This window comes from Manis pentadactyla, chromosome 13 (genome assembly GCF_030020395.1).
Source record: "Manis pentadactyla isolate mManPen7 chromosome 13, mManPen7.hap1, whole genome shotgun sequence".
NCBI lineage: Eukaryota > Metazoa > Chordata > Mammalia > Pholidota > Manidae > Manis > Manis pentadactyla.
Genome location: NC_080031.1, coordinates 90,961,177 through 91,033,265, shown reverse-complemented (window position 1 = coordinate 91,033,265; position 72,089 = coordinate 90,961,177). Strand labels below are relative to the sequence as shown.

The 72,089-nt window shown below is 41.7% G+C and overlaps 1 protein-coding gene and 2 pseudogenes across 1 annotated transcript; 1 reads left to right on the top strand and 2 right to left on the bottom strand.

Moving 5' to 3' along the window:
- Nucleotides 1-2,585: 2,585 nt before the first annotated feature.
- Nucleotides 2,586-5,152, top strand: LOC130680280 (GTP:AMP phosphotransferase AK3, mitochondrial-like; annotated as a pseudogene).
- An 11,100-nt stretch (nucleotides 5,153-16,252) lies between these two features.
- On the bottom strand, nucleotides 16,253-35,535 carry LOC130680279 (uncharacterized). The gene is made up of 4 exons (XM_057490524.1): nucleotides 35,524-35,535; nucleotides 35,007-35,384; nucleotides 29,565-29,686; nucleotides 16,253-16,531 (listed from the first exon to the last, which is right to left on the bottom strand). Exons 1-4 carry the CDS (start codon nucleotides 35,533-35,535, stop codon nucleotides 16,441-16,443), a joined length of 603 nt encoding a protein of 200 aa, XP_057346507.1. The 3' UTR covers nucleotides 16,253-16,440.
- Nucleotides 35,536-39,133: 3,598 nt separating this feature from the next.
- Nucleotides 39,134-41,778, bottom strand: LOC130680278 (probable ribosome biogenesis protein RLP24; annotated as a pseudogene).
- Between the last annotated feature and the right edge of the window lie 30,311 nt (nucleotides 41,779-72,089).

The window sequence follows — 72,089 nt, the reverse complement described above, 5'->3', positions numbered from 1 at the left end:
ATTTTATTTTTTAAAAGATTATAGCAAAATTATAGATGCTAGATCAAATTTATTGCTTAACGATTACTGCATACAACACTTAACAAGGTAGATTGTACTAAAAGCTCCAATTTATAAGTGTATGATTATAAGAGTATGATAGTTTAACCATCCTAAGTCACACAGTTTGTATGTGGTTTCAGTAGTAGCCTTTCTCAGTTTATTTGCATAACTGAGATACAGGAAATTTTCTTAGAAGTAGAATAGCTGTGTCCAAAGTTTACAGATTTATTGGCAAATTGCCCTCTACAATTATTATTTCCTTTTATACACCCACCACCAAGGACTGCTTGCCCATTTTCTTACCAACATGGATTATCAGTCTTTAATTTACTAAACTCAAAGGTGAAAAAAATACTTTATTCTTCAAAGTTTCATTGCATTTATCTTAGGTTGAACATTCTTTCAGATGTGTGTTGTCCATTTACAATTTATTGCTGAAGACCAATTTCAAGGGAAGAAACACAAAATATCAAAGACACAAATTTTTTCCCTCCAATCCTGGAAGGATGACTTCATCCGTGAGATTGTATCTTTGATGACTGAACAGGGTAAAATATGATTGACCCTATGAACTGTACTGCTGAAACTTACATCTAAATATTTCAGTGATTATTACTGACTGGGAATAGTTGTGAGTTGAAGGAAAAATAACCTCGAGACAACATGAATATTCTAATCCAAAGTTATAGATCTTACTTCTGAAAACAATGAGAGTCTGTCTTGTAACTCCCTTTTTATTTTTCTCTAAATGTCCTGAAATGCTGCCTTGTGTTCCATCTCTGCTTCTGAGGAGCAGTGTCACCATGGGCTCATTGCTTAACCTCTTAAGGCCTGATCTTCTGATATGCAAAATAGGGATAATGACAGTCCCTATCTCAGAGGACTGGAATAACAGAGGAAGATAATGCTTTTAAGGTATTTTTCACATTAAATATTCTCAATAAAAGTTGCTATGATGAAAGCTAGAGAAGCCGATTTATATCCATGGAAGGTCTATAAGGAGCTGCCTACATCCAAGATAAAATTTGTAATGAAAGGTAGAACATGGTAAAATTGCAACAAACAAATCTGAATTTAAATGAAAATGGAGGCTTAATATTTCTCCTTCATATCACTGTTACCCATTCCTGATCTGTCAGAAAATCTGACTAGAAATTCTATGGAGAAACTATTTCATCGTACAACAAAACATTAAGTCCAAAAATGGGGATCATAACATTTACTCATAGTGTGGCTTTGAAGAGGAAGTGGGAAAATATATGTACATCTCCCACCACAGTATCTTTATACAGTAAGTGCTTAATAAATACTAGGCGGTGTCAGTTCTCTGGAATCCACGATGCCTTCCAAAAACAGTACCAGCTTCTCTTTTGTTGGTGCTTGTTAAGTGGCAGGCATGGTGCTAAGCCTTTTCTACAGAAGACATTTCCTCTGACTCTTCTAATCTCGCTGAGGGAGGGGGGATGAAGGAGAATGTTTATCGCCTCCTCTTAATCTCTTGTTGCCTGATAAACTTGAGCCAACTGTGTGTTCTGTGGTTGAATTTTGCCTTATCTGTGTAGCACTTTTAAAACTGAAATTTATTGTTTAGTCTTGTTCTAAGCAAGAATACTGTGAAGCATTAGGTTTGATGTGCTAGTTGTGTTTTTTTCTTATGCACCTTAAAACAGGCACATTCATCATTAAAATTAAAAGGTGTTATTATTTAAGATACTCCAGAAAAAAAATTAAAGCTAGAACAAGATTGGCAAAATGTTGATCACTGTTGAAACTAGATGATGAGTGTGTGGGGCTGTATCGTTCCCTCTCTTATGTACCCTTGGCATTTTCATAATAAAATCGTTTAGAAAATACAATCAAACATACTTTTTGAAGTGTGGGGAAGGGGAATGTTCTTTCGCAGAGACCTAAAATCATGTCACATACCCAGGGGAGCAGTTGTCACACCTTGGAAACACTGGCTTATAATGGTCCCTGCATGGTCAGTGTCATGAGGACAGACACTCAGGTTTCGTTCTTTCTCATAGGCTGCATGTCCTGTACTTAGAACAACTCGTCACATGTAGATAAATGCCCACGTAAAGTTTGCTGAATCAATGAATGAATGGTAATCAAGCCCTTTATCCTCCTTGTGGCTTTTAGCTCTGTCTCCAGATGCCCTAAACTGCTTTTAACTCCCTGTCCCCAGGGAATGGACAATAAATTAACTCAGTCGTTTTCACCTCAAAATGATTAGTACTGCAAAGCCAGGCTTAATCTGAGCAGGCCCTGCTGTTTTTCTTTTACTGCCCTGCCATTTGACTTCTGTTACTATGAAAAGTGTCCAGAAAGTTTAAATCAACTTCCACAATCATATTTGGCTGGCATTAGATGTTCTTTGCCAAAGGGGGTCAAATGTATTCCATGAGATTACTCGGCTGCTCTCTTGATGTATGTGGTCGAAGATCTATCAGATGCTATGAAGACCAAGTTTTACCTCAAATGGCTTCTGTCACTTCAGTCCAGAAAAGAAGGAAGGGGAGAGGTGGTCTCGTGAGCCAGAAATGAATCAGAGTGCTCAAGAGTGTGACGCGTACCTGCAGGCCAACGCGAACAAGCGCCTGAGCCATTCAGAGCCCCTCCTCTCCCTCTCACACCTGCAGCCAAGAGGATGCGACCTGCTCTCTCTGGGATATTCTGGGATCAGTCTGGTACCAAATTAGATACCTCAGTTAAAGGCGGAATATACCAGAAGTCTAAATCTATCCAGGAGAGTGCAAAAGCCTTGGTGCGATTGCTCTTTGCATAATTAGGTATCCTAGAGACAGTAACAGTGTGCTGTTTTATTATGCAAATCACGTAGTGTTATATAGTGTTATACTAAATACCGTTACAAAATATAACATCATTTTTTTCCTTTGCTGGAGGATATGGGTCAAATTTCTATTAAATATCCATATGCCTTTTGAATCTTCTCACATATTCACTGTAACTCTTGAATATAGTAGCAATAAGAGATTATATGGCTAACTTCATGAAGACCTAAAATAGCAGAAACAATAAAAAAAGAGAGAAATTAGAGCAGCAGTTTTGCTCTGCTGCCACAAAATACAAATATAGAAATTAGGTTTCTAGTCCCAAACTCTTTGTTCTGGAAATAGATCTCTCTCTTGCTTATAGAATGAGAACAACCATCAAATCAAGTTTATGAATCTTTTTAGAGATGGAGTGGCTCGGGCAGGGATAGTGAGTGCAGTGGATGCAGGGCTGGTGGTCCAGCAGCCTCTCATAGCAACACCACCTGTATGATGCCCGGTTTGAGGCTATATGAAACCAGTGCATTTGGACCACCCAGCCCAAAGCTGAGGATGTCCTCCATGACTTGTGCAATAAATAAAACCTAAAGCATCTTCCCAAGGATGTGATCAGAAGGTAACTCTAAGTTTAAAAATTGTACATGAAAATAATGTGCAAATGGTCCATAACCAAATGGAAAGATGCACCATCACACTCGTATTGAAGAAATTCAAGTTAAAATAGCTGGTTTGTTGAAACAGCTCCCTGACATCTCCCTTTGCTTCCATTCTTACAGATGGAACAATCTTTTAAAATCAGAAGTCAAGTCATGTCTTTCCACGGCTTGCAATCTGCCTTTCAGTTCACTTAATAGGTATTTAAACATAAATCATTATCATACTTTAAAATAAACAAGATAAATGATATAATTCTGCAACTTTTTACATTTTAATGTCTTAGGGATCTTTTCACATGAGCAGGTAGAAATCTGTCTCTGTCTCTTTAGCAGCTGTACTATATTTCATCGTGTGGTTAAGGTTCCTTTAGCTCTTATTAGTCAACATTTAGATTGTTAATTTTCTGCTGTTATAAATAAGGCTGAACATCCTCTATGTGCCTTCTTGTTGTTAAGTGAGAGTGTTTTTCTAAGGAAGTTAAGGAGAAGTAATTAAAAAAAAAAAATTCACAGCTACTGCCAAGTTGCCTTCCAAATCAGCTGTGGGGACACCTCACCAGAGGAGCATGAGAGACCTAGTTATTCAAACCTTTCCCAATATTTGCTACTAGATGTTCTGGACCGTTCCATTGTTTATTCCTGGGACTCATAACATTCTTTAATTCTGGAAAATCCTTGGGTATTCTTTATTTAAATATTGCATCCCTCCACCATCTCCACTTTCTACTTGTGAAAGGCGGAACTTTTAAATCTTCACTTTGTTTCTTAATTTTTCCTTCATACCTACAATCTCTTCTTTAGAACTGCATCATGGGAGCTCCCGTGGCTCATCTTAAACTCAAGGATTTGCTCTTCTGCAGAGTCCATTTTTATGTGTCAGTCTCCACCACGGGTGCTGCCCTCGCGCGTCCTCGCAGCTGCCGGAGAGTGCGGGAGGGCGCAGGCCTGGCGGGGTCCCTACCGCTCGCGCCCCTGCCAAGAGGGCCGCTCAGCAGCCAGGGGGGCGTCGGGGCAGCTCCTGCGGGCGGCGCTCCTGGGCGCCGCGGGCTCCGGCAAGCACACTGTCCTTGCGCATCATCAAATACTTGAGCGGGAACCTGCTCCGAGACAGCAATGCCGAGGGACACGGAAGTTGGTGTGCTGGCCAAGATTTTCATCGACAGGGGAAGCCCATCCCGGCGACATGATGACTCGGCTGACCCTGCACTAGCTGAGAAACCACGCCCAGGAGAGCTGGCTGCTGGGTGTTTTCCCCAGGACTCTTGCACAAGCCGAAGCCCTGGACAGAGTTAATTTGATACACCTGGTAAAGAACCTGAATGTGCCTTTTGAGGTCATTCGGCAACACCTCACTGTTCATCCACCGCGTCCACAACCTCGACTTTAACACTCCCAAAGCCGTGGGCGTGGGTGACTTTGACTGGAGAGCCTCTCCTTCCGCGTGAGGATGATAGACCAGAGACACTTACTAAGAGACCCAAGGCTTATGAAGACTGAAAAAAACCGGTCCTGTAATACTACCAGAAAAAAGGGGTGCTGGAAACATTCTCCGGAACGGAAACCCACAGGATCTGGCTCTATTTGCGTGCCTTCCTGCAAACCAAAGTTCCACAAATACACTGGAAAGTGTCACTTACTCCGGAGGAAAAATCCTTGTAATTAGCAAAAGGGACAGAATCCCTTCTTTCATTTAGAAGTTCCTTGTTCTGAGACTTTGAAAATTACATCCGTTTCATTTCCTTGGCTTTTTTTTCTGGATACCAAGGGTATACTAAATGGATCTGATACTAAGATTTTTGAAATTGCCCAGTATGTTTCATCCAGCTATCTTCTATAGGTGGGCAGTTAACAAATATCAGAGAAGTCTAAACTTTAAAGAATTATTTTAGAGCAAAATTAAAAGAGCAATGGTAGTGATCTAACTTGTTCAGCAAGAGTAAGTGATTGGTAAGGTTTCATATTTTTCAGGAAGAGTAAAAAATTACATTATTCTATTTTGGAGAAAGTATCTCACCAGAAGTTTTTGTGTAGCCAGATGCCAGACACATGTTTCGCACATGGGACATGGTTTTGTGAGATGCTACATCTATAAAATTCCAGATAAATATAACTGGATTTATGGAGCCCTTTAAGAATGCAAATTCACTGCTGCCTTTAAACTAAGACACCTTTAAGGTTGCCATATCCACTCTATTTATTTTGTTGTTAAACATAACTTCAGTTTACTCAGAATTTTTAATTTGCTATAAAATGTTGATATAAAAATGCATCAAAAACGTTTAAGAAAAGATTACTTTGATATGACTTGTTTTCTTCCGAAAATACATGTGCACTGAAGGATATAACATATGTTCCAAGTTGAAATTCTGATATAAGCTCTTGGATAAGAACCAAAGATGAATGATTTTTCTTTAATGGAAAATGTAATTGACATGTTTTCCCACGTTACTCAGGTTAAGAAATGTGGGCTTTACAAAACTAAGGGAACAAAATAAGAATAGACACAGAAGGGACTAGTGGTTACCCAAGGGGAGGGGTGGGGAAGAGTGGGTGGGACGGGAGAAGGGGATTAAGGGCCCCTATAACTCGCAATCACAATATAGGTGGGTCACAGGGAAGACAGTACCGCACGGAAAAGACAATGACTCTGTAGCATCTTACTATGCTGATGGACAGTGACTGCAATAGCATGGGTGAGGACTTGATAATATGGGTGAATGTTGAAACCACTGTGTTATTTATGTGAAACCATCATAAAATTGTATATCAATGATACTTCAATAAAAAAAGGAATGTGGGCTTTAGAATCTACTTGTCAATTCTTTTTGATTGATATGCCCTGATGAGCAACAGATAAGTATATAAAAATGAATGAAAGAAAACATGTGACACTACATAAAATATGAATACTTTGTCATTAGGAAATAGGAATAGATTGGCCATGCCTGGTGGGAAATTCCTTGACAAAAATAGCAGCCATAATTAGTAAACAGGCATAGCAACAAAAAGGCTTTGTATGACAGCTTAACAAGAAGCAGGAAAGTAACAGTTTGCTGAAGGTGGAGTTCTTTATTCCTGATCTAGGAAGTTGGTACCTGCTAGCCTTCACAGCCCATCTGAAAGGGGAAAAATCCTAATCCTGCCTGTGGGAGTAATCTGAGCAGCCACTTAAAAATTATTATTTTAGATTCCTTAGTGGGTTTAGGAGGATGCATGCTTATGTACTGTGGCCTGCTAAGAGGTGGAAGAGAAACTTGACTGTATCTTAAATGCTGAATATACCCTTATTTTAGTTGGTGCTAAATCAAATGAAACAAGTCCTTGGACAGACTATTATTAACTGCCTTTGAACATGTGGCCCATTTTACTCCAGGTACTTAACGTACAAATATTATCAAGAGTTTCTTAGGTATTTGGGGGGAAAACTTGTTTTCCTTTATTTTGATGTTATTTTTCATTCATTGTCAATTTTTCAAAATGGCCCAAGTCTTTTTAAAAGGAGTACAGAAAACTTCATTCTTTAAAATACTTCCTACAATGTCTTATTTAAAGATTATTATGTGCTTTCTAAGAGCATGAGCTATGGTTGATGCTTGAACAACTTGGGTTTGAACTGCACTGTGCCACTTATATATGGATGTTTTCCAATAAACACACTGGAAAATGTTTTGGAGATGTGCAACCATTTGTAAAGACATTTTCTTTTATCTAGCTTCCTTTACTATAAGAATACAGTATATAATACATACACAGACTATATGTTAATCAACAGTTTCTGTTATTGGGGAGGCTTCTCGTCAGCAGCAGGCTCCTAGTAGTTAAGATTTTGGGGGAATCGAAATTTGTATGCAGATTTCCAACTGTGTGGGGGGGGTTCAAGGTTGTTCAAGGAAAAATAAAGTCTTAAACTTATGAGCTATCACTAGTCACTAGGTTATAAGACTCCATAAATCTTTATTATAATAAAATTAATTTCAGGAAAAAAAAATCAGTTTCATCCACTTACTCAGTTTTTTACTCTAAGAATCAAATTTTAATCTCCATGACCTCTAGCTGATTTGTTTGTGACTCCTACATCCTCATACAATTATTGGAAAAATTTGCTTGTGCTTATTCTTAATTCCTGCTTTGCTTGCTCCGTTACTTATCTGCTTGGGTGTTAGTTCATCATTTGGTTGAGTTTGTTATTGCAATGTTGGTGTTCATTGAATGTGTGGTAACCTTGACTCTGCACTCTTCTACACAGTTGAGATTCTGCATTAGGCTGCATTCTCTGTCACTGGGTATCATTTACTTGGGGAGATGGCTGGCAAATGATCCTCTGGACTTTTCTCAGGGACTGCAGAGAAGGATAAGCCACTGGGTGAGATTTCTCGGAGGTGTTCAGTCCTGCTACCCTGTTCCCTTGGCAATGGCCCGTCTCATGACACATGGCCATGCCTTTCTGATTTGGGTTACCTGGCCACAACTCCTACCTGGAGGCTGATGTTTTGTCACTGTTGTTTGGCTCAAGGGCAGAAGAAGGCCATCTGTGGAGGATGAATCTCTGGCCCCTCCCACAGCACTGCCTCAGGGACCTATGTGCTGGCTGTCCATCTTCTGCTTCTGGTATCTGTCACCTTTGGGGACAGAGCGGTCTTGGCACTCCCTTCACGTTTTTGGCAATAGACTTCTGTGCACCATTGCAATTGGGCTTTCTGTCTTGGCATGACCCCATACTTGAGGATCTACCCTGGTTTCTGGTTCACTGAAAGTTTCACTTCTCATTGAGGGTTATCATTTAAGGCCCTTGCTGCAGGAATGAAGAAGAGGTAGGATATACTTGGTCTACCATCCTGAAGTGGAAGCAGATGTCCTTGTCCCTTCTCAGAATTCATACGTCACCAGCTTCCTACTCTGGCTGCACATTACAGTCACCTGGGGGGTTAAGATGGAATCCTGACACCCCAGACATTTTGATTTAGTTCTCAGGGATGGGGGCCATGGTCATTGCTGTGTCCTTTGTATTTCAAAAGCTCCCTAATTTTTGCACACCACTGTCCTGGAGTAACTGAGCTGATGACCTCTGAGAGGGCCAGCCTTCAAAACTGTTCAGTAGAGACTCAGAACCACTGGGCAGTCACACCATCTGGGCTCTGCCCTCCTCATCACTTCTTTTTCTCCCACATGTAGATATTTAAGGAAAGGATATTTTATCATTAGTCATTGCTATGGATAACTAACATAGTTCACCTAACCTGTGTTGCTTATCAAATGCCACATCAAATGTCACTCCAGTTACTGATTTTTGAAAGCTTGCTTAACTGAACACCTTCTCCTGTGTGGCCAGTTGGTCAAGTTCTCTGATATCCCCACTGTATCTGAACTCAGCTAAGGATGCTCATTTTCAAGGGTGTGGCCCATGAAACCAACTTGCCATGGAATCATGAAATATTTGTTTGATGTTTGCTGGCTTTCAATGGCTCTTGTTTAGTTGTAACTAACAATCTGACAAAAGCTGATGAAATGGATTCTGAAGATGAAGTAACTCCAACACAATGCATTTCTCTAAAAACAACTGAATTTTTATATGTTAGCACCTGACATAAACTTATGTGGGGTGTCCTTATCCTCCAGTTAGGCCTATGGTTTAGGTCTAGGCCCATGGTTCTGTGAGGTCCTTGCACACTTGTGGTGTTTGATCATTCAGGCACCCTTATAGCAGGCGCTTCCCCAGCAAGGGATATGAAAACACTGGGTACACAGAATGAACATGGAGTTGGAATACAGTGCAGACGGAGAGTACTTGTAGGAAGAAGAGAAGTCTAGGGATGTGTGTAAGAGCACTTTGAATATCATAGCACAGTGACACCACCCTCTATGCAGCAAGCTAAGAAAATGTTCATAATGTCAAGGATTCGATAAGGTATTCAAAATTGGTGGCGGTGGTGGAGGACCCCAAAGGGGTCAGGGTTATTTATAGGTCATCAAATGGGTGTCTAATGAAGAGAACATGAGGCTGCATGGATAAGAGAACATGTCGAGCTGTGCAGCTTTGGAGACTGACCAGCTATCCCACGGAGCCAGCGCTGCATGGATGGCAAACGCCCACCCAGTTATGAGTCTGGGGCTAAGGGAAGAAGGTAGGCAGGGGAAGAAACAGGGAGGAAGGAATGTTAGGTGCTGACTCTTAGGAGAGACTCTGGTGGAGAATGGGTTATGAGAGTAGAATAAATTAGAAGAACATCTTTAGGACTAGAAAAGAAATTAGAAAATATTGGCAAGAGAAGTGATGGAATTGAGGTAGAGGGAAAAGGAACAGATTCATACTCAGAGGGACTGAGCTCTAGGTCTGCCTTCTCAGTGTTTTTATTTCTTCTTGTAAAAAAAGAAAAATAATTCCTACTATATCTATCCCTTGAGCACTGGGACATGAAAAGCACCATTAACTTGGGTAAGTAAAGAGATCCAGGGAAATTCCTATGAAGTAAATGAAGTCTTAGTGGGGTTTTCATCGAGCAGGACTAGGGCTCACTTCCTGGAGTCGTTACCCTTTGGCATCGCCAATTCGTGGGGCTCTAACCAGTGGAAACATTGCATGCAATATGTTTCCAGATGTGATCATTTTTGAGATCATTTGAGAACTTGTGAAAATCTTTAGCAAGTTCAACAGCCCTAGAACCTTCCTTTTCTTAGTCTCCATGACCTTGCTTTCAAAAGGTGACAGATTTAAGAAAGAAAGCAATCAGATGACGTTTCCATATGCATGGAAGCTTGGGCTCCAAGTTAGCCTTCACAGGGACGACTGGGAAGATTCAGGCTGTAACAACTACAGCCTGACAGCAAAGGTTTCTACGGCATTGCAGTTTTGTCAGGAGCTCTCTTGTCACTTAAGAAGTCCTTGTAAAATGCAGCAGGCAGGGACCCTCAGGGGCTGAAGCCTTACCAGAAGCCGTGGTGGCTCCCTGAGCAATGCCGAGACAGGCCACTCTGCTTCCCCGTTTCTGTGCACCAGGGGAGGGGAAATGTTTTGAGTCCTCAAACAACGAAACTAAAAACCACCCAAACAAACAAAAAGCCTCGACACCAAAAAAAAGCACAACAACCCGGAAGAATAAGTCGACTCCCGTTCAGGGCCACTGTCCTTCTGTGTGGATGGCTCTGTGCACCTGGCTTCCTGGTGGACATGGTGTTTGTGGTTTTCCTTGCCTTAAACCATGCTGTGTGGTTTCAGGAAGGGGAACAGGCCTTCCTGTTGCTGTCAGGCCCTTCCTCTTAGGATGGTAGTCCCTAAAAGGGGGACCCATTCTATTGCGCAGTTAACAGTGAGGCTTGGAATCCTCTTGGAAGACAACGCAGTGAGTAATAATCTAGGATAGAAATGATGAGTTTCAGAGGATAAAGAGAGGGATGGCTGCCCAAAGCATGGATGCTGGGGACATGGGATATGTGAAAGCCCATAGGGAGTCATGAAAATGGGACAGAAAGGAAGGCTGAAGAAGCTTCAGCCGTGTCTGCCTACATCCAGGCTGGGTGGTAATCAAATATTTTTGTCAGCTCTCCTCTCGCCTACAGAGCAATCTAAACTTTTCTCTGCCATGACAGGCACATGCCACCCAAAATCCATGGAGATTGCCAGGCCTTTGTGGGACCAGTATTTTGCAATACTTCTAAATGACTACCTTTCTTCTTCTTTACCCTGTAGCTCCTGTTCCAGGAAAGGGTGTCCATTCCATGCTGGGATGCATGACGCCTGAGGGCTGCCTGGATCTGTTCAGCACCGTGTGCCCCATTCAAGTCAGAAGGCTTCCTTCCTTGTGTCTCATGAGCATTTGCTAACAGTCATGTGATCACCCTTTTGTGATCTACAGCTGAACAGCCTGGTGAGTGCACTTAGAACTTGGCCTTTGGTCCTACAATCATCATGAGCTGTTGGGTAAATGCTCACATGAACATTGTGAGAACAAGTGCATGGAGAGGAGGTGGCCTTATCTCCAAACTCACGCTCCAAACATGCAAAACTCCTGAAGAATGAGTCTCAGCCTTGAGCTGTGTAAGTAAGCGTGAGCATTCTTAAGTAACCACCATTCTGTACAGTTTATCAGGGAAGTGCAAATAGTGTTCAATATCCAGACATGCGGTAAAATCCACGTAACCCCACCTCCTAAGCATGCAGCTGCGTATGTGGATCACCAGGGCTGAGCAAAAGCAGTCAACTCAGGAGGTTTGCGAGCTCAACCCAACTCTTACAACAGCCAAGTGGAGCCTCCCTGAGGGGACCCACTCTCCCTGGGAATAAACTCGACGAATTTCTATTGTGTTTGGACTGCCCTGCCCACGCTCACCATCTATTTTAGACAGCCCATGACTCTGACTCACAGAAATGAGCAAAGACAGCTTTAAACCAGGCTGCACACCCACTCCCTTGGTAGGAGTTTCCCAGCCAAAATGCTCGGGTCTGAGTACTGACAACGTGGACCCTCTCCTCTCCTGGCGTCTATGAACAGACCCAGTGAGTGAGGTCACCACACCTCAACAAAAAACATGCAAATATTTAAAAATATCTCCCAAACCCACAAGTTGACAACTTGAACGAGAATGTGGGGGCACACACACACAAAGCCATTTATAGCTTGATGTCTTCTCTGGTAGAGTTAGCTGTGCCCAGATGCTGGGGGAGGGGAGAGGCCTGATGGAGTCCACAATGGGGCTCTAAGGCTACCAAGAAAGGTGGCCTGTTTAAAGGGGCCAGTGGCTCCAGGTGAGGTCATGGGAATGAAGTGCACAGTCAAGTTCCCATCCGATGGCATCTTTCCTTTGTGAGGTTAATGCTCAGAAGCTATTCTATCGAGAGCTCTTTTTGGCAGCCAGGTCTGAAACCCACTCAAATTTGCTCAAATACATTGCGTATTGTGTGGGGGTAGCAGAGAGAAGGGAGAGTGCTCGCTCTAGGTATGAAAAAGTCTTGGGGATTCAGGAATTGCTAATAAGCTGGACCTCAGTAGGGCAGGGAACACCCCTCAGAAGCCCTCCTTCATTTAGTGCAAGGCTCCCGGGCTTCAGGACTTGTGGGGCTCACACACATGAAACAGTCAGTCCCAGATGGAAGATCGCTTGTGTCATTCAGGCTCAGGGCCTGGGAGCAAAGGGGAGTGATGGGGACTCTGGGCCACTTACATAATCAGAATTCTTCATTCACCGTGTCTCTTACAAGTTTGCTAAAAGCTGTTCAGTTATTCTGCCTGGAACCCCACAGGTAGCAGGTGAATCTGGAACATGCCTGTTGGTGCTCCTGGGTGGCCCCTCACAGGAACACGTGTGCTGTGAGCTCCAGTGATCTTTGACTGCATGTCCTAAAAGCCCAAAAAGTCCTAAGTGCACCTCGAGTCTGACTTCTCTGATCAACATGTTTGTTCTTAGACAGTCATAATATCCATGCAGTTTGCTCTGGAAGCCCACCCACTGTAAAATGTGAAATTCTTCAGTTTTTAAGTGTTGGCAATCATTTGCTATTTAAAACCCTGCAGGCCAAGTAAAACACGTTGTGCGTCAGCTCCGTCCTGTGGGCGGCTGTTTGCAGTAGCTGGTGCCCTTATGCCAGAGCCTATGCTTCACGAATCTGCTTCCTATCGCATCTCCAAGTGCAGAACCTCTGAGGAGTAATTTAATGACTTCTGGCTTGGTTAAGGTCCATTCCTGGTCCAGATGCATGGTGGGCAGTATGGCCCTTGAGGAAGGTGATGAAGTGGCGGTAGCAGATATAAACCGAGTGACCATTGTTGACATTTCCAGATTTTGCTTCCCTTTTGGATCATGTTTTTGAACTGAGAAGGGAGCAGAGGATTTGTCTTGCCTAAATTTTCTGAACCTTTCTAAGGGAAAAGGAATCAGCAATGATCAGAGACCATTTTCCTGCTCAAAATAAAAAATTTTTCTAGCATGCTTAGAGGTGGCAACCCAACTGCAAGAGGGACTGTGTCTGGCATTTTCTCCACCAATTACTTCTGAGCATTTTCTGTAGCCACAATTGACTCTTTGCTCTTTTTTTCTTCACATTTCCAAAGTATACCACTCTCCCTTATTGAGGTCTTTTTGGAAATAGGCTTATGCCTGAAGGCCTTTCCTGTAGGAAGAGTTCGAGAATATGCTCTATCTAGCAAACAAAAAAGAGAATTGGCAATTGTCAGTTTTTGAGGTGAGCTCCTTGTCTTCACATAGTTCTTATTTTCAGCGATGGTGAAAAGGGCTGGTAATGCCGCCTCCCTCTCTGCTTGCTTGGCCCGATCACAGAATTTGCCTTCTGATCCAGCATTCTCCACCACGTTCTCCAAGTCTCTGTATACTCCATTCAATCTGTGTGTAATGAGGGACAGCAAATCTCGTCTTACCAAGATTTCCTCTCAAACATCCCATTTCTAGAAGGTGGCATCAGTGTACTGTGGGGCTCTTTCTACTCATGCACAGCAGAGCTCTGCTGATTTTGGGGCCCAGACACCTGAGTGTGGGTCCAGCTCTCTAGTTATTGGCTGCTCCAAGAGTCTATAGAAACAGAGGCGATAATGGAATAAAAAATGGAGAAGGCTGGCTCCCTTGGGTTTGGGGGAAGAATTATAAAGTCCCTAGGAAAACTTTGGAATTATTTTACCTTTCTGAGGGGAATCCTAGATTGGGAATCCTTGTAGGCCTGGAGAATACCACTAGGAGCTGGTGTCTGTTTTCTAGTCCCAAACTATTTTCAACTCCAATATTTGAGATAAGCACAAGAAAAACAAAGACTCCAGAGTGAACTCCAAAGCCTGGGATGTGGTCCGGCTCTTCTAATCTCCAACATTTCAAAGAAGGACCGTAAACTGGGCATGTATTGGTAGTTCCCCTTCTCCCTTTCATATGCCACTGGAGAAAACTTGAAGCTCCTAAATCTACACTGGTGTAATAGACATTTAATTGTCAGTTGACTATCTCTTCCCGGTCCCTTTAACAACACACCGATTTTCCTCTGAAGGTCCCCTGGCACCCCCACCCCTGTATGGGCATAACTCTGGCTCCAGGCTTGGGTACCAAGCTGGGCCTGGAAGATCACAGGGGTGGGGACTGGTTTAGAGACAGGCTTGTGTCCCAAACTAGGCCAGTGAAAATCAGCACACACAGCGCTGAGACTGTAGAGGGAGTGTCTGGGCCCGGGGTCACTAAGCTGGTACATGGAGCCCGTGGTAGGCAGAGGAAAGCAAGGCTGAGAGACCGGCCACGCCAGGCCCTTCATGCACAGCTGCAAGCCTTGGATCTGACTGTGCCTGAACCCACCCCTGGAACTGTCCAGTTACACGGATCAATGAGCCACAATTCGTCTTTCAGTCAGTTTTAGTCAGGCATGTATTTTATAACCAGAACCCTGTATCTCCCACCTATTCCTCTTCATTTCTCTGACCTCTTTATCAATTCATATTCATCTTGTTAGAATCCATCCTGCATCAACCCTGGAACTCGCCAATCCTTAGACATGAGTTTTCTTGATCATCCTACAGGAATCCTTTCTGGACCACAGTTTCCCAAGGTTCAGATTTTATCATTAAAATATGTTGTCAGCAACTAAGTTCACTTCCCCTAGAAATAACTATCCTAAAATTCAGGAGCCCTGTGAGCTGCTCTTGTGAGCTTCCCAGGGCCTTGCGATCCTTGGAAACAAATGTCACCTCTTCTGCCATCTGCCTGGTGGCACGTGGCTGTCCTGCTGCTCTCTTCCCACCGCGTTCCCATCCTGCTCTTGTAAGCAGAGCTCTCGTGCTGCAGGAAGGAGTCCAAACAAACCTTTGGCTTCCCTTGAAGCCTGAGCACACGGACTCCCGGACACACGCCAACCCCTGTGTGAGTGCATGTGTCCCCATTCACCCTCAAGACACAAAGCCGCCGGGGAAAACCGCTCGGAGGCCTCCGATACCCTGATTCAGGCAGAGCATCTGTCCATCCACCCCAGGGCCGGCCGACAGAGTCCCGAGCCAGCTCACCATTCCTCCGGGATTCTGGTCTCCCCTGCCCCTCTGCAGGAGCCCTGGGAGGACCATGCCCTTGGGGAGTCGGTAACATGGCACATTTATGGAAGAGAGAGGGTGGTGGAGGAAGAGGGAGGGGAGGACGGGACCTCAGTGGCGGGGACAACAGCTTCCCTGCAGCCATTAGTACAGACTAGGAAGCGGGGTGGAAAACTGTAAGACAGTGAGACTGAGGAAAACTTAGGGAGTGCAGGTTCTTTGTGCCATTAATTTAGAAAGTCAGGTTTTGAGCGTGTATGTGCTACTGGAAGTAATTTTTTTCATTAACATGGAGAAAGACACATAGTGGAGGGAAAAGTCGATCTGTACGAAATGCACAGTGACCAGTAAAGCCTCTCTCTACACCCAACCCCTGGCCCTTCCTCTCCTTGGTTAGCGGGTGTTTTCTTTCTAGAAAAATACATACACACACACATATATGTAGTGTATATGTGTGTGTGTTTTAAAAAATTCAAACAGAAGAGATCAAACTACACATGCTTTTTTATACCTAACCTGTTTTCACCTAATAATAAGACCAGAGGCTTTTTCACAGCAACATGAACAGATCTACTCACTGTTTGAATGGCTGCCTGAGAGCCCACTGAAGGCCCAGTTACTTATCAAGCCCCCGTGCACACATGCTTAGGTTGTCCGGTGTTTGCTCCTGCAAACAATACTCTTCTTGGTATAGCTACCAGGTGAAGTTCTGAGTGGAAATGCTGAATCAGTGACTGTACACTTTAATTTTTAATGGATAATACCAAATAGTGCTTTATTTATTAACAATAAACAATCAGGTACCTGTATCAATTATCAAGACTCTTTGCATATAATTAAAAACCTAAAGTGGTTTTGGCTTAACCACATGACGGCCTATCCTCACTTTGTGAAGTAAGTCCAGAGACAGGCAGTTCACAGCCATCAATGACCTAGGCTCCTTCATTCTTGCCCTGCCATGCAAGATATGTGGCTTCCATCTTCAAGGTGACCTCGTGGTCCTGCACGGTTACTGGAGCTCTCCACTTCACATCTGCATTCCAGGCAGCAGGAAAAAGAGAAGGGAAAAGAGAAGGTGGACACACCTCCTAGATGGGTCAGCTCCTCTGTGGAGCCTTCCAGGAAGTCCCACAGAACACTTCTGCTTATATCTCATTGGCCAGAGCTAAATTACATGGCCACACCTAGTGACCAGGAGGCTAGGGAGGATTTGCACAGCAGTGAAGCCTGCCAAACAAGTAGGGTTCATCTTCTAGGGAAGGAAAAGAGAAGTGGGGCAACAAGCTTCTCCCACACATCATTACCAGTACGCTTTGGAGATTTTGAGGGTTTGTTTCAAGACCATTGCATAAAGCAAATAATGCAATAAAGTGAGTCAAATGAATGTTTTGGTTTCCCAGTACATATAAAAGTTATGTTCACACTCTACTGTAGTCCATTAGGTGTGCAATAGCATATGACTAAAAAAAAATATGTGTATAACTTAAGTAAAAAATACTTCATTGCTAAAAAATGCTTACCATCACCTGAGCCTTCAGTGAGTCATAATCACTGATTGCAGACCAACATGATCAATATCATAATAAGGAAATGGTTTGAAGCATTGCGAGAATTACCAAAATGTGACCCAGAGACATGAAGGGAGCAAATGGTTTTGGAAAAATGGTTCTGAAAGACTTGCTTGACCGAGGGTTGCCACCCCTTCAATTTGTAAAAAACACAATATCTGCAAAGTGCAATAAGGCAAACCACAATAAAACAAGGTCTGCCTGTACTCATCTTGATACATTCCAAAATGCTGCTTCTTTTCAGTTTTTAGCAGAAAGAGCTGGACATATACACTTAAAACAAACAAAACATCCTGTGAATCTCCTACCTTCTGTGGCTCTGTTGTGTCTTATTAATGTGGGCATTTGGACACCTCCATCCTAGAGCCAGAGGAATGTTTGTGTCCATGAGCAGAGCAGACAGGTGGCTCTGAAGAGTTTCTGGGACACGGCACTAGCAGCTGTCATCACAAGGAAAGTCTTGGCTCCGTGTACAGGGAGCCCCCACGAGCTCATCGTCCAGCTTCAACAAATACCAACTCAGAGCCGCTCCTGTTCGGCACACTCCTTCCCACTCTCCCGTGTTTTCTGGAGAAAACTCCGGTCATATGATTTCAACTATAATTATCTCAGTGTATGTCTCTAAAAGATAACTCTTAAAAAATACCACAATGCTATTATCATGTGTGAAAATAGCAATTCCTTAATGCAAAAATGTCAGTGTTCAACTTTCTAAGTCTCAAAGTTATTAGCAATTTGCTTGAATAAAGAACTTAAATAAGACCCCTGCATTGCAGTCCGTAGACATGTGTAAGTCTCTTTTAACTTGTAGTTCTCTAGCATAATTACTGGAGTTCTTGATCTCCTTTTCTTACAATCAAAAGGAATTTATTATGGAAAATTTTAAATGCATATAAAACTTGTAGGCATTTCCAATTGCTACCAGTGGTCCAACTAGTACTCAAATCTGCTCCCTTTCTGCATCTCCATGCGCCTTACCTCCAGCCACACACCCTGGTCTGGGCCACCCTCATCTCTTCCTGGACCACTGTGATGGCCTCCCAGTGTGCATCCCAGGAACCCACTCATCGTCCACCAGGCACAAATTTGGTCTTGCACCCCTCTGCTTAAATAGAAGGGGTAAAATAACAAAACACTGATCAAGAGCTCATGGTATATGTTTTCTTGTGTTGCTCAAAAACTTGCCTCTGAAAGCAGTCTCCAAATGTGTCTTCCAAAAATGTTGGGTACTCACCTGAATACATAATATCAGATATCAAGATATGAAGTATTTGGGTGACAGAATCCTAGCCTATAGCACAAATGGAAACTGCCTGGCCTCTCTTTGCTAACCTCGGGGCTGAGTTCTACCAAAGCTTCATTTCCTGGTTCACATTCTATATCCCTACTTGTTGTAGGGTAGCCCTCCCCTGATTTGTTTCCAGCCTCTGGATTTGTCTCTGTTATGTGCCTCAGCGTCCCTGCTTCCATCCTGCCTTGTTTGCTAGTTTTAACCTTCTATTCCTAGATCCCAGCTTGGCTTTACTCTTCCTAGTTTTGGACCTATCCTCTTTCAAAACTGTCATTTTCAGTTGACTCCATGCACCTATTACACACACACACACACGCAAACACACACACACACACACACTACCATTACCACCACCCAAGACATGTGCATTCAGGTAATTTTTCCTTAATTAGCCACATTAAATGATCACTTCCTTCTGCCCTGAAGGAATCAACTGCTTAGTGAAACAGGTAAGTACATGAACTATAACACTTCCTGTAACATGAATGCAAGGATAAATTGATAAATGTCTAGCCTGGCATGGGGATCTGGGATTTGGGCTAACAGAGATTCCCAGAATGTTGAATAATTAGAATCTACTGTGCTTATCTATATACAGCATATCCAAATGGAAGTGTAGGTTGATGGAAAAGATAAAATCACAGTGTTGCTTCACCAGGCTTACTGGACAAATTATTCTTTTAAAATCCTGGGGCTGAATCTGTGCAATAGCCAAAGGGAGGCATGAGATGAAGAGGAAGAGAGCTGCTTCCAAGTTTGTTCAGTCTCTCTGCTTGCTTCCCCTGCTCTGACCACCAATGCCCTTGGCTTCTCTGTACAAAATGGTCTCCCCAAATAATGTTCTGCTGAGGAGTCTCTATCTCTGGGATCCTTTCAATGGAGAAAATGATTATTTTCCTGGTGGCTACCCTTCAGCTGAACTTCCTGATTTCCAGAAATAGACCTGGGCACTGATTTTCCAGAAATTGGCTGGGCTAATCCTGTGTCCTGTGAACTGTCCCAGCAGGGAGAGCCCGGCTGCTATGACCGAGTCTTACATGAGCTCCACCCTGTGAGGACCAGTGCCCAGCAGAAGCAGGCGTGCTGCTGGCAGACCCTCATGGCTGCCCCAGGGATCTCCCATCCCCACCATGTGAGATATTGGTGCTCAGAGTGGGTCATCTCATCTCGTTTTTACTACATCTCTGGCTGCTATTTTACTAGGGAATCTGAAGGAAGGTACCCTTCCACCTGCTAAGTGCATGTCAGGAAAGCAAGCACCCTTTGAAAGAACAGGTACGTCTGGTCTTGAGCCGGCCAGAGAACTAGAATGGAAACCCAGTCCTCCCCAAACCATTAAGAACAGCGTGCTTACAGAGTTGACTGTACAAGCCCCACGGATGGCAGTTATTTAGCACAAAATCTTTGAACCAGAGGGACCTGAGGAGGAGAGATTGTCTAGTGCTAATTTCTTTTTATTTTTCCTTTTTTTAAATTAGGGTATCATTGATGTACAATCTCATAAATGTTTTACATGAGCAACATTGTGGTTACTACATTCACCCATATTATCAAGTCCCCCCCATACCCCACTGCAGTCACTGTCCATCAGTAAGATGCTATAGAGTCATTACTTGTCTTACTGCCTTCCCTTTGACCCCCCCCCTACCTTAGGTGTGCTGATCATAATGCCCCTTAATCCCCTTCTCCCTCCTTCCCCAGCCCCTCCCCTTTGGTAACCGCTAGTCCCTTCTTGGAGTCTGTGAGTCTGCTGTTGTTTTGTTTCTTCAGTTTTGCTTTGTTGCTATACTCCACAGATGAGTGAAATCATTTGGCACTTGTCTTTCTCCGCCTGGCTTATTTCACTGAGCATAATACCCTCTAGATACACCCATGTTGTCACAAATGGTGGAATTTGTTTTCTTCTTATGGATGAATAATATTCCATTGTGTATATATAACACCTCTGCTTTATCCATTCATCTACTGATGGACACTTAGGTTGTTTCCATATCTTGGCTATTATAAATAGTGCTGCAATAAACACAGGGGTGCATATGTCTTTTGGAATTTGGGATCTTGTTTCCTTAGGGTAAATTCCTAGGAGTGGAATTTCTGGGTCAAATGGTATTTTTATTTTCAGTTTTCTGAGGAACCTCCATACTGCTTTCCACAATGGTTGAACCAATTTATATTCCCACCAACAGTATAAGAGGGTTCCCCTTTCTCCACATCCTCTCCAGCATTTGTTGCTCCTTGTCTTTTGGATGTTAGCCATCCTAACTGGTGTGAGACAATATCTCATTGTGGTTTTAATTTGCGTTTCCCTAATAATTAGTGATGTGGAACATCTTTTCATGTGCCTGTTTGCCATCTGAATTTCTTCTTTGGAGAATTGTCTGTTCATATCCTCCACCCATATTCTAATTGGGTTATTTGCTTTTTGGGTGTTGAGTGTGTAAGTTCTTTATATATATTGGATGTTACCTCCTTATTGGATACGTCATTTGCAAATATATTCTCCCATACTCTAGGATGCCTTTTTGTTCTACTGATGATGTCCTTTGCTGTACAGAAGCTTTTTAGTTTGATGTAGTCCCACTTGTTCATTTTTATTTTGTTTTCCTAGCCCAAGGAAATGCATCCAGGAAAATGTTGCTCATTCTTATATTTAAGAGATTTTTGCCTATGTTTTCTTCTAAGAGTTTTATGTTTTCATGACTTACATCCAGGTCTTTGATCCATTTTGAGTTTATTCTTGTGTATGGAGTTAGACAATAATCCAGTTTCATTCTCTTACATGTAGCTGTCCAGTTCTGCCAACACCAGTTGTTGTAGAGGCTGTCATTTCCCCCTTGTATGTCCATGGCTCCTTTATCATATATTAATTGGTCATACATGTTTGGGTATATATCAGGACTCTCTATTATGTTCCACTGATCTATGGTCTGTTCTTGTGCCAGTACCAAGTTGTTTTGATTATTGTGGTTTTGTAGTAGAGCTTGAAGTTGGGGAGTGTAATTCCCCCAGCTTTATCTCAGGATTGCTTTGGGTATTAGGTATTTTTTGTGGTTCCATATGAATTGTAGAACTATTTGTTCTAGTTTGTTGAAGAATGCTGTTGGTAGTTTGATAGGGATTACATTAAATCTGTAGATTACTTTAGACAGGATGGTCACTTTGACAATGTTAATTCTTCCTATCCATGAGCACGGGATAGATTTCCATTTACTGGTGTCTTCTTTAATTTCTCTCATGAGTGTCTTGTAGTTTTCAGAGTATAGGTCTTTCACTTCCTTCATTAGGTTTATTCCAAGGTATTTTATTCTTTTTGATGCAATTGTAAGTGAGTTGTTTTCCTGACTTCTTTTTCTGCTAGTTCATCATTAGTATACAGGAATGCCACAGATTTCTGTGTATTAATTTTGTATCCTGCAACTTTGCTGAATTCAGTTTTAGTTTTTGTAGTTTTGGGGTGGATTCTATAGGGCTTTTATGTATAATATCATGTCATCTGCAAACAGTGACAGTTTAACTTCTCCCTTACCAGTCTGCATGCCTTTTATTTCTTTGTATTGTCTGATTGCCATGGCTAGGACCTCCAGTACTATGTTGAATAAAAGTGGGGAAAGTGGGCATCCTTGTCTTGTTCCCAGTCTTAGAGGAAAAGCTTTCAGCTTTTTGCTGTTAAGTATGATGTTGGTTGCAGGTTTGTCATATATGACCTTTATTATGTTGAGGTACTTTCCATGTATACCCATTTTGTTGAGAGTTTTTTTTTTATCATGAATGGATGTTGTATTTTGTCAAATTCTTTTTCAGCATCTATGGAGATGATCATGTGATTTTTGTCCTTCTTTTGTTGCTGTGGTGTATGATGTTGGTGGACTTTTGAATATTGCACCATCTTTGCATTCCTGGAATAAATCCCACTTGATCCTGATGGATGATCTTTTTCATGTATTTTTGAATTCAGTTTGCTAATATTTTTTTTGAGTATTTTTGCATCTATATTCATCAGGGGTATTGGTCTGTAATTTTCTTTTTCTTTGTGGTGTGTTTGCCTGGTTTTGGTATTAGAGTGATGCTGGCCTCATAGAATGAGCTTGGAAGTATTCCCTCCTCTTCTACTTTTTGGAAAACTTTAAGGATGGTGGGTATTATTAGGTCTTCTCTAAATGTTTTATAAAATTCAGTGGTGAAGCCATCTGGTCCAGGGATTGGTTCTTAGGTAGTTTTTTGATTATCAATTCAATTTCATTGCTGATAATTGGTTTGTTCTGAATTCTGTTTCTTCCTGGGTCAGTCTTAGAAGGTTGTATTTTTCTAGAAAGTTATCCATTTCTTCTAGGTTATCTGATTTGTTAGCATATAATTTCTCATAGTATTCTCTAATAATTCTTTGTATTTATGTGGTGTCCATAGTGATTTTTCCTTTCTCATTTCTGATTCTGTTTATGTGTGTAGACCCTCTTTTTTTATTGATAAGTCTGGCTTGAGGTTTATCTATTTTGTTTATTTCTCAAAGAACCAGCTCCTGGTTTCATTAATTCTTTCTATTGTTATAGTTTTCTCAATTTTATTTATTTCTTCTTTGATCTTTATTATATCTCTCCTTCTACTGACTTTGGGCATTATTTGTTCTTCTTTTTCTAGTTCATTAATTGTGAGTTTAGACTGTTCATTTGGGATTGTTCTTCTTTCCTGGGGTAAGCCTGTATTGCTATATACTTTCCTCTTAGAACTGCCTTCACTGCTTCCCACAGAATTGGGGTGATGAGCTGCTATTTTCATTCATCTCCATATACTGCTTGATCTCTGTTTTTATTTGGTCATTGATCCATTTTTTATTTAGTAACATGTTGTTAAGCCTCCATGTGTTTGTGGGATTTTTTGTTTTTTTAGCACAGTTTATTTCTAGATAAACTTTCATGCTTTTGTGGTCTGAGAAGTTGGTTGGTATAATTTCAATCCTTCTGAATTTACTGAGGCTCTTTTTGTGGCCTAGTATATGATCTATTCTGGAAAATGATCCATGTGCACTTGAGAATAATCTGTATTCTGCTTTTTTTGGATGGAGTGTTCTGTAGATGTCTATTAGGTCCATATGTTCTAAAGTGTTGTTTAGTGCCTCTGTCTCTTTATTTATTTCCTGTCTCATTGATTTGTCCTTTGGAGTGAGTATTGTGTTGAAATATCCTAAAATGAAAGCATTGCATTCTGTTTCCCCCTTTAATTCTATTAGTATTTATTTCACATATTTGGGTGCTCCTATGTTAGGTACATAGATATTTATAATGGCTATATCCTCTTGTTGGACTGACCTTCTTTATCTCTTGTTACTTTGTTTTGAAGTCTATTTTATCTGATACAAATACTGCAACTCCTGCTTTTCTCCCCCTATTATTTGCATGAAATATCTTTTTCTATCCCTTCCCTTTCAATCTGTTTATGTCTTTGGGTTTGCAAAGTCTCCTGTAGGCAGCGTATAAATGGGTCTTGTGTTTTTATCCATTCTGTAACTCTATGTCTTTTGATTGATGCATTTAGTCCATTTACACTTAGGGTGATTATCGATAGATATGTACTTATTTCCATTGTTGTCTTTAGATTCGTGGTTATCAAAGGTTCAAGGAAGCTTCTTTACTATCTCACCTTCTAACTTAACTCACTTAGTATGCTATTTCAAACACAGTCTAAAGGTTCATTTTTTCCCCTCCCTTCTTTTTCTTCCTCCTCCACTCTTTATGTATTAGGTGTCATATTCAGTACTCTTTGTGTGTCCCTTGAATGACATTGTGGTTAGTTGGTTTAATTTTGCATTAGCTTAGTAATTAATTTGTCTACCTCCTTTACTGTGGTTTTATCTTCTCTGGTGACTGCTATTCAGCCTTAGGCATGCTTCCAACTAGAGCAGTCCCTCCAAAATATACTGTAGAGATGGTTTGTGGGAGGTAAATTTCCTCAACTTTTACTTATCTGGAAATTGTTTAATCCCTGCTTCCAATTTAAATGATAATCTTACCAGGTACAGTATTCTTGGCTCAAGGCCCTTCTGTTTCATTGCACTGAATACATTATGCACTCCCTCTGGCCTGTAAGATTTCTACTGACAAGTGTGATGATAGTCTGATCGGTTTCCCTTTGTATGTGATCTTTTTTCTTCTCTGGCTACTTTTAATACTCTCTCCTTATCCTTGATCTTTGGCATTCCAGTTATTATATGTCTTGGTGTCTTCCCTGGGTCACTTGTGTTGGGAGATCTATGGACTTCCATGGACTGAGAGATAATTTCCTTCCCCAGATTGGGTAAGTTTTCAGCTATTATTCCCTCAAAGAGACTTTCTGTCTCTTTTTCTTTCTTCTTCTTCTTCTGGTACCCTTATAATACAAATATTGTTCTGTTTGGATTGGCTGCAAAGTTGTTGTATTATTCTCTTATTCTCAGAGATCCTTTTTTCTCTCTGTGCCTCAGTTTCTTTCTATTCCATTTACTATCTCCTCTACCTCTTCTAATCTGCTTTTAAACCCTCCATTGTATGTTTCATTTCAGATACTGTATTTTTCAAAGTTTCTATCTCTTTCTTGATGTTGTCTCTGAGATCACGAATATTTTTCTGTAGCTTCATGAGTATGTTTTTAATTTTGGAATCTTTATCAAGAAGATTGGTGATTTCAGTTTCACTAAGTTCTCTTTCTGGTGTTTGAGGAATTTTGGGTTGCATAAGGTTCTTTCCCACTTCATATTTCTATGAATAACTTGGAATAATAACTTTGTGTAGTTTGTGCCCTCTAGTGCCCAGAAACTACTCCCTGGAGCTGTGCAGCACCTGGAGTGATGGCAGAGGTCACAGACGACTGGTCCCAGTGCCTGCCGGGAGGAAAGAGGTCTTTCCTGCTTCCCTGCTGCAGTGCCTGCCTCCTCTGCCAGGGCCAGTGGGCTGAGCACACAGGCAGGAGCCTCTGTGCTATGCCCCTATAGTTTCCCAGGTGGGGCTGCCCTCTGGCTGGCCTGGCATGATGGCGGGGGCTGCAGGTTTATGAACCAGCACCAGGAGGAAGGAGTGTCAAGCAGCATATCACACTGGGGGCCTCAGTGCAGCACTGCCAACCAGGGAGGTGGACTGCATGAAGCTTCTGATAGTTCCCAACCTGCTGGGCTATGTGTGCTGGGATGATTTTTTCCACCTGTGCTTTCTCCTGAGCAGCAGGCTCTGTGTAATCCTTGCCCCTTTAGCAGCCCACTCTCTGTTGTGAATTTTTTCAAAATGCCCAACTTTCTTTTGTCCTAGAGTGGCCTGTTATGGGTACATGTTCTCCATAAGCAGCGGGAGTCTCAATCTCTCCAAGTATTCTTCCTGTCTTTTCTTTCCAACCCTTCTCGTCTCCAGAGCACCACATAATGTGGGTTTGTGCTCCCAGGGTCAATCTTCAGGGGTGGGTATTTAGCAGTCCTGGGCTTCTACTCCCTCCCTGCTCCATTTCTCTTCCTCCTGCCAGTGAGCTTGGGTCGGGGGAGGGCTTATGTCCTGCTGGATTGTGGCTTTGGTACTTTACCCTTTTCTCTGAGGTCTTCTCTTTTCCCCAGTTGTAGGCCATCTGTTGCAGCCTTATTTCCAGTCAGTCTTCCAGGATTCGTTGTATTTACTGCATTTTTGTGTTATATGTTGTTTTGAGAGGAGGTTTCTGCCTCATTCTCACGCTGCCATCTTGTTTAATCCTTAGTCCTAATTTCTTAAGGTGAATTAAAGGCTGTTGGAGCAAGTGTCTAAGAGACATTTCCACTTCTGCAGGAGCTCTTACATGGACCAAGGAAGCCAGACAACACCTGGAAGTGACAGCAAAACTGAGATGTGGGACCAGCTGTAGTTCTACTTCCCCATCTATTCCTATCTCCTATGTCCATGGAAAACTAATGGGATGGCGGAGGATACTACAAACAGCATTACAAGTGCCATATCCAGGGCACGTGGAAGTCCTTGATAAGTTAAGTGATCTGCCAAAATGTTCTCAAATGAATCCATTCAGCTCTATGCTTTGACTCAAATATTTATCCATGTTATCTTTGGTAGGTGATTTAAAAACTTAAGTTCCCCTGGTAGGACCTTCCTCATTACCAAAATGTGAATATTAACAGGGCTGTGATCAACATTATATGAAATAGTGTATGTGAGAGTTCTTTATACAGTAAAAAAGTACTATGGAAATGCAAGTGATTAATATTATTAATAAAACTAAAACTTCAAGAGGCAAACACCATCTACAGAGACTGGGATGATTTTAGTATATTTGCTTCAAAGCCTTTTTTTTTCTCATCTTTGCTTCTTGGATTTAGTCCATATACCAGTACCGAGTTCTAATGTTAGTTTGAACCCTGGGGTCAAAGAAAACAAATACCATCAAGAAACTTTTAAGGTTAGACAAAAGAAATTTATTTTCTCAACATCTGTTTTCTTTCTCCCAGAAGGTAGAAATTAATATGGATTCTTCACCACTAATCCTGGATTAAATGAGTGGTGGACAATCTCTGACCATTGACATAATTTCATACAACCTGAAGCGTAACTATCTAAGGTACAGTTTTCCAATATTCTTTACTTTGCCACACATAGGGAACACTTTAGTATTTATAAGATCCAGTGGGGTAAAAAGATGAGAATGCCGTAGGCCCTACTTGGCTGCCCCAAAGGCTGAGGAGATCATAACCTTGTAGGTGGGTTTGGGAGAGGAAGCAATGGATGGAATAAGAGATGTCAAATAGATTTCAGTGTACAAGTCAGTTCTAATGGATTGAGGGTGGCTGGAGTCCTGTGCTGAGGACTCAGAAGCCCATATAGGCTTCAAATAGAAATGTCTGCCATGGAAAGGAAATTCTATGACAGAAAATTATTTTGCCATTCCTGGATTAGAAATATTAACCTATAAAGCATCCAGAATGTACTAATGGAGACAAATTACCAAACCTATACAAAGATGCTCGACATTACCATAACAGCAGAAATGCACACTACCACTATACCACAATAACATTTACACGCCTATCAGATAGGCAGAAAGTCACAAGTTTACATAGTACATTCTGTTGATGAAACTGTCGGGAAGTAGGTCGTCTCATACATTGTTGGTGGAACTGCAAATTGCCTGTAGAGGACAACTTAGCAATATTTATCACACCTGCAAACTGATATGCCTTAGACCAAGCATTTCTCCCTGTAGGAATTTTTCCTGAAGACAAACTTACATATATGCAAAGTGATGTGGACTTACATAGATACTGCAATTAATTTCAGCATTCTTTGTTCAAACAAAAGACTGAATATAACCTATATAACCACAGCTATGGGGCAGGTTAATTATGACACATTCACACCCTGGAATACAATGTAGCAGTACGTGTTCTCTTCTGATACGGGAAGATCTCCAAGAACACTGTTTTTCTAATAAAGATTTTATGTGAAAGTATTAAGATACAACCAAAAGTAGAGAATAGTAAATTGACCAGCCAACCTTCCTTCTTTCTTCCCTTCCTTCCCTCCTTTCCTTTTTCTTTCATTCTTCCTTACTCTATCTTTCCTTCCTCCCTCCCTCTCTTTTTTCTTTTTGCTTAAGTATTCTGACATAAATCCACTACATTATGTAATTTTTCATCTCTAAATTGGCTTTAACCATAATGCCGTATCATGCCTGACAAAATCAACAATTTCTTGGTATCTACAATATACTCTTAAGTTAAAACAAGATGCAGAATGGTGTGTACAGTATGCTATCATTTATATAAAAAAGGAAAAATCTGAATATGTATTTTTACTTCCTTATAAGCACATAAAATATCTGTGGAAGGATACTTAAGAAACTAAAGATAGTGGTTGTGTTAGAGGAGAGGAAGCGAGTGGCTGGAGTCAGGGGTGAAACAGAGACCTTTCACTGTGTACCCTTTGATATATATTGATTTTGACCATGTGAATATATTACCTATTCTGGAAATAAAACAGAATTATACTACAAATTGTGTTTGTTCTTTGCAGTCAATGAAAATTGTTGGACAGACACATTCTTCCACTGGATTTTTCTAATACTCTTTCAATTAGTTTTTTCAAAGCCTTGTAACAGGTGCAGAAAGCCTAACCAAAGCTGTAAACACATCCTTGGCGACAAAGCATCTATACTGGCATAACTGACTGGTTTAATAAATATATAGAGACACTGACCACTTGGTAGATTACCCTATCTAGAGAGAAACACAAACCAGAGCCTCTAACATAAACTCCAATTCTATCTAAGGTAATGTACTTTGGAAGTCAAAGAAAGCAAAATTGTAATTCTCAAATTCTGAGTATTAAAAATATAAGTATTATATAAATGCAGTGATTATAAAATATATTTATTATATAAATAAAAGTATTATATAAATCTCCAAAGCTACAGTATGGTATAACTTTTCAATATTGCAGGATTTCTAAACAGAGAACTGCCACTGATTCTGGTCGAGACCGTTCCTCACAATAGGCTTCTTTTCTCTTGGATTCTAGAGCAAACTAGACTGTGCGATCCAACGCAGTTGTTAGAAAGCTCTCAACTGCAGGATAGGGTTGGGTGCTATGAGTTCTAATTAATTCTTGTTATCATTCTTCATTGTATTTATCACATGGTGCTGCCGACAATGCTGAACACTCAGAAAGTACCACTGGTTATTGAAAGAAAAAAAATACACAAACAGTAAAAATGAAAATAAATGGCAATTTCTCAATTAGTTCAGCCATCATGTGCAGGATGGATATGAAAGGGGCAAAGACCAAAGGAGGGAGACCAATTAAAAGCCATTTCAAAAAAAATAACTTGAGGGTACAGACTTTTCGCTAACTATTCACTCACTCAAAAATTATTTACCAAGTGCTTACCCTGATAAATGAAAACACATCCAATCTGTTACTTGATACATGAGACCTAAGGAGACAACTGTTTATTTCCTTTGAAATATGCTGATTCAAAATGGCCAAAATAAATAAATATAAATTGAAATAACTCTACTTAAAATTACCTTTATATTAAAGTCTATTATTGTTTGTCAGTTTCGTACCTCCCACATTTCTTCTCTTTATATTTGAAAGACTAACAACTAGAATTTTGTAGCTTAATGTGGGACTGGGTAGGGTGGAGTAGAATTGACGTCTACTGTCTATAATAAAATGACTAATAATGTTATTTGAAGATAATGTTCTTATACTTACTGATTTTTTAATTTTTCTGCTGTGCGTATGAATTCTGCTTTCTTAGTCTGACTAGCTTTCTGCTTCCAGTTTTGAAGGTGAAAAGGACGAATACCCCCTGAAGCACCACAGCAGCCATTGTTCTGCATAGAGAACAAAAATTAATTTACCATCGATAATAAGTATTGTAAGAGATAAAGGTGGAAATGTTTTCAGAGATAAAATGTCAATAATGGAGTTTCTTGGAAGACGATTTTGTGGCCAACCTTACCTAATTTTTAAAAATACCTTATGTGGAACAAGGAATATCTATCTTGAAATGCTAAATTATTGAGCAAGAAATGTTAAGTCTCCAGGATTTTTACAAAAAGATCTAATTCACTCAGTCAGCCTCTCAACAATGATGAGCCACAAAAAATATGGTCCCGGCCTTCAAGGGAGGGAGGGTAAGAGATTTAAAAAGAGTAAACAAGTAACAACAAAAACGCAACTGCGATAAGCACTATTAAGCAAACATGCTGAGATGGAGATAATGGGGCAAAGGGTTGTGTTTCTTAGAAGGGCTGCAGAAGTTCTATTTGAGGGGATGACATTGATCAGGAAAAGTTCTGAAATGTCCTAAAATTAAGTGACATAAGGTTGGAGAATGAGTGACTCAAGGGAAAGTAATCACTACAGCCAAAGGCTGTAGGTAACCAGCAACTGCCATTCCTACAGTTAATGAAGTCATTTAAACAATTATCTAGAAGGTCCCCTGAACACGGCATCCCCTTGTGTGTGACCAGTGTCTGACCATCATCAACACTCAATCCAGGGGCCTTTTTTATGGACTGACCACCTATCCCCGGGCTTTCCCTGCTTCCCACTAGCCCACCTTCTTTATCTGTAAGCAGTGTGAATTTAGAGAACTTTCTAGCCTTGAGACCCTTCATAAATGTGCCCGTTTCTTGAGTCTGGCAGACAAGTTGTTTCTGTTAACTGGCCTTGCTGCTGGTGAAGCAGAAACTTCCTGTTCCAGGACACAGTCCATTTTCTGGCTGCACCTGAGAAGTCTCAATAAACCCTTTTATTTCAGAGATCTCTCAGTCATCTCTACAGTTCTTCTCCACATTCAAGGAAGAATGCAGCCATCCAAGCCAAAAGCAGTGGGGAAGAGCATCCCAGGCAGAGGAACCAGAATGTGCAAAAGCAGAGAAGACCCTGGTAGTTCAAGCAGAGAAAAGACAACTGTCACATGAAGTTAGTAAAGGAGGGGCGCTTGGTAGAAGACAAAAGCAGAGAGGCCTATCATATCATACTGGCATTTTAAGTCACTTAGGGAGTTGGGATTTTACTAGATGTTTTTGAGCAGGGGAATGCCGTGACACATTAAATTGTTAAAGAAACTTTTCCATGCTATTTCTTGAAGAATAAATTGATGGGAGGTGTGGGAGGAGGCGAAGCAAGACTGGAAGCAGAAGGACTGATGAAGTAGCTGGTGCAGCCATCAGACAAGGCATGATGCTGTCTAGGACTACGGGGGTAATGTGCAGATTAAAAGAAGTAAAGGGACTAATTGCACTTCGGAGGTATAACCAAGAGGTACTGTTGACAGACTGATGTCGGGGATGAGGGAAAAGGAAAACGAGGCTTTGCATTTCTAGGAGCAAGCAAGAATATAGTGAATTTAGGAAATACTTTTCAAATGGATATCTAATTCACATACTACATTTTGTTTATCCATCATCAGTTGATGGACAATAGGTTTATTTCCACTATCGGCCAATATGAATAATGCTAGTATGAGCATTTGTGTGCAAGTTTTGGTGTGAATATGTGTTTTCAATTGTCCTTGTACACCTGGTGGGGGAATTTCTGGATCACAAGGCGACCACAACTTCACTGGCTTAAATGACATAAATTTATTCTATGTTTTTTCCCTAAAATTAAGGTATTGATTTGTCCCAGATTTGTACCAGGAATAGGGCTCTGTCATCTGTCTTGTGACCTAGTCTAGTGAGCCTTGCTCTGATGGCCTAAATTTTAAAGCCCTTGGCTGCCTGCAAGTATCCTTCAGTAGTAACTACATTCCTTCTCTGACTCTAAATGAAATCGTTTAGAGTCAGAGAAGGAATGCAGTTTTGTGTTCCTTCTGGAGGCTTGAGGGGAGAATCTACTTCCTTCCTTTTCTCAAGTTTTTAGAAGTCACTCACCTTCATTCCTTGGCTTATGGGCCTTTCCTCACATCACTCGATCCTCCTGGCTTCCACCATCACATCTCTTACCTACTGTTGGCTCTGATCTTTCTGCCGTCCTCTTAGAATGACCTTTGTGAATACAGTGGGCCCACCCAGATAATCCAGGATAATCTCCCCATCTCAAGATGCTTAATTAAATCACACCTGCAAAGTCCCTTATACCAAGTAAGGTCACATAGTCAAAGGTACTGGGGATCAGAATGTGAATATCCTTGGGGGCCATCATTCAACCTACCACATCTGGACAGAATTACAACCTGATGCAGGTGTATGATCTAGAGGAAATCCATTTTGACAAATCATTTAGAGTCAGCGAAAGAATTTAGTTATTACTAAAGGACTCTTGCAGGCAGCCAAGGGCCTTAAAATTTAGGCCATCAGAGCGAGGCTCACTAGACTAGGTCACAAGACAGGTGACAGAGCCCTATTCCTGGTACAAATCTGGGACAGACATTAGTTAGAGATATTTCAAGAAAGTCATAATTCAACAATTAAAATGATCAACAGGGAAATGGCATTTGAGAGGAAGATAAAGAGATTTGCGGACTTCAGTTTTAGAAGGTAATGGTGAGGGGGCTTATGAACAAATATACAAATATTACAGAACAGATGGGGTACACTATTACTTTTCATAATGGGTTAAGAAATGTGTGGGATCCCACGCTCTAAGGAGAACTGTAGAATAAAACAATATAAAATGCCTCTAAAATTTCAAAGATAGTAACTCCAAAATAACTTAAGGGAATTGTATGGACTAAATTATGTCCTCCAAAAATTCACATGTTGAAGCTCTAGCTCCCTTTGGTGACTGGGCCTTTAAGGAGGTAATTAAGGTTCAATGAAGTCAGAAGTCATAAGGGTGAGTTTCTAATCCAATAGAACCCATCCTCAGAAGAGAAAGACACCAGAGTTCTTGCTCGCTCACTCGCTCGCTCGCTCTGCCTGTGTGCAGAGAAAGGGCTATGAGAGCCCATAGGAAGGTGGCTTCTACAAGCTAGGAAGAGAGGTCACAGCAAACACCAACCCTGATGGCACTGATCTTGGCCTTCCAGTTCCAGAACTGTGAAAAAATAGATTGCTGTTGTTTAAGCTCCCAATCTGTGGTATTTGGTTATGGAAGCCCTAACAGACTAATACAGGAATTTCAGATATTTTGGTGGACATCTTTCGTATCATTTATTTCTTCTCAAGAAAACATTAGTTTCACTGTCAGAGTCAGTAGGAACATTCATTCATTTAATCCTACGACAAATACTCAAGTTCAATGTTAGGCCATAGAATTTGAGTGTATAGGCACGTTACGTGGTATGCTGACCAAAATACAGAGGAGATAGATAACACAGTTAAATGCCTCAGAAGCCTCACAATATGGAACAGCTCTTTTCCAATTATTCTTTTAAAACCCAAACACCCTTGAGGAATTCAGCCCCATTACTGCTGTGATTAACTGTGAGGCACCGCCTTCCCTGCAGTGGTGAGAAAGCATGCGGCGGGGTGTTTCAATATCAGCGCTAACCACTAACATTTTGGACCAGATAACGTTTGTTGGGGGAGCTGTCCTTTGGCCCCTACCCACTAGATGCTAGTAGCGCACACAATCCTCCCCTGCGTCAGGACAACCAAAAATGTGTCCAGACATGCTAAATGTTGGGAACATTAGAAAATAGTTGAAAGAGCTCCACAGGTGATTCTGATCCAACCCCTGGAAAGGCAAACTTCTGAGAATCACTTTGGTGGAGTGTTAGGCAACCTGTGAAAATGCAAGTCAGGAGGTAAAACATAGTTACAAGAATTTAGAGAAGAAATCACTTTGAACTAGAGTAAGCCAGAAAGGTTTCATGGAGAAAGCCAGCAAGATGGCTGATACATCATTAATGTAGTAATACATTAATACATCAAGATGGATCATACATTTAAAATATTTTAAAATTATTAAACAAATACTTGATACATAATACTTTTTAATATATTTTTCCTGAGACATGTAGGCCAGAGTTAGAATAATAAAGAGAATTATAGAGGATGTGAGAACATTTGCCTGAGGTGAAATTTCCTGAACTTATACAAATAAGGACACAAGACCACTATATTTCCTTAAATGAATAAAAAGATGGAATCTGTCCTCAGCTCAAAACAGCCTTCCTTCAGGTTTGGACTGATCTACAAATATTTAGTGAGTCCCTACTATGTTCCACAACTAAAGAGGTACAGTTCTTACAGCTGGGATTACAATGGTGAAGTAAACTTCCAAAAGTTTCTGCCCTCCTAGAGCTTACATTCCCATGGGGGTGTCGGTGGGGGGTGGAGAAAGACAATTTAAAAAAATACATAGAAAATATGTAATACATCAGATGGTTTTAAGTGCTATGGAGAAAAATAAAACCAGAAAAGGGGACACGGTGTGCTGGGTAAGAGGATTCAGTTTGGGGAGGTTACGGAAAGATCACTGAGCTGAAGGCATTTGAACATTTACCTGAAGCAGGTGACAGTGCTGGCCATGGGACCATCAGAGAAGGGCATTCCGAGCAGAGGGAATAGCAACTGCAAAGCTACTCAAGTAGAATACACAGCAAATTTCATGCTTTGGGTGCAGGCTTGAGATAACGGGAGGACTCCGAGTCTTTGGCTTAAGCAACTGGACCAACAATTCTCCTTGAGAATCCTACGGTCCTCACTGCAGAGAACGGGGTCCTAAGCGGATCTTTGGAAACACATCTGCCTCGGAACCACCCCATATTTATTTTTCTTTGTGTTCCCAGCGTAGGTACAATAATAGAGCAGCCACCAATTACTGGGCACCGAATCTCTCTCCAACCAAGCACTATGCCAGAGGCTTCCCAGACACACAATCTACCGCTGGAGAAGGTGCACGTTACCAGTTCCAATTGTTAGAGAAGAAACCGAGTCGCAAAGAGGCTACGTTCCTATCGCACGGCTAGGTGGCGGCAGAGCCAGGGTTTCCACCCCGCTCTTCTCGACTCCGAAACCACATGGAGCTGGCTCTGTAAAAGCAGTTAAACGTCTGTGCAGACCAACAAAGCTCAACACCCGGCGTTTGCCAGGCCTGGAGCACAGGGAGGCAAGCCCCGCGTCTCCCGCCTCTGGGACTGTACGGCAGAGGACACCTGTTCAGCGAGGCCCGGGAACCCGGTCCCGCCTCCAGAGCCTGCAGCTCCCTCGGGCCCATGCCCGCCACCCGCGAGGCTCCGGGGCCTCCTCAATTTACCTGTTGCAGCACCGGCGCTGCTCCCACGCTGGTCCCGGTGGCCGCGCCCGCCCCCGCCACAGCCCCGGCTACTGCGGTGGCAGCCGCCGCCACCACGACCGTCGTCAGGGCGGCCATCTTTCCCCTCCGAGCCGCCCGGCTGCAGTGGCCACCCAGGCCTGGGATTTCGGGCCTCAGGAGCTCTGGGAACGGTTCCCGAAGCAGCTGAGCTCGGCGGGGATGCAGCGCACGGCCGGGATGCGGGGCGGGGCCGGAGCGTGGGGCGGGGCCTAGGCTCGAGGCAGGGCGGAGGGGCGGGGCCAAGGGGCGGAGGTCAGGCTGGGCGAGGCCCGTGGGCGGGGCGGGAGAGCGAGGTGGGCAGCGGGCCTGGGCTCGACTCTGCCGAGAGTCACCGAAAGGTTTGTGTAACCTTTTTCCGTGCACTTATCTACTATCACTGGGCAAAATCTTTCTACCCGCCTCTCCTACCGCTCTTCCCCTATTCGCCAAGAAAATGAGTAGTCTTTCATTGTCATACTTTTTTATTCATGACAAATATAGATATATCTATATCTACATCTATCTAGGGATATAGACATATTTTACATAATGGAACTAAGTGCTGGTGAAACTGAGTATAAATGAAAAAGCATTTATTGATGGTCTTGAACAATAAACTACAGTTCACATTTTCAAAGACGTTTAACAGGACACGCCCCGCACTATCAGACACCAGGGGCAGGAACGCCACATTGCAGTCCTAGGACCTGGGCATTGAGGAGAGAGATTCTAAAGATACTGTGTTGGGATTCTGGAACAAAGCCGTAGATGACTCCTCCAGTTTAGGCACAGGCAGCCAGTGACAATTCGTCTGGTTTCTAGGTGCACTGCCTTCTCCTCCTCTAAAGGAACCAATTCATTCAATCAATATTGAGTTCTTACTGGATGCCAGGCACTGTTCTAAGCCTTTAGAGTTCACTGTTGAGTTAGATACACTCACAAGGTTCCTTCCCTCATAACTGTTAGTAAGGAATTTAAACAAGTAAAAAAAATGTACTTACTTTGCGCCAGCCCTGTTCTAAATAACTATTGAAGTAGGCACTATTATCATCCCTATTTCACAGATAAAGTGACACCAGGCCACACAGGTAGGGGCTGGGATACCAACCTGGGCAGCCTGGCCCGGAGACCATCCTGGTAGAGATGTTGAACTGGGTAAATACTTGTGGAGCCCAGGAGAGAGACTGGAGCTGAAGATGTAAATCTGGTGTTCATCTGCATGTAGAAAATATTTAAAATAAGACTGAGCGAGCTCCCTCGGGAGAGTATCAACTGAAGTCTGAGGACAGAGTCCCAGGACCCTTTAACATCGTGATCACAGACAGGAGCGGAAGGGGGGAGACTCAGGAGATGCCATGAGAAGGGAGGTGTACCCCAGGCAGAAGGGGGTTTCAGCAGTGGGAAAGTTCACTCTGGATTTGGTGAGATCGAAAAATGACAACAGAATGTTGGGGCTAAAAAGGGGCTTAGACCAAGCTTTTATTCTTTCCGTGGCAGGTCAAGAGCTAGAATCCCGTCTGCACCCGGCAGTGTGCAGGCAGCAAGTCCCTCTCAGGCGCTGCCTCCTCTCCAGGCTCTGCCCTGGCCTCCAGCCTCTGCTCTTAGCACAGTGGGAGTAACACAGGGGATAACGGCTTATCGCCGGTGGGTGTGCAAGCATGTGCCTGCTTGGTATGCTAAGTGTTACATCATCTCCCATACACAGTGGGCGAGTAGGTCAGGATCAGGTGAGGATCCTTGCCATGGAAACTTATATTTTCCCTACAGGAGGAAAACCGGAAGTCTGTTCCGGAGAAAGTGTTTCAAGGAGAAAATGATCAACTGTGTGGTCTGCTTCCCAGAGGCTGAGCAAGATGAAACAGAGAACGGTGGCTGGATTTGTCAGTAGGGCCCATGGGCCACCCCGACCAGGGCAGAGCCAGTGGGGGTGGTGAGTACCAAAGTCTGGCTGAGAGGCCTGATGAGATGATGAAGGTGAGGAGTAGAGTGGCGCCTTCAGACCATTATTGCGATGATTTTGTGATGCAGGTTATCAGAGAAATTACGTGGTGGATAAAAGAAGACATGTTTTCTTTCTTGCTGTTTTGTTTCAAGGTGAAGACTAGTGGAGGGCGAGCCCTGGGTCTCAGGACACAAGGGGAAACTTCTGTCTCTGGTGGGGGCATGGGCTCTTCCCGCCTGGGGGGCTGCAGCACGAGGTGGACGGTAGGTTTGCAGAGAGGATGGCGGCTCACCTTTCCTCAGGAAGTCAGAGGGAGTAGGTACTTGGGGTGCTTTGAGAAGGCAAAACCTCTCTAGTTTATGTACTTCTTTCATCCCAGATGAGGTCCGTTGCTACAGCACTGTCTGAGCTCCTGTATCTGTTGCTCTAGAATAATCCTGCCGCCTCAGGGAAAAGCAGTCAGTCAACAACTTGAACTGAGTGGTCTCTGCAAGTGGCAACACCGGACTGGATACTAAAAAAGGAATATAGGCACAAGTAAGTTGCGTGCTATGTTTCAGATTTCTAATGGTTTATTAGGATGAAAACTCCAAAAAGGGATCAAGAAGCTCATAAACACAACACAGAGCAGGCATTTGCAAAGTGTGGATTAGGCAGCTGTGTGGGTCCTTACTTCTAGGCTCTTTTACTGGTCAGAGCAACAGAATATGTTTTTATATATAGTTTCATTTCTTACATTTTGTACCAATTCCAATTTAACTTCAGAGGTTTGTCTTTCCTTAACTTCTACTACGTTTGCATATCTTCTTCTCTTACACTGAAAATTTTGGTTCCTTAGAATATCAACATGTTACTTATTTACTTTTCCTTGACATTTATGTGCTTTCAAATCACAATTCCCTAATAGTACTACTAACAGTAAACTAACTCAGTGATGTTCAAGATCATTTTACAGTTCTTTTTGTCCTTAGAATATGTCCTGCACAGGATAGCCAGTCAGAATATTGTGTTCAAAAGTTCTGAAATCTGCTTTTTCTCTCTGTGGTTATGGAATCAATTTGGATATAGTTGGGTTCTTTTGATGGCATTTGTGTTCAACTGCAGTGTTTCCTTTTCTTGGTTTACTCTTTAAAAAAATATGTGGAATGTGTTAACATATGTAAAGTCAAATGATATGACAAAGTATATTTAAAGAAATCTTGCTCCTAACACATCCTCTCTATGCCATTTCAATTGATTCTCTATGTGTAATCATTTTTATTCATTTCTGGCTTGTCTTTTCTGTTTATTTTTGTAAAAGTGAATGTGTGTATATATATATATGTTTATACACACACATACAAATGCATTCTTATATATATGATATGTGTAAATATATATATATATGCCTATATATATATATATACTCTTATTTTTCCTTCTTTCTTACAAAAGCATGTAGCATATACATTTACACACACATTCACTTTTACAAAAATAAACAGAAAAGACAAGCCAGAAATGAATAAAATTCTTCCTCATTTAAAAAAATTGTTATATAATAATCCATTGTTAAATTCCACCAGCCATTACTGATAGATGTCTGGGTTATTTCCAATCTTTTGCTGTTACAAGTAATGAATCATTAGTATTTCATATATGGGGAAGTGTATCTTCAGTGGAACTATTGAGTCAAGGGATAAATACAAACACTACATAGTTAGATATTGCTGCATTCCTCTCCCAAGGAGCTGAACCATTCATTTTGCAGTCCCACTAGCAATGAGTAAGGGGTGACTGTTTTTTATTACTTGCCATCAATATTTCTCCAAGTTTTGGATATTTTCCACAATCTGAATGAATGAAAAAATGGTATATCCCAGTAATTTTAATATGCCTTTTTCTTAGTATGAGTGAAGGTCAATCAGCCTTTTTTTCATAAGTTGAAGGACGTCTGCTTTCTTATTCTTTGAACTCTGTTCCCATTTTTTCTCCATTGGTATTCAGTCTCTCTCTTTCCAGTTTATTTTATTTTCTAATAAATACTTCTAACTATCTTTCATTTGAATGACCTTATGTAAAACATAAGTTTATAATTTAGAAGTTCTAAGCCTCCAAAGGAGATATTATAATACTCTTATATAAATGGTTACAGAAAGTGAGATTTTTAAGAAATATCTTCCATGTCCACATCCTGTTGTAATTTCCATACCATTTTTTTCTTCCATCTGCTTTCCTTTGCCTACAGGATGAGCCTGGGTGAGGTGAATGTTTTACTTGACTTTTTGATGTCATGAACTTTTTGTAGTTGTTTATTTTTTTTCAATCTGTTCATTATAAATTTAGCTTGGTGTTTCTGTCTGATCTCTTCAACTCTCTTCATTGCATCAACAGTTTTATTCCAAGCTCTCACTGATATCTAAGAGGTTTGTTTCTATGCTTTTCAAATTCAAATGAATTATCCACTGTAAGCTCTTTACCAACTGCTTTACGGAATGCTTTAGTGCACTTGACCTCGTGATGCTTGTGCTTCTTTGTTAAGTTTTATGATATTTGGATTTACAGAATCTGCACACCTTGCAATTGCTGCAGACAAACATCATGCCTTGGCTGGGGTAGATGGGCCCAGAACAGAAATAACACTTCTCTATAAGCAAGCTGAAATCTCTTGTGTACTCACTGGCCAAACACTGAGCTTTAGAGCCAGTTTTTAAGAGCTCTTTATCAATTAGGTGATTGTAATATAATTTTGTGATAAAAATATGCTGACAATGGGTGGAATGGTTCCAAGAAGTTAAGCAAAATCAAATATTCCTATGGCTGGGTACTGGATTTATTCTCTTAAATAATTTAGTCTCTTAAATTTATTATTTTTTTATTTTTTAAATTAAAGTCTCATTGATATACAATCTTATGATGGTTTCACATAAATAACACAGTGGTTTCAACAGTCACCCATATTATCAAGTCCTCAGCCCCTCTATCGCAGTCACTGTCTATCAGTGCAGTAAGATGTTATAGAGCCATTAATGGTCTTCTTGCTGTACTGCCTTCTGCATGACCTACCTTTATTGTGATTCCAAATTACAGTGCCCCTTAATCCCCTTTTTCCTCCCCAACCACCTTCCCCAAACCTTCCCCTTTGGTAACCACTAGTCCCTTCTCGGCGTCTATGAGTCTGCTATTTCATTCCTTCAGTTTTGCTTTGTTTTTACACTTCACAAATGAGTGAAATCATTTGGTATTTGTGTTTTCAAATCAGAGATCTTGTTTTCTTTGGGTAAATTCCTAGGAGTGGAATTCCTGGGTCAAATGGTATTTCTATTTTCAGGTTTTTTTTTTGAGGAAACTCCACACTGCTTTCCACAATGGTTGCACCAATTGACGTTCCCACCAACAGTGTAAGAGGGTTCCCATTTCACTGCATCTTCGCCAGCATCTGATCTTGTCTTTTGGATATTGGCCATCCTAACTGGTTTGAGGTGATATCTCACTGTGGTTTTAATTTGTGTTTCCCTGATAACTAGGGATGTGGAGCATCTTATCATGTGCTTGTTGGCTATCCATATTCCTTCTTTGGAGAAGTGTCTATTCTGATCCTCTGCCAATTTTTTAATTGTGTTATCTGTTTTGTGGGTGTTGAGGCATGAGTTCTTTATATATTTTGGATGTTAACCCCTTATTGGATAAATTGTTTATGAATATATTCTCCCATACTGTAGGGTGTAAATAAGGCTTAATTATTAATAAAACATTTATATTACTCTCAAATACACTAACAAATGGATAATAGTATGGTGCTCTATACCAGTTATCTACAAATTGATGGTGCTGGAATAAAGTTGTTTCATAATGACTTCTGAGATCAGAATAGGAGCTAACCAGTATTACTGATAAATAGGGTGATAACTTCTTCCACAATTTTCATTTTCAAATAAAAACAGTTGAACTCCTTTTATCAATCTTAAAATGACTATTTCCATACATAATGTCCAATTGTTTAAACGCAACTTTTTCTGGAAACTAAAATGAGAATGTGGTTAAAGAGTTTCCTAGACTTTCAGCATTTATTTTACAGTTCCTTGGTAAGGCAGAGTTCCTTAACCAGACACTCTCTAATGAACTGTCAGTTCTGTGAGACGTGCCAAAAAGTTTATTATTGAACAATAACAACAGCAGCTACACAACAATATTGAACCTCTACTTCAAGTGTAGCCACTAAGGCAGTTTGAGGGCAGTTCTAGATGAAAGGAAGAAAGTGCAAATATTTATTTGTAAATTAACAACCCCTTCTTTTTGCCTGTTGTGTGCCAAACACTCTTATTAACATGCACAACTATCCTTTGGCATAAATAAATTAAGTTGGAGAACCTTAGCTAATAAACTTTTAAAGAGAATATAGCTAGAATATGGCAGAGCGAAGCATCAAGCCTGGATCTGACATTATAGTTAATGTTTTCCCAAAACCATAAAACCCTCCAAGTCTATTATTCTTCTTTTGAAAAATTACTTTTCCTGGAGGCCAGTAGAAAATAAAAGAGATGCTCAATTGTGTTTGGATAGATGTTGATTGTTTTTTTGCAGGTAGTCCCAGGTTTATATTCCTTTTGGGTCAACCTTGGGGAAGTGAAAAATCTGCAACGTGGCTGAAAGGCCTATGACCACACCACTGATCCTGATAGAGCCCTTTTCCCTGATAATTCCAAACCAGTTGATGAACAGGAACCTGTCATTTCAGAAAAAAAATCGTTTCGAGAAAATTTATGCTATCATTCTTCTACAGTTAGATAGAAAATTAAACTCACCTATCATCTAGATATATTCCCTTGGATTTATAAGAAAATTTTCAGAAACTTGTACCTCATAGAACAAAGTGACTTTTCAGTGAAATATTTACTCTTGCTTGAGAATTTTAAACCAAAAACAGATCCCTATTCATTAATGTGAAAATTAAGAAATTTTACATCAAGAAAATTATAAAACATCAACTAATGTTTGGGACTTACGTAATGTTGGAAATTTTTTTACAATGGTCATGTATTAATTTTAGCAGCTACACTAGCTACCTCTAAGCTTCTTTTTATGTGAGAAAAACAGTAACTATTGTTAAAACTACTGCTTTTTGGATTCCTCTTAGATGTAGGCTGTGATTACCCTAAATGATACTGTCAGTTTAACATTAACTGGTGCCTATAAAATATAACAGAGTCAACATCTAGTGATGGGCATAGTTTGGAAAACAGAAACATTTTATGGCTTGTTCATAGTGGAAGGAAAATTAACAAGTGTCAGGGCCATCATCAAGGAATGACTGTGGATACCAAATCAGAGTGCAGAGTATGGGGAAATACAAGGCAGTGGACACTCATCCCGACTGGGGCATGGAAGCAGGCAGTACTGAGAGGCTCCCCGAGAGGGTTACAGATCAGGGCAGGAAGAACCTGGTAGAAGCCTTGGTGGAGTCAAAAGGAAAAGAAAGAAACTAAAAAGGAAAGGTTTCAGCTTTGTTTAAATAATGTAAATCCAAGCGTGTGCTTGACTAGCTGCTGGTCATTGGAAATGAATGAGAGATGATGACGGCCTCTTGTGTTGCTTCCTCTGCCTAATCAACATTTCTGCCAGGACTGGTCTTAGTTTGGGAGGCAGAGATGTTCACTTTCAAGGCAGAATTTGGGATTGTAGCTGTCAGACACCTATAACAGAAGTGCTTTTCTCATTTGAGGCTGCCAAGCCATGGGGAGGCCATTTGGAGAAGGACACTGAGTGGGGGCTTTCAATAAAGAGTGGACTAAATGATGTATTTCACAAGGTAGATATAACTGGGGTATACTGAACTCTATTCACTGAGGACAGGGACTATACCTTCTTTTTTTTAAACACCTATGAAACATTCACAAAAATCAACCCCATATATTTAGGCCACAGAAACCTCAATGAATGCAAAAAGGCAGAAATAATGAGATAGTATTCTCTATTACCAAAGCTAAACAAAAAGACTCCATTACCTGACAATGTAAAACTCTCTTAAAACTCTAGAGCCTAAGAGGATATCAAAACTAAAATTGCAGTTTAATTGGAAAACAGAGGTAATATTACACACCATTATCCGTGGAATACAGCTAAAGCAATCCTCAAAAGAAATAGCAGTTTCAATATATAAGGAAGAATAAAGAGAAATGAATTAACCACCTAGTACAAGTAGACAAGGGAAAAGCAACCAAAAAATAAAAGAAGGAAAAATGAATTAAGATACGTGAAAGCAGAAAAAATGAAATCAAAAAAAGAAAATAATGATCCCAATGAATAAATTTAACAAATTAAGATAAATCATTAGCTAACCTGATCAAAAATTAAAATTAATAAAGCACAAGTACTCATAATAAAAAATACAAAGGAAAATAAAAGAATCACAGGATACTAATTTGTTCAAGTGTCTGCAGATAAATTTGAAAATCCAGATAAAATGAATCATTTTTCTAAAAAAATACAATTTACTAATATTCATAATTAAAAATACAAACATTATTAAAACTAAGAAAAAAGGAAAAAATTGTCAAAATGGTAGGACCCCAAAGAACACCAGGCTCAGAGGACTTTATAGGCTAATCATACCAAATCTTATGGAAAAAATAGGCTCTTATTGCTTTTTAAATTGTTCCAGAGCAGAGACAAAAGAGGAAAGCTTCCAAATTCTAACAGTAAAAGTAGCATAGGTTTATTACCCAGACTGGCAACAAGAACACAAAACAGAAAACTGGCAAAAACCAGTTATGAAAACACTTATGCAAAAAATGTTCATGAAAGTTTTAGCAAATTGAATCCAGCAGTACCTTGGAAGAATTAAAAGGAACTTTTCCCCATTTGTCAGAATGATTCAGCATTATTCACTATGTTAGGAAGTTGTTGGGTCCAATTGGTTGGCTCACTCAGCATCTACTCTAATCTCTTTTTAACGTGCCATCCTATACTGCGGAGGCTGGAGACCTCAGAATCGTCCTTTCCTAGGCTCCCTTGCAGCTAGGTCCTCAGTGTAAATTAAGCAAAAGCCAACCAGATGCACTTGTGTGAAACTTGACTTCAGAACTCAATTCAATGGAGAAAGAGCTGGTGATAGAGGCCTCCGTTTTGTTGGGGGAGGTTGCAGCAGACACGGTGAAACTCTGGAGCTGACAGTCCCAGCACCAGTTCTGTGATCTGGAGGTAAGAGTCTGGTGGCAGCCTGCACTTCCCAGTGCATAGTAGGCGGTGTGCTCCTGGAGCTAATGGAGGGGAGCTCCACTTCCTGACAGTGGCAGAGGGAGCAGGTCTCTTGGTGCGCCAGCTCTGCAGTGTGGTCCCAGAGCCTGTTCATTCAGCTCTCCACTCATTTAGAACACCCTGATTCCCTGTTTTAAGTCCCTGTCTGTTTTCTGCAACCAAGCTCTGGCTGACAAAATAGATTTAAAGAAAAAAATATTGTATAATTTTCTCCAAATATGCTGGAAAGGCATTTGATAAATTTCAACATCCATACTTAATTACTTTTAAAACTCTTCATAAAATAGGACGGACAGATATTTCTTAAAAGCCAGCATTATGTTTAATGAGAACCTATTAAAATCAACAAGATGATTATGTCTACTGTCACCATTATTAGCATAGTTCTGGAGGTTTAACTAATGCAATTAGACAAGAGAAAGATATGAGGTACAGACACTGGAAGAGAGGTGCATTTATTACTATTTACAGATGATTGTCTCCCTAGAAAACCCAATAAATTCAATTATACATCTATTGTAAATGATATGGGAATTTAGATGGATGGGTACAAAATTAATGTGTAAAAATCAATTGACTTCATCTACACAAGCAAGAACCAGTTAGAAAACACAATAGCTATGAAAATTATACTCAAATAAAAAAAGAGAAAAAAATAATGTCAATAAAGACCCAACTGCAATAGCAAAAAAGAAAACACCTAAAAATAAACTGAAACAAAATGTTTGATAAAGACATTTTAAATTAGTAACTCTTTCACAGATGACTCTCAGAAGGTTAACTTTCATGCTCATGCATGTCTGAAAATGCTTTTATTTTGCTCAAACCTGAAGAAGAGTTTGGCTCAGTAGAAAACTCTAGATAGAAAGAAATTTTCCCTCAGAATGATGGAGATAGTGTTCTGTCATCTCTCTTACCTACTATGCCACTGAGAAGCCCAATATCAGCCTGATTTTTGTCCATTTGTAGCTAATCTGTTTCTTTAATTTGGAAGCTCTTCGAAAAGCAGAGCCAAAATCAAATTATTGGCTATTTGCTGTCAGAGGTCTGAGCAGAACTGAAAGCCTGCCAAATCCAGGAGAGTAAGTGTCCTCTCTGTCACATCACATACCATAATGCCTACTTGCTGTGGATAATATAATACCAGAAAATAAACAAAATTAATCTTTAACCAATTCAGCAAAAATTCTCCAATCATTTTCTACCAATTGAATTTGAGACCCTCACCTTTCTTAAACGAATAAAACTGCATTTCAGTTTTTAACCACCAGATGTCACCCGAGAAACAGTAAACATACTTGATTCTTTGCAAAAGAAAAATATTTTTATCTTTGATACATGAACATTAGAATATTCTTGTTAGGATATATCAGCAGCAGGGGCAGGATGATGCATACCTTTGAAATCCAGGCAGATAAATAAAAACATTTACTCTTAGAGCAGGTTCTCAAATATAAGTCAATTGACATTTAGTCCCTTAAAAAGACTGACCAAATTTTATGCTAAATCTAATAGTTTAGTATAAACTCTTTAGTGGAAGTTGTTAGAATAGTTTTCAATACTACCAAGTTCTTTATGATATAAACAAGTGATAAAAAAACAAAAACAAAACTCCATTTCTTATATCATAATGTAACCAAAAGACTAGAAACGAGTAACTTTGAATATCATGAATTAATTGTTGCCAACGACCTCATTCAGTCTTCTGCAATCTATTATTCTCTAATGCGTGAGACCAGATGTCTTGAATGACCTACAAAACCCTGCACGATCTGGCTCTGAACCCCTTTCCTGCTGGCCTCTCTTTCCTCTGCTTGTTCCAGCTACCCTGGACTTTTTCAGGTACCTGAACGTGCCAGTATCCCTTAGCATATGTCAGTGGCTCAGTCTGGAATGAGCCCTCTAACCCTTCCTGTATCTTATTAGTCATGGTCCTTCCAGACAGTTTGAATGTCAGTTTCCCAGGAAGCCTTCCCCGGCCACCTCCAGCCCATCTAGATTTCGTTCTCTTCTGATCTGTTTTTTCGTTCATAATGGTTTTACAGCCATTTATTATTATCTGTCTGTGTGATGATGTGATCTACTGAGTAACCTTCAAGGGGCACTCCTGCACCTCTGCCGTCTAGTCCATAGTGGTGCTTAATAAATAGTGCTTGGTAAATATTTGTTGAAAGAAAGAATTACTGAATATAGGTCACAATGTTTGCACACCTCCCCTACTGGAATGCATGCCCCATGAAGGATGAATTTTGTTCTGTTCATTGCTGCATGTCTATGCCTGAAACACTGTAGACATCAATAAATATTTGTTAAATTGACTCACGAATCAATGAATATGTATTTTCTGAACTAAAAATTAGGAAACATTTGGGTATTTGACATTAGGATGAACTGTAGACACATGGGACAGAGGGTTACCAAATATGTGCACAGTTAAATGTCCTTTCTTAACAACTATTTTTGTCCATTGGTGAAATGCTAAGTGGATGACAAAAACACCAGCCACCTATGAGGCATCTAGGTGACGTCTGGTTATCTAGGTGAAATTACAGTTTACTTGTTTTTGTTTTTTTTTTAGTTGAAATTTAGTTTCTGATCATCCTCACTCACTCCCTCAGGAACCAACCAGGCATGACACCAAACCTCTTCATAGGGTTTTCTTCCTTCCTAGGGACACTACAGGGATTTTTCAACCAGGACAGTGCAGTGCAGTGTGACTTCTCACGGGTAGCTAGCAGCTCTCCCACCCAGAGGAAGGCAGGGACAGGTGAATTTCCAGGTACTGCTGCACTGTGGCACAGGGACCCTGACAGGAACTTCCACAGACATTATTCATTCATTTGACAGCTTTAGACTGAGTACTCATTATGTGCCGGTTACACTGCTGGATGCTAGGGCCCCAAGCCAAATAATGTGCTCCTTGCCTCAAGAAGCTTACCATCATTCAGGTAAGACAGAACAATAGACAAATAGCCAAAGTCCAGTGCAGCCTACAAAAATAGATGTAGAGGGTATTATGGGTATGCACAGCTCCACATAAATTAGAGTGGTGACAGGGTCCCTCAGGAGAGCTTCCTTAAGGAGGAGACACCCAAGATTAGTTTCCAAGGACAAGAAGCATTTATCTGTAGTGATAAGGGAAGGGCAAACAGTTCCTTTGAAGAGAAAATAACCCCAGGGAGGGCACAGAGCAAGAGGCCCCATGCCTTGCTTAGGGACCTAAACAAAGTCATCATGTCTCTAAGAAGGCACGAAGCTCCTAGAAGCTAGGGGCTCACAGTGAATCCAAGAGAGTCAGCAAGGTAGTTCCTCCATCCCTGCTCACAGCCCAATCCCCCAGTGAATAGTTCTTTCTTCGCACATAGGGCAAAGATAAGTTGGAGGTGGTAGAAAAGTAGTTTTCAGCATGAGTGACAGTTATAGCAAATGTAGGCTTACAAATCAGCATGAGCTCCTATTGCTAGTTTTCTAGATACAGTAACTGAAGCTAGTCAAGTCCAGGGAAAGACGCCAGTGAGAATGTTTCATCTGCAATAAGATGCTCTTGTAACATGGGTTTCCTTAGAGATTGGAGCCCTATGGAAAAGCTTATGAACTGCCATTCTTTAGAGAGGTGCGATCCCATGAGGCATGAGGAAGGGAATGGAGAGAAGCAGGGGCAGGTGGGAGGGAGGCTGGAGCCGGCCTGCTCAGCGGTAGCACAGATAGCTGATGCTCCACCGCCTGGGGAGTGTTCATTAAGACCAAATAAACGGCCGCATCTCAAGGCAGCACAGGAGAAGGTAAGGGACGCGAACAGGTTGCCAGCTCTTTCCCATTCCCCATCTCCCGCTGGTCAGGAGTCTGTCCATGCGTCATTAATTCACCTGGAAAGGTGTAGCGTCCTCTCCAGGCACCTAGGAGGAAGCTGAGGTCACAACAGTACTTCCCCAAAGTGGGTGTGGGTCATGATGTTGGCCACCCATTTCCTCTGCGCCCCCGTTATATTTGGAGGGTGTCCTAATTTCAAAGGGTTTGCTCTCCAGGGAAGTCAGAAACTCTCTTGATGTATTAGATTTGCGGATTTGGGGTCCAGGTTCTGCCAATGAGACCTGCATGGCTGAGACACCCATGTGGAAGTGAGTGAGGCCCCTCAGGGGTGGCAGGTGACAGGAGAGGCAGCATCTTCCCGAGGCCAGTGCCAGAGGTGTCCGCATCGCCTCCCGTGCGCGCCCCTGCAGAGAGAGCTGGGCTGCCGGGCCTGGGGGCAGTGGGGGGCCCGGGCACCTACTGCTATACGCCTCGTGGGTGGCTCCTGCCCTCCGAGCTCCCACGGCGGCTTTTCAGGCCCTCATGAGAGTCTGAGAACTACTTTAAATATTTCCTAAAACTCTTTTTCTGCTTTAACTAGAGTGGATTTTGTTTCTGAAATCAAGAGTCTTGAAAGATTCATAAAGCCTAAAAATAAATTTTGGGTCTTCTTCAAGTTCTGACGTACCCTAATCCTAGATCTGCTTGTTTTTGTGCAGCAAAGCGCAAGCATTCCTCTTCCATATCCTACTGTCATGGAATTCTGGAATCTTAGCGATAGAAGGATCCTTTTAGAAACAATTTTTTGTTATCACTCACCTTTGGCTTTGAGCAAATTTTCATGTCACAGTCATTTGAGGGAACTGAGTTTCTCCTGAAACAAACAAGGTAATTATACTGGCCAAAATGTCTTTGTGTCAGTCATCCAACTGAGGGCAGGAGGGCACTAGGGAAATTCTATTTAAGTGAGAGACAGGTAAAGGCCTTGCAGGCTGTAATCTAATTTAGTCAGACACTTCTGGTAGGAAAAAAAAAGTGACCTATAAACCAGTAATTTTCCTGCAATATCTAGTGAAACCAGGTCATGATTTCCAGCCCTAGCTTTTTCCCCTGGTCTCATAGCATTGAGCTATGTCACGAATTTCCTTTTCATAAGGTTGATTAATAAATTGTAAGAAAACCAAAAATTTTTAGGCAAAATCCACAGGAAATCTCTGGGAATTGTCCCTCTATAAGTGACCACTTTTGTCCCATGGATGTCACAGCTGTAATGTACGAGGATCACAAATCGTTAGAACTGTTTTTGGCAATTTTCTTCTTTTCAGCACATTAAGATGCATCTGGTGCAACTCTCACTTGATTTGGTTTAGTTTCCCTCTTGAGTGGGAGGTTACTGTGGCCACTGGCCAACAGTGTGATCTTTGATTTAGACTTTTTTATTCCCCAAGGGTGGCTCAGGGAGTGAATAAGTGTGGATTGGGGTGGGTATTGGAATAACTAAAAGAGGCTGTCACCGCTCTGCTCCCCCATGGTTCTCGTACACTGCCCATTAGGTTAGGGCAGCAAAGAAAGAGCTCTGTACTAGAGGTAGGTCAGGCTGATCAGAAATATTTTCAGACAAAATGCACTGTCTGGCAAAATGATCCTACGCAGTCCAGAGAAGTCTGCCCCAAACAGAACACACAGAATTATTTTGGGGAGAAAACAGTAACTGGTCCCAAAAGGGGACACAAACCAATCATTCTTGCAATAGCATGTTTAATTGTTTTGCAAGGATGTGTGTGTCTAAAGTAAACCATTCTGTGATCACATTTCTGGTGATATTCTGCTCCCCCATTTCTGTCTGCCCATGGCCCAAGTTCAAGGCTACTTGTCCTGATCCTACATGGTATGTGGGTCCCAAATGAGAATCACTTTCAGGAGGAGAGCTGTTTTTTGGTGGCTGGGTCCTGTCCTCACTGTGCTGGGCCAAAACCAGAGTGAGAAGCTATAAGTCCAGGGAGAGGAAATCCCGGGGCAGAATACCTCTAAAAATCGAAATCAGTCAAAGGGAGAAATAAAGTTTAAAATCTGTTATTGCTCACAAGCTGCAGTCCCCAGCTGTCTCTTTTTCCTGCTCCAGCAGAAGCAAAATCAGCCCTCCCCTCACCTCTCTGCTCTAGAGAAGCCCTCCTTGCCCAGGAAATTACCCATTGATATGGAGATGAACTTCTCTCTACCCCTGAGGAATGATGCAAATGCGCTAAAGCCATCCTTCTTTCCACCTCTCAACAGCTATTGATATGCAGATGTACTAAAGCCAGGCCAGATATTCTGGAAATGTTACAATTTTACCCACAGAAGCATTAGCTCAGAAAAAATAGAGGGCAGTCTTTGTAATATCCTGCTTCCCTTTCCCTTCATTTCAAACGACAATAACTAAGTTTACTTTGTCTAGATTTTAATCCTTAATTTGAAACACAATTCTCAGGGGGCAGTGGGTCGATAGTTTCTAGCTGGCTGGCATTTAGGTGCACTGGTTCTCACCAGCGGAACTGGAGCGGAAGTAATGTGTGCACTCTCTGGGGCAAAGAGGTTAGGAAATTAGTGTACCTTCTCCCCTCTTTCCTGTTCTCCGTCTTCCTCCTGGATGTTGGCAAACAGGCTGGCCTTGAAAGGAGGCAGAACCACCTTCAGCCTGGGTCTCTGAATGGTTCTGTGGAACCAGAACTGTCTCCCCTCTTCCTCATCCCCACCTACTTGAATTTTACATAAGTAAGAAATAAACTGTCATTATGTTAAGTTATTGAGATTTCAGGGTTTATCTCTTAAACCTGTTCACTCATATAGATACCTACCATAGAAAACTCTCACACACAGGAGTGTATGCATGAATACCACCTGCAGCACTGTTCACCCTGGGGAAAAATGGAAAAGAACAACTTTAGTTTACTCATATACAGAAATACTGTGGAGACCAAGGCAGTCAGTAAACACAGCCCTGATCCACGTCATGGTGTGCTCTCTGGAAAGAGTAAAGAAGCAAGTCACTCCATAATAGGCTAACCTATTTAACCACTTATTTTATCTTACAAACTCCATTTTGAAAATGCATTTTATTACAAGATTAGAACAAATGTTCCATATTTAATTTGCTTCTATATAATCTGGGCTCAATCCTCTTTCAGTTCAATAAGGATATAATCCTACTGGAAGACATGCTTCTCGTCTGCCCCACTTCGAAATCCTCCCTCTGATCCATGTGCCTATGTGAAATTTTGAATTCTTGCTAGAGTTAATATCCCCTGGGTCTGTCTGGATTGATGTCACATAATGAAGAATATTAAAGATTGGTCGAGACTAAGTCTTCAGATATTTTGCTGGAGATTCAGAATTTCCAGACTTAAATCTGGAGTTAAATTTATTTGCTTATCTTATTACTGTCTTCCTTTACTAGTACTTACGTTCTGGGATTTCACCTGGCACCTACATGATCGGTAGGTAATAAGTCTTTGTTGAATGAATGAATGAACAAGCCAGCAAAGTTTTTACCACCAAAACCAAAAAAATAATGGCTGAGCTAGAAATTAAGGTTTGTACTTCAGCGGTGCTTCTTTTATCTAAAAGCAATGAGTTTTTTCCTAAACTCAATTAATTATATTTAATTCTCTTTTTCCTTTCTAAAATTAGTCTAGGACCTTTCACATGTATGAACTGTACATTTATGTTGTATGCAAATTTAAATACATTTTCAATATAATGTCTACATTTTCAATATAACATATATAATTTCAATACAATGAACTAGATGCACATGGTCCTCGCAGAGAACCCTGAATGGCCTGATGCTTGCTTTCATGGAAGCCTCATTTTGCCAGTGTAGGGAATTGAAGGGGCTGTTTAGATTGCTCAGTCTATGTGCACTGTTGTCTAATTTTAGTACTAGTACAAAAAGACCTCTATTAGAGGTCTTCCCAAAGGCTAATGACATCACTTCTTCCATATGACAAGTCTAGTTTACCTTTTGGTGAAATTATTTGAGAAGTACTCTCAGGGGCAAGTTATTTTCTTTAGTAGAGTTTTATATGTTTTTAGAAAAAATGGAAATGAAACTATACACAAAAAGTTCAAAGAGTGTTTATAAGTGATGTTGTTCTCTTCTGAAAGAGGGGCCTTTTGAGGATCAGATAAATTGATCTTTTGACCATGATCCCAGAGACTGAAGGGGAAAAGTACCTGCAGGCATTTAGGTGAAAGCAGTGCTTGGGAGTCGCATTTGTTTGCTGATCTTACAGACAAGTTTGGTGAAGATGAACAGGAGAAATGTCACTGCTAATTAACACATCGCTGTAGCTTCGTCAGTTGCCTATAAATTGCAGGAGACAAGACGCAGGTACCAGAAGAATTCATTTTGAAAGCACATTCTGAATAATTCTATGTGGCATGGTTTTTCTGTCACCTTATTGCACTTCAACTACTTACTGATCCTTGACCTAAATTAATTTTCTGCCTCAGATTTTTTTTTTTTAAGTTATGGGGTAAAAATCTTGCTGCTTCATTCTGTCACTGAACAATTCCTCATTAACTACCTATCGTGTAGAAGGGCTTCCAGACTCTCACTGAGCTTGTGCATTAGTGGAAGAAGACAGACAGTGATCAAGGAAGCAAACGAATCAAATGATTTCGGCTAGTGATGAGGGCGATGAATGATACAAAGTAGGAAAAAGAGCTGGAGAATGTGAGCGGTGATCTTTAGTGAAAGTTGGTTGGGGATGTGCCGTTTAAGCTGAGACCCGACACAAGGGCCGGAACCAGGCCTGTGAAGTTGTGGGGAAACAGAGTCCCAGGCAGAGAAGCGGGGGGACAGCAGGTGCAAACACGGAGGGCAGGAGCGGCTGGGGGAGCCCCGGGAAGGACGAAGGCTCACGCGGCCGGTCCATGTGTGCAAGGGCGCATGGCGGCCAACTGAGCTCAGAGAAGTAGGCAGAGCAGGATTGTGGAATTCAGATTTTATGCTAAAATGAGAAGTTGGTGGAAGATTTCAGTCAAGGGAGGAACATAATCTGAGCTATGTTTTCAAAGATCACTCTGCAGGCCATGTGAAGAATGGATCTATTTTAGCCTATTTGGGCTGCCCCCAACTGCTGCAGGAGGTCTACCCCGGCCAGGGAAAGGGTCATTATTTTCATTTTGTTTTTATTTTTTGCTAATCCAGATTAGTTTATGATCCCTCCCCTTATTCTTCCTCAGCTTTTGTCTTGACCCCCAGAAATAGCAGGGCCTTTCAGGTTTTAACCTTTTCTACCCCCAGAAAACATGACCATAATGGCCTAGGATAGGGAGAAAATCAGTCCGTCGTCTCAGGCTTTCCTTGCCAAAAGCATTTTTTTGTCTGACCTGGGAAAGCCACGTTGCAGCTATACCAAAAGCCAAGATTGTTTTGACTGGTCAGCTGTATTTGATGAATTAAAGTGACTCTGTGGTTTTCTCTGAAGGTAGAAACCTGTTCTGCTAGGTTACTGCCCTCATGACACACAGCCAGTTGTATGGGCTTTCAAAGTGAGAGACTTGAGAATTATAATTGAAGGATAAGCCATGTGAAGTATCAGCTGTACCAACACTGAACACTTAAGTTTTTGCCAAGCACTCATCCGCACCAGGTGTTGGCACGCTTTTTCCATAAAGGACCAGTTAGTAAATGTTTTGCACTTTGTGGGCCATCTGATCTCTGTCGTAAGTGCTCGGTTTTGCTGTTGTATTTAGGAAACAGCCATAGATAATACATCAGGAATAAGCGTGGCTGTGTTTCAGTAAAACTTTATTTCCCGAAACAGGCAGCAGGCTGGATGTGACCCACAGGACATAGCTTGGTGACTCCTGATCTACATGCCTTACGTGTATTAACTCATTTGATCCTCAAAATACCTTGATTGTTATTGTTCCCCATAATTTACAGATGAGGGATCTGTGGCACAAAGAGGTCCTGTAACTAGCCTGGATGGCACAGCTGGGGCATAGGAGGCAGACATTTTAGGTAGATATAGGAGCCAGGGAATAAAATGCCAAGTTGCTCCATGGTTTCCTGCTGTCCCTGAAGGTCAGCCTTCTCTCTACACCTTTCAGAGTCTTTATTTTTGTTTTATATGTACTATCTAGGGTTTTTCATTGTACTTAGCAGGAAGAATAGGGACGTATGTCAGCTCCATCTTCCTAGAAGTGGAAGTCCACTTCTTACTTTTAAAATGTTCTCATTTTGATCGGTATACAAAATAGTGTATGTTTACCCCGACGAATGAAACAATAAAAAGATGCAAAAAGAAAACTTTAATACTATAGATTCCACCTCCGCCACCTCCCTGTTACCATCCACCCTTCTGAGATTACCAATGTTTACAACCTGGGGTGCGTATTCTTGTCACCTATTTTTTCCATGTTAATGCCAACATACTAAAACAAATGGACCTTTTTTGTTTGGTTTGGTTTTGCAAAAAATGACTTTCTGCTTGTCAAAGATAAGCAAGCTTTGCATCGTTTTGGTTGAGAAATTATTGGAAGCACTGTTACGAACACACCGTACAGGGGAGACAAGCAAATAGCAGAAGACAGCCTGAGCTTCCACTGTGTGGGAGAGAAAAAGGCAGAGATGGGAAAGGAAAACGAGAAAGGAAAGCAGCAAGAATTAGTGATATTTCTGGGAGTTTATGTGTATATGAAGTCATTGAAACAGCTGTAACTCAGAGTCTATCACACTCCTCTGCACCTGGAATCTGACCCTGGGATGGAATAAAGAAGGGAACTGGTGGGCCAGCAGGTGCCCGGGGAGTGGGCTGCAGGAAAGGCGACCATGAGTGTCACTGTGTGAGAGTCCAAGAGCCACACAGACCAGGCCCTCGCAGAAGCATCCCTCTTCTCTTGGGGAGCCCCTCCCCCCGCCACATCTGGACGCTTGAGGAAACTCCCTCCGTCTGCCCCAACTCCCCTCCACCCCGGGCACTACTGCCCAGCCAGAGGGCTGCTGGAGCTGGGGTTCTGGTGCATCTGCTTTGGGAGATGAACCTGAGCAGGTGCAAGGCCAGAGGCAGGACAGAAGAGAGTGACCACATGGGACAGGGGTCTTGACACTCTAGCAGGAAATGGAACTTCTTCTTAGAGGCAGTTCTTGCTCAGCGAAATAATTTCCGGATCCCAGATCAGATGGCACTCACACATCGTCAGCTGCTTCTCAGGGTTCTCCGGTGGGAGCCAGGCCACGCCTCTTGACTCTGAGTGGCAGCAGCAGCGTTGTCTTCTTCCCGGCTTTTATTCAAGTCACGTGGCCACTTAAGATCTGGCCAAGAGAATGGGGTTGAGTGTACGCCACTGGTGAATCTTGTTTGAATGGCAGCGAACAGCAGGAACTCTCAGCCATACTACCTGGGTTCCAGTCCAGGCTCCACGCCTTGCAAACTATGATGCTGGACAAGCTACTTACCTTTTCTCCTCCTTGATTTACTTCTTCATAAAATGGATCTAATAAACTTAGGCCTGCATAAGAACAAGGCCAGGCCCAGGATAAGCACTCATAAATTCTCAGCTGGTTATTATCTGGTTATCGCAACCCACAAGCAGACAGAGAAATCATGGTGCATCTTGAAGCTACACTCACTCACAGCTTTGTGGGTCCCTTCTCCCTTCTTTGGTAAGTTTTAGAGGGAGGGAGAGGAAGTCAGACATAAGTGACCAGGTGGAAAGGGTTGGGAGAGTGATCTTTAAATAACAAGGCTGAGCGGGAGGGAAGAAATGGACAGAAGGCCAGACAGCTATATCTACCTAAGTAAGGGCAATAGAAAGTGGGTACATGTAGAAGGTCACAGTTGTTTCATGGATTGAAAATGATTGGCAAATCATGTTCTGTTTCATTAAAAATATCTCAGGAAAGCTTTGGGATTAGCATCTTGCACCAACCACCCTCTGTGATGGAATCTGGGAAGGCTGTGGGGGGAAGGCTTTTCTCTCCTTGGAAGGTGTAGGGGCATGATGCTGTTTGCTCAGAGGCCCAACACAAAGACTCTTCTGACCTCCTCCAGGCGAAGGAAGTCATTTGTTCCATGCCACCTTGCCCGTGTTAACCCCTCAGGCCTCCACGTTGCTCACTTCTCTCAAAAGCTGACTCAATAAAGAGTAGCATTTTCAGTTTTATGTTTCTGAGTGTTTCCTTCTTTGACTCGATGTTTTTTTTCCCCTCCTTTAAATATAACCACATGAATTGGGTGTAGTGTGTGATGCCAGGCTCAAAATAGGAGCAATTAAGTTCATTAGACCTTTGAGGGATGAAATAGCTAAAGAAGTTTTTTCTTTTTTCTTTTTTTCCCAAGAAATGGTACAACAGCTTGAAACCTGATTCACAGCTACATTCCAATGTTCTCAATAGTATGAGATGACCTGGGTATTCAATCTCACAAAACGATTTAAACCTCCCCATCCTAGAGCAAAGGAAACTTCTGCTGGTGAACCTGTTCCAGGGATATGTATGGATTCGAATAATCAATCGGGAACTTACTTTAGGAACACAGAGTCTCTGTCACAGAAATACTTCATTTCGTAGAAAAAGGCAGCTGGGAATAGGCCACAATACCCCATTTGTCCTGAGGCCTGTCCTATAGGGAAGAAGGGAAAGCCACGTCCCATCAGGCACCTCCATGTGCACTGTTTGACATGGAGGAAGCGGGACCATTTATTACCAGTTTCATAGGCTTATGATGTTTCTCTTCTCAAGTACAAGAGATACTAAATTACAGGGATTGTAGATGATCATAATTAGAATCTGAGGGTCTGTTTTCATTCTCACAAACATAAACACCACCTCTGAATCTATCTGTATGATAACCTGAATCTTCCCTGGCCACATTACTGACTGTTTGCTTTCCATTGTTCTTTGACAACTTAGTTCTTTCATGTGTTTCTGTGCCCTTAAAGTTCACATGCCTCCGTTATCCTTCTCTCAAACCAAGACCATCTCCTAATAATGGGAAAATTCACTTCTTATTAGCAGCACAACTCCAGGCCCTGAGTATAAATAAGGATGCCGGAGTGGAAATAGAAGAGCTGCTTTTTCTGACTGGTTGATTGCCAGGGCTTTAGATCTCATTTTGAAAAGAAAATGTTTATTGTGCAATATGGGTAAAAAAATAATAATAATTAAAAAAAAATAAGCATAGAAGCTCTCCCCAACTGAGAAGCAGGATCCCAGAGAGCAGGGTGATAAGCTCCTCTCACTGTGAGGGCTTCACTGCATAGTCATAATGAACTAAATTATTGGTCACTGGCTGATTCAGCCTCCAGCCCCTACCTCTGGTAGAGAGAGGGGAGGGTCTAAAAGTCTTTCATTAACATGACAAGATTCCCATTTCTCCCTTAAGACTCTGCAGTGTTTATAGGCACTGTGGATGAAGGATAGGACATATTTGTTTTCCCCAAAATCATTAAGACTATCATCACTTAAGGTTTTTAAACAAGTATGACAGCTACCGTTTACTGACAGTGTACTAGGTTGTACTATGCCAAGCACTTTTCAGAATTGACTCTTCATGTGACCCTATATGGCAGGTGCTATTATTATCTCTATTTTCTAGTTAAGGAACAATTATGTTTCTTAGTGTGAAACGTGCGTGCCTCACACAGCCAGCAAGCAGCAGAGGCTGGAACATCTGTTTGATTCCAAAGTCCACTGGAACCCTACACACTGGAATTGATGAAACAAACTTTAGTTTCAGCCACAACCTTTGAGCAGAGATCAGGTGCTATTGCACAGTTAGGAAAAACTTCCATCTCTTTGTCTTTTGTTAAATAATCAGACTGCAGAGCTACGGCCTTCCTCCTGTTGTACCTTCTTTGTCTTTCTGTCTTTTTCCAGACAGCTCTAGTCCTCCTTTTACCATATCCATCCAAGCCCAAAAATGTCCACTTAACTTAAGGAAAGGAGACATTATCTTGTCACAGATGAGAGTTCTGGGTTTCACATGTATACACTGGAATTTGTACTAACCTGTGTCATATTTAAGACATTCCAGCAAAAGCTGCCCCAGTTTTCAGTGTGGACATGGACAATGATTAGATAGAATCTCTGACCCTGCACAGCTCCTAACAACAGCAATATTGCTATTAGTGTTCTTCTTGTTGGTAACCATCACTGATGGATCACCTCATGGGAATCAATGAACCTAAGTCTGTTCTAAGCATTTAACCCTTACCACACTGTTGTGGGGTGGATGGCGTGAACACCATTTTATACATAATGATACTAGGATGAACAGACCAGGTATTGTTGGTTAGCTTTGTAGAATCCACTCCCCCTTCTCCACTGCACTCTGACTTTTGTTCCAATACCCAGTCCTCTCTCCCCTAGCAGGAAGTCATTCCTTCCTCCAACTTTAGGGGTGAGCCTATTTCCTTTGCAGATGATCACTTTTGTAACTTTACTCTAAGCCAATAAAGGCATGACATTCTCTTGACCATTGAAACTGGCCAGGAAATGTGCACATTATCCATTTGGGCAAAAGGAATTGGAGGACAGAGAACAGGGGACTCTGGGAAGAAAGGTTTTTGCTCTTAAGTGAAGCCATAGGGAAAGATAGTCTCTTCTCCTCCAAACATTGATATGTATCAGTGGTGTGATAGAAATAATATTTAATTGACACATACTTACAGAATGAATGCAGACATAATACTGAAGCAGGGTCTGGCGACCCTGTGGAGCCACAAAACAGCCCATTAGGCGCTGCATATGGGAGGTGCTTGGCAGGCTCAGAGCAATGGCTACTTATCAACTGGTACCAAAGTATGTTAATACATTAACTATGTTAGTAACCGGCACGGCTGTGGAAGGATGTGCAGGTGTGCCACCTGGAACTGCTCCGTCCATCTCACCACCAGTGAGAGGAAGATGCTCACGCACAGCGGAGAGCACAGCCAAAGCCTTCACAGGACATGGCAAGAGAGCCATCAGACTGCAATGACCCTCACAGCTGCCCTCTCTCTAGACTTTTTAAATTAACAGCCTACAAATTCCCTCTTCCTTTGAGCTACTTTGGGTCTGGATTTCAACTACCCATAGCCAAAAGCATCCACTGAAGCATTAGGAACTACTCCAAGGACCCAGAGTAAGTAAATAGCCACACTAGAATCTAAAGTCAGGTCTCTCTGGCTTAAAAATGTCCCTGCTTTTTCTGATGCACCATGGTCCTCACAAGTATCAAATAAATATGAAAAAGTTATTTGAAAACTGTAAAGGCTGTATTCAAATTTTAGTTACTGAGACTAAGAACTCCAAGAAACACACAAAGGAGCCAGTTTTACCATCCTGTATGTCATTGAGAGCTCTCCCCACTCCTACTAAAAATATACCCATCTAGCCTAATAATAATAATAATGTTAACATAGAGAAAGAAAACTGTAATGAAATATATCTGATGTTCATTATTTTCTGAGAGATGACAGGTGGTAAATCTGACAGCTGATGACCAGAAAGGCCTCCCACATTAACACTGCCTTGCCAGCAAACACAGGCAAGTTCTGGATTCATTCCAGGAATATTTTGAACATTGTCATCTGTATGTTTATATTATCATAACAACTCCCAGATACCTGTATATGATGTGCAGGTGTGCCACCTGGAACTGCTCTGTCCATCTCATCACCACTGTTATCAGTATGTTCATAATACCATAACAACTCCCAGATACCTGTATAGGTAGAATTTGTTTTTTTTTTTCATCTCAGGATCACTCTGAAGTTCAAGAATTAACATTGTTCCAGAAGAAATATTGACTTGGACTCTTCATATTGCTTTGCTCAACCAAGAATCAAGGTAAATGAAGACAATACATTTCCTTCTGGTTTGATCAAAGTCTCTGACAGTGTTTACTAGTAATCTGATAATGTACACTTCCTAAAATAGAATGTTTGTATTTATTCAGAGCTCACCTAATCATAAAGTGCAGAGACTCAGAAAGCCCTTAGAGACCTCCAATGTAAACCTTCTTGTTTTATATGTAAGAACACTGTGGTGTTCAGAGGCCAAGTGGTGGAAGGTGGGCCACTAAAAAAGTCCTTCATCTGACCAAGCCACTGTCTTTTAAATGTGTTTTATTTGTTTTTTGGAATTATGCAAAAGTCACCTATTGTCAGTTTTGTGATTAAGGGATAGGCAGGGGGACATAGATCAAGTTGAATAATATTTGACATTGTAAAATATGGGTAAATGAGCCTGTGATTTTGGTATGGTTGATCCAAAATAACATAAAGAAAAAGTTTTTAAACAACACTTTTTAAACAAAGACATCATTATTTAGAGTAAGTCCAAAACCTCATAAGTTACACCTAATTTGGAAAGGTATTGCTGATTTTCAAAATATTTGGAGATTTTCTCAGTACCATTTCATGACTTATTTCTAACTTAATTCCACTGTGGTCAGAGAACATACTCTAAATGACTTCAATACCTTAACATTTGTTGAGGTGTCTTTTATGACCAATCATATAGTCAGTTTTGGTAAATGTTCCATGTGCCCTTAAAAAGAATGTGTATTCTGTCGTTTTTAGGTAGAGTATTCTATACCTGTCAGTTAGGTCAGGTGTGTGAGTTGTGCTGTTTGGATCTTCTGTATCTTTGTTGGTATTTCTGTGTGCCTACTCTACCAGTTACTGAGAGGTATATTAAGTTTCCCACTATGATTACAGATAAGTCCACCTCTCTTTTTGGTTCTGTCCATTTTTGCTTTGTATGATTAGCTGTATTATTAACTGAATTCAAATTTGGAATTGTATCTCCCTGGTGAAATGATCTTTTATCAGTTTGACATAGTCCTCTGTAGTAGCCTGAGTTCAATCAGTGGGTTAAACAGTACAAGTTTAATAAAGTTAAAAGACTTAATGAAGATTATACCCTGATAAGAGTGACTATAGAGTCTAATGAAACCCCATACAGTATCCTACAGCTGACAGAGTACCAAGAAGGCACACTCATGGAAGGAGTTCAGACCTCCATGGAGAAGGTGTAGTTCAGTCCATTTGATGGTAGAGAAGTTCACTGGTTTTCCCAGGCTGGAACTGGTCTTTAGTCACTGGGTGAGCAAGAAGCAACCCTTTGGAATGCAGGTGAGGGGCCAGCTCCTGGGGACACGGATGTGCAGAGGAAGCAGGGCTATGGTGGGAGCCCTGCAGGCTGCAGGAGAGCATCGCGGGGGCCTGCAGAGCGAGTCAGGATGTCAGTGTGGGCCGGACACTCGGGAGGTGCTGGTTTCCATGTTGAGAGCATCGGAGGAAGGTTATCACATACATTTCTATGTGTCTCTCTGAAATAATTTTCCCTTGGCCTGAAAACTTCATTTAGTATTTCTCTGCGCAGGTCTGTTAGTGGCAGATTCTCTCATGATCCGTATGTCTGGGAATTACTGGTTTTTCTTCATCTTTGAAGACTATGTTTACTAGGTATAGGTTTCTAGGTTGACAATCATTTTCTTTTCACACTTTAGTGATACCATCACGTCGCCTCTGACCTCCACCACATCTCTTAAGAACTAACTTGTCAGTCTTATTGTCCTGAAGGTACTGCCTTATTTTTCTAGCTTCCTTTTCCTTTCTCCCTTCCCTCGCCCTGTTTCTTTCCTCCTCGCACTCCCTCCTCCTCTTCTCCACCTTCTTCGTTTTCCTTCCTTTCTTTCTCCTCCCTCCCCCCTCCCCCTCTATCCCCTCCCCCTTCCACCCCCTCTCCCTCTCCACATCATTGGAGGAGAAAGAAAGAAGTTTTGATATGAAATGCAAGATAAACATTCAAGTTGATGGTAGAGTTTGTGCTGGGTAAAAGGGATCCCCCCATCCCCCCACCTCAGTGGTCTGCTCTGATGCACGTGTCACAATGCTGTGGAACCCTGTCTCACTTACATCATAATGGCCCTCCTGCTGTACTTAAGCACCGGCCAGGCCAGTGAGTGAGGGAGTGAGGGAGTGAGGGAGTGAGGAGAGAGCCTCTTCAGTCACTTGCTGTTCTTGAATTGTTGCCTTGATTCCTGGCTGTCATCACTTGAACCTCTGGCAGCAGAGTTCCAGGGAGGAAGGCACCTGATTTTAAGTCACTCTCTGAAGTGCTGAGCCATGAAGCACAAACGAAAAAGGAAACATCTTGAAACCACACGTTCCCCCAAAGCTGCCAGGATGTCAGGAGGTGTGTGTCAGTGATATTCTCTGAGCACTGGGGATCTAGAAACCGTCTTAAACAGAAAAAAGGAAGGAAGATTCCTACCTATGGGAGAGAAAGGGCAGGAAGGCGGGAGGGAGGAAAAGGTGGGGGTGCACCGGTCTTTCTCAGGGATCAGATGATCTGAGGGTCAAGAAGAGGTTCCTGTGACCAGGTCCTTGTCTCTGTGGCGTAGGACCTGTGTTCCCTACATCATGCCGCTCTGGGTTACTGTATCACAGATGTAGTGATTGATAAGTATGACTTTTCTTATATAATGTATTTCCCTTTATTTCTCTTTTTTACAAAACTGAGGCCATTTGTTAAGTAAATGGATATTGTTATAAGTTTTCCAATAATATTTTTTTCCAGTTAATCAAGAAAGTGTGGCTCAAAGAGGTAAGTGAAAAAATAGGAAAAAGTTTGAGTACCTAAAATTGGAGGTGCAGGGATGAGAGTGTGAAGTCACACAGAAAATGGATTGATTCCTTAGACTGTCTCTGACATAAAGACCTTTCGTTCATTGTCTCAGAGCACAGAGGTGTAAATGTGAGGCTCCTTGATGAAATGTAAAGGAAAAACCGGCAGGATACACACACACGCGCATGCACGCACAAGTACACACAATGCCATTTAACCGCAATGGTTGAATTGAGAAAGTTTGGCTCTTTCTGGAAAAACGGGAAACTAAAATTTCTGGTGACTGTGATGTTTAAAAAGTAAGCAAGTCCTATGAGGAAGAGCCAATGCTCAGTAACGGGAGGGGACAGATCAGGACCAAAACCGAGGGTCCCAGTGGTGGCTCATGAAGAGAACGTGACATCTGGATTTCAGCGTACCCCAGTGGGGCCTTGGGGAGAGGCTTGGGAAGGGAGTCTGTCTGCAATTCAGCTTCAGTACAAACAGTGCCTGTTCAGAGATTTTTAGTGTAAACTATGGGACATGCCAACCACATTCACACCAGTTCACACGTACACATATATACAGCATAAGTAAGCCAAGGGGAAGACACAGAGTAATTCTAATATAATGGCTTCTTAATATGTACTAGGTCCAATTATTTGCGTCTCAAAACTCATTATATCACTAATGGAGTAGATTCATTAGTTGAAGTGTTTCTCTCAGGTAATGCCTTATCCCCACCCTTGGGGAGATTTAGTAATGTGGTTACTCAAGATACATACAGTAATTGTCTTTTGTTTAATCCATATCATTGGTTCTCAAGTTTTGACATGAAGTGCAAGATAAACATTCAAGTTGATGGTAGAGTTTGTGCTGGGTAAAAGGGATCCCCCCATCCCCCCACCTCAGTGGTCTGCTCTGATGCACGTGTCAGAATGCTATGGAACCCTGTCTCACTTACATCATAATGGCCCTCCTGCTGTACTTAAGCACCGGCCAGGCCAGTGAGTGAGTGAGTGAGTGAGTGAGTGAGTGAGTGAGGAGAGAGCCTCTTCAGTCGCTTGTTGTTCTTGAATTGTTGCCTTGATTCTTGGCTGTCATCGCTTGAACCTCTGGCAGCAGAGTTCCAGGGAGGAAGGCATCTGATTTTAAGTCACTCTCTGAAGTGCTGAGCCATGAAGCACAAACGAAAAAAGAAACATCTTGAAACCACACATTCTCCCAAAGCTGCCAGGATGTCAGGAGGTGTGTGTCAGTGATAATCTCTGAGCATTGGGGATCTAGAAACTGTCTTATACAGAAAAAAGGAAGGAAGATTCCTACCTATGGGAGAGAAAGGGCAGGAAGGCGGGAGGGTGGAAAAGGTGGGGGTGCACCGAACTTTCTCAGGGATCAGATCATCTGACGGTCAAGAGGAGGTTCCTGTGACTAGGTCCTTGTCTCTGTGGCGTAGGACCTGTGTTCCCTACATCATGCCGCTCTGGGTTACTGTATCACAGATATAGTGATTGATTAATATGATTTTTCTTATATAATGTATTTCCCTTTATTTCATTTTTTACAATGTTACAAGTTTTCCAATAATACTTTTTCCAGTTAATGATGAAAGTGTGGCTTGAAAAGGTAAGTGAAAAATTAGGAAAAAAGTTTGAGTGTCTAAAATTGGAGGTGCAGGGATGAGTGTAAAGTCATACAGAAATTATTTGATTTCTTAGATTGTCTCAGACATTGAGACCTTTCTTTCATTGTCTTAGAGTATAGACATGTAAATGTGAGGCTCCTTAATGAAAGAGAAAAACCAGCAGGACACACACACACACACACACACACACACACACACACACACACACACACAAATACCATTTAAGCATGATAGCTGAATTGAGAAAGTTTGGCTCTTTCTGGAAAAATGGGAAACTGAAATAGTTGTAGTGACTGTGAGGTGACTGTGTGTCTTCCCCTGGTTTATACAGCGTAAGTAAGCCAAGGGAAGACACAGAGTAGTTTCTAATATAATGGCTTGCTTAGTATGTACCAGGTCCAATTATTTACATCTCAAAACTCAACTCAAGATTCATTAGTTGGAGTAGATTAGGCCTGAGTAACTAATGCATGAAGGAACCTATCTATTTCTTATGCAACAATCAGTGTATGTGAAGGAATAGGGCAAGTCTACCTGCTGATAGAAACTTTTTATCATGAACACTCAGCTTTCAAATAGACCCCAGGTTATCAACATCCCAGTTAGCTGGAAAAGGGAAGAGCACGGCGGGGCACAGAGGAGGACTTCATGCCTATGCCTCGTTGGGGCACTTGTCCTTGCCACTCATTTCCAACTGCAGAAAACTTACTCACATGGTCAGAACGACTGTAGCTCCGGAGGAAAGGCGTTCCAGGCCCAGGGCCTCGGCCCCCTCTGGAACCGGTGAAACCAAGACAAGTCCAGGAAGAGGGCAGGTTGGGAGAAAGGCTTTTCTTCCTTGCAGTCACTGGCAGCTCATGCTCCCCAGCCTGGCACACACTCCACTGCCCCACCTCTGCTGGAGACAGTCTGAGTCACGGTGGTGTGTGCTGACAGCAAGAAGGGGCCGAGGAGGAGCCAGGCGGGGAGACGGGGCAACGTGATGGCCCAGGCTCAGAACTGAGCCCTTCCCTCAGCAGGGCCATAAGTGACCCCTTGCCCAAGAACTGCCCGTGGTGTCCGTTTCCAATCCCCAGGCAGAAATGTATCATGTGGGTGTGTCTGCCTCCTTTGAAAGAGGTTTTCAAAAGATCTGAATAGGGAGGCTGAGAGTCTTGGAGAAATACAGAAATCCATTCCCAGAAGAGGAGTCTGGGGCGAGTGTGTAAAGTCTTCATTAGCGCATCTCCAGCACCATGGCTGCTGCCCAGGAACTCTCTGTGAAAATGCTGTATCTCTACCCCTCTCTATATTTATATTGACATCCCTATCTTTCCATACATCAATACAGATACCAATCTAGACAGGCAGGCAGGCAGGCAGGCAGACATGCAGAAGTCTTTTAAAACTTGTACCCCATGTCCTCTAATTACATAATTTCTCATGAGGAAAAGGGAGCTAGTATCCAATTTTAGTCACTAGTTTTTGATATTCTGTACACATCTTTAGAAATATCACATACAAGATACCCAGTATCACTGACATCTACTACACACTATTTTCATAATTGCTGTGTCCTTATATTTTGGAGCAAGTGAGTTTCAAATGCTTAATTACATGGAAGGGGTTTCAGTGCCTAACGTGATTATCCACTGAACATGTCTTTTTTGAATGGATACAGATCCCAGAAAATGCTACATTGGTTTTTCTTGTATTCATTCCTCAGAATTTGAGAAGACTCAAGGGGATCCTCCTGAGCCTGAGGCACATGTGGTGGTCGGAGAGAACAATCAGACACCGGGAGAACAGCCCCCTGTCCCGGAGTGTTTCTCCCGAGCGTCTGCCCTAGGAAAGCTTCCTGCTGCTGCTGAGGATGGTAAGGGAGACACAAAGACTGGACAGGATGAAGAGCTGGCGTGGCTCGGCCCAATGCCTACTTACTTCACTTTCCCTTCAAACACAGGAAAGGGCTTCAGGGCAGAGGAACTAAGACTGAAGCCTCTGCAGAGGGACAAACTGGGGGTGTGCTTTCAAGGATAGGGCGGTACCCCATGTGAACACTGGCACAGCTGTGAGATGGTGGGCTGTGCTGATAAGTGTGGGAATTCGATGACCTCTTCCCTCAGATCAGCACAAACTCACTCACACACACACCCTATATTCCTTCATACCAGATAGAGCCCCACTATTCCTTTCACTTTTTCTCTCATACATACATGCCTTCATTCCAGATGCGTCCTTCCCATTCTCTATGAGCGTTACACAGATACACACTTCCACCTTCCCTCCTCACACAATCATTCTCAGACTCTGCTGTCTACACACTAACCTGTAAATAATGTACACCCTCTCACACAGGTAACTTGTTCCAGCTCCCCCATTAGAGCCAGTCTAAGGACTCAAACACTCACAGGCCCTGAAATGAATACACTTTCATATACAGGCTTTCTATTCCGCATACCCCTCACCCACAAAACCTTCAGCCCAAAGCCTTCAGCCCCTCAGAGAGCTGCACTTCTGAGAAGTTCTAGCACACTTCCTCCAACACGCTCTGTCTTTAACTGTTTCACAATGAGAATACGTACCATCCCTGTTCACGTGTATTGTCGCACCACACACACATGTACACTGTCATTCACCACCCCCTTACCCATGTCAGAAACACTGACCAGGTATGTCCCAGAACACACATAGACCTCCACACCCTCAATCCCACATAATCACATCACACACATACCTCAGATAAACTGTGTCACATGGCATTCTGTGATTTCACATATGTGTGTACTTCCAGGCCATGTGCCCACATAGGAATATTCTCATGACCATCTCAACTCCTACAGACTTCACACACTTATTCTAGTTTTCTCATGTCTGAAATTTCCTTTCCCAGGAGGAGGAGGAGGAGGAGGAATCCCTCAGTGGCATCAGGATATTCGTCGTACTGAGCCTCATGAGGTGACTCAACCCCAGGTCTTGGAGGAACGGGAAGCTCCCTTCCTGTCTACCGAAGACCCCTTTTCACCATACCTGGGAATGGCAGGCATCAAGATTTACTACAGGCGTGTCCAGATGAAAAGAGGTGTGGCTGTGTCATGGGATGAGGTGGAAGTCTTGGAGCCCGCCTCAAAGAAGAGCAAAAGACAATTTACTTTTTCTGAAGAGGCTGAACAGGCCTCAGACATATGGAATGGCTTGTCTACACGGGAACTCGTAGATGTCAGCGACGATAGTGAAGCCCCACAGGAGGGGGAGCAGGCTGGCAGTGCGGTGCAGCCTCCAGCCCAGGAGGAGACGAAGCAGGCTGGCAGTGCGGTGCAGCCTCCAGCCCAGGAGGAGACGGAGCAGGCTGGCAGTGCGGTGCAGCCTCCAGCCCAGGAGGAGACGGAGCAGGCTGGCAGTGCGGTGCAGCCTCCAGCCCAGGAGGAGAGCCCCAGGGCCGAGACGCCTGAGTGGCTGGTGGCCCTGGACAGCGGCTTCAGGTGCCTGGCCTGCTGCCGCGTTTTCCCCAGCTTGGAGGTCCTGCAGGACCACGTGGACAGTGCGGTCCGTGAGGGCTTCAGCTGCCGGGTCTTCCATCATGTCTTTTCGTGGCTGATTAACAAGAATAAGAAAGGAAAGATGAGGAAGAGGAGGAAGACGAGGAGGAAGACGATGACGACGACGACGACGACGACGACGACAAGGAGGAGGAGGAGGAGGAGGAGAATCGATGCACGATCATTTAGATGGTAGGCCAAAGAACACTTCGGCAGGAAGACATCCTCCTGCGAGTACATAGACTCTTTCAGGCCCTAGGAAAGTGGAAGGGAAGTAGTCCAGACTCTACTGAGGGCCTTCATCTCTTAGCAGCCATGATACCCACTTTGGTTAAATGTATCCACCACCTTCCCTACATACATATCTGTGTTGGGCCAATCTGCACTAATAGCTTATCTTTTGTCTGCAGCTCAAATTAAGGTCCATGAGCCACTACTACTGGACTTACTTTCAGCTCCTCTCTTTTGAAGGACTTGGCTGTTTCAGCCGTTACTTTAACTAACTAAGCATCCTTACCAGCCCTTCAATAAATCTTTGTTTCATCTCAGTTAGCCTGAGTCATTTACTGTTGTTCGTAATATAACATATCTTAATGGATATGCAAATTAGCTTTAACATAATTTCTTCCTTTTTAATCACTGAAATGGTATAGCCTAGGAAGGAGTAGCACACAATATCCTCTGAGTTTATACTGAAGCAGTAAGGGACATATACTTATACTCAGTATGTACAGTATGTTCTTGATTAATTAGGAAGCTGTGTTGAGAAGGTTTACATATGTATACAAAATAATTGGACTTCAGTAGAGTAGACCCAGGCTTAAATTCTTTACCAACTCTTAGCAGCTTTGCACACATTGGGTCAGTGCCCTCATCTTCAAAGAGGAGAGCGTGTTACCTAAAATAACAGGGATTGTGAAGGTAACAGACACAGGTTCAAGCACCTAGTACACTGTCTGGCATAAATGGAGGTTCAAAATAATTTCTCATTCGTTTTTGAGATTTGTTTTCCTTACCTCCGATAATGAGCAGTTTGATTATGATGGGTCTGGGTAGGGTTTTTACTTTTTTTAGTTTCTATTATTAAGATTTTCTGAGCTTTAAAAAAAAGCAAACTCTTTTAAATGTTGATATAAACTCACAAGAGGTTGCAAAAGCAGTCTAGGTTGGTCCCATCTACCCATCATGCGCCACCCCCAACATGATCACAGTGCATTATCCAAACAAGGAAGTTGATTGGAACAATACCATAAGCCAGACTACAGACATTCCTCAGATTTCACTACGTTAGCAGGTGTCTCTTATGTTTTCAAGTATAATTCTATGGCATTTTCTCCTTTGTGTAGATTTATATGCCCATCACTGCAATCAAGGTACAGAGATGTTCTGTTTCCTGAAAGCAAACCCCTCGTGTGGCTCTTGCTAGTCAGTCCCATCTATCCTTCCTTTCCCTAACTCCTGGTGACCACTCTCCATCTCTCTCTACTTTCTTTTCATGTCAAGAACTTTATATAAATGGTATCATTTAGTATATAAACTTTTGAGATTTTTACATTTTTTATTTCAAACATAATTCCCTTAAAACCCAGCCAAGTCATTGCATATATTAATAGTCTATTACTTTTATTGCTGAGTATTCCATTTCGTGATGTAGAACAGTTCAGGGTATCACATATTCACAAGGGCATTATGCCGTTTCACATTACTAGTGATTATAGGTTAAGCTTCTATGACATTAGTGTCGAGGTTTTTGTGATAAATTGTTTTCATCTTTCTCATATAAATGCCTAAGAGTGTTAGTGTTTGGTCATATGGTAAGAGTATACCTTCTTTAAAAACTGCTCACCAGTTTCCATAGAGGCCTTACCATTTTTGTATTCCCACTGATCTATGAGTAATTCTGTTTCCCTGCATCCTCACCGGTATTTGATAGTGTTAAGCATTTTTAAGCCATTTTAACAGACACACAGTAGTATCTTGTGGTTTTAACTTGCATTTCCCTAATGATAAGGGTTGCTAAACATCTTATCCTGTACTTATCATTTGCATATTTCTTTTGTGAGTTGTCTGTGTAAGCTTTTTGCCCATCTTTTAGTTGGGTTCTTATTATTGAGAGAGTCCTTTATATGTTCTGGATATTATATGTATGTATTGAGCTCCACAACTTGGGGTGAGGGGAGGAAATTTATGCATCTCATACTGTTTAACATGTTCTAACAAATATATATACAACTTTTGCAACTTAAAAATAAAGTTAGTTAAAGGTAACAAACATTTTATTTTTTAAAAGATTATAGCAAAATTATAGATGCTAGATCAAATTTATTGCTTAACGATTACTGCATACAACACTTAACAAGGTAGATTGTACTAAAAGCTCCAATTTATAAGTGTATGATTATAAGAGTATGATAGTTTAACCATCCTAAGTCACACAGTTTGTATGTGGTTTCAGTAGTAGCCTTTCTCAGTTTATTTGCATAACTGAGATACAGGAAATTTTCTTAGAAGTAGAATAGCTGTGTCCAAAGTTTACAGATTTATTGGCAAATTGCCCTCTACAATTATTATTTCCTTTTATACACCCACCACCAAGGACTGCTTGCCCATTTTCTTACCAACATGGATTATCAGTCTTTAATTTACTAAACTCAAAGGTGAAAAAAATACTTTATTCTTCAAAGTTTCATTGCATTTATCTTAGGTTGAACATTCTTTCAGATGTGTGTTGTCCATTTACAATTTATTGCTGAAGACCAATTTCAAGGGAAGAAACACAAAATATCAAAGACACAAATTTTTTCCCTCCAATCCTGGAAGGATGACTTCATCTGTGAGATTGTATCTTTGATGACTGAACAGGGTAAAATATCATGATTGACCCTATGAACTGTACTGCTGAAACTTACATCTAAATATTTCAGTGATTATTACTGACTGGGAATAGTTGTGAGTTGAAGGAAAAATAACCTCGAGACAACATGAATATTCTAATCCAAAGTTATAGATCTTACTTCTGAAAACAATGAGAGTCTGTCTTGTAACTCCCTTTTTATTTTTCTCTAAATGTCCTGAAATGCTGCCTTGTGTTCCATCTCTGCTTCTGAGGAGCAGTGTCACCATGGGCTCATTGCTTAACCTCTTAAGGCCTGATCTTCTGATATGCAAAATAGGGATAATGACAGTCCCTATCTCAGAGGACTGGAATAACAGAGGAAGATAATGCTTTTAAGGTATTTTTCACATTAAATATTCTCAATAAAAGTTGCTATGATGAAAGCTAGAGAAGCCGATTTATATCCATGGAAGGTCTATAAGGAGCTGCCTACATCCAAGATAAAATTTGTAATGAAAGGTAGAACATGGTAAAATTGCAACAAACAAATCTGAATTTAAATGAAAATGGAGGCTTAATATTTCTCCTTCATATCACTGTTACCCATTCCTGATCTGTCAGAAAATCTGACTAGAAATTCTATGGAGAAACTATTTCATCGTACAACAAAACATTAAGTCCAAAAATGGGGATCATAACATTTACTCATAGTGTGGCTTTGAAGAGGAAGTGGGAAAATATATGTACATCTCCCACCACAGTATCTTTATACAGTAAGTGCTTAATAAATACTAGGCGGTGTCAGTTCTCTGGAATCCACGATGCCTTCCAAAAACAGTACCAGCTTCTCTTTTGTTGGTGCTTGTTAAGTGGCAGGCATGGTGCTAAGCCTTTTCTACAGAAGACATTTCCTCTGACTCTTCTAATCTCGCTGAGGGAGGGGGGATGAAGGAGAATGTTTATCGCCTCCTCTTAATCTCTTGTTGCCTGATAAACTTGAGCCAACTGTGTGTTCTGTGGTTGAATTTTGCCTTATCTGTGTAGCACTTTTAAAACTGAAATTTATTGTTTAGTCTTGTTCTAAGCAAGAATACTGTGAAGCATTAGGTTTGATGTGCTAGTTGTGTTTTTTTCTTATGCACCTTAAAACAGGCACATTCATCATTAAAATTAAAAGGTGTTATTATTTAAGATACTCCAGAAAAAAAATTAAAGCTAGAACAAGATTGGCAAAATGTTGATCACTGTTGAAACTAGATGATGAGTGTGTGGGGCTGTATCGTTCCCTCTCTTATGTACCCTTGGCATTTTCATAATAAAATCGTTTAGAAAATACAATCAAACATACTTTTTGAAGTGTGGGGAAGGGGAATGTTCTTTCGCAGAGACCTAAAATCATGTCACATACCCAGGGGAGCAGTTGTCACACCTTGGAAACACTGGCTTATAATGGTCCCTGCATGGTCAGTGTCATGAGGACAGACACTC

What these genes read in the sequence shown, in the direction of transcription:
- LOC130680279 (XM_057490524.1), bottom strand. An exon ending in CAGCGCCGGTGCTGCAACAG is followed by an intron (nt 29,687 to 35,006) that starts GTAAATTGAGGA and finishes TTCTCTATGCAG; the next exon opens with AACAATGGCTGCTGTGGTGC. An exon ending in GCAGAAAAATTAAAAAATCA is followed by an intron (nt 16,532 to 29,564) that starts GTAAGTATAAGA and finishes CCTGGAATGCAG; the next exon opens with ATGTGAAGTGGAGAGCTCCA.